This window comes from Dama dama, chromosome 20 (assembly GCF_033118175.1).
Source record: "Dama dama isolate Ldn47 chromosome 20, ASM3311817v1, whole genome shotgun sequence".
Lineage (NCBI taxonomy): Eukaryota > Metazoa > Chordata > Mammalia > Artiodactyla > Cervidae > Dama > Dama dama.
In genome coordinates, this window is record NC_083700.1 from 12466350 (window position 1) to 12531971 (window position 65622).

Below are 65622 nucleotides of genomic sequence, written 5' to 3' on the forward strand. Positions count from 1 at the left end.
TGCAAGTGTGATGTGACTGACACTGGTTACCATTTTCATGCATTTAAAGTCACGCTCCTTGTGGGGGTTTTTGTTTGTTTGTTTTTAGTTCTCATGGTTTCTTTTCTTTCTCCTTTTTTCCTTCTGTATCTACTTCACTTTGGGCTTGAGAATAAGAATGTATGATATCTGTTCCTATGAAATATCATCAAGCCACCTATATATGTCTCACCTGTTTCTGTTTTTCTGAAAATGTAGGATTTATAGTAACTGCCACTTTATCGTTTATTTTTTTTTCATTTATTTTTATTAGTTGGAGGCTAATTACTTTACAATATTGTAGTGGTTTTTGTCATACATTGACATGAATCAGCCATGGATTTACATGTATTCCCCAACCCGATCCCCCCCTCCCACCTCCCTCTCTACCCGATCCCTTTGGGTCTTCCCAGTGCACCAGGCCCGAGCACTTGTCTCATGTTTATTTTTTAGCCTTCATTCTCTCACCAGATGTGTTAACACCCCACTCATCTTTCCATTAGTGATGCCCACAGGCAAATTTGCACCTTCATCTCTGAGCTTGCTTAGAGTAGCTAAATATCAGTGACATTTTCAAAATCTTCATATGGCCATGTCATTTACTGACCTAATATTCTGCAATGGCTCCCCCAACCTTCTGGGGAAAGATCCTGAATCATTGGGTGAGCTTTCCCAGTTGCCTTATTGTAGAGGCAAGCATGAGTTTCCCTAAATCGGGTTGCTTCCAGTTCAGCATCTGCTTGTGCACTTTTTGTCTGAAATGTTGTTTTCCTCTTCCAGGTAACTCCTACTCTTCCTGGAAAATTCTTTTCAAAGGCTTTCTCCTCTGAGAAGCCTCTCTCAGCCTTCCTGGTCTGAGAAATGGGCCCTTGCCTTAGCACACTGTAGTATTCTGTACTTCACAGGCTGTATCAAGATGATTGCTTTGTCTGCTTCCCCAGCAGGATGCAAGCTTTGTGGACACAGGGATTATAGCTTGTTTCTCTCTGCATTTCTTGTGCCAGATACATCTGTATCCAATAAAGTTTTAGACAGGTGAGCTGAACAATTAGAAAAGGCTTTTCACTGCATTAATCTCATGGGACAAAATTCACCCTGATCTCGAGTGGCCTCAGCCTGCAATAGCTTGAAGCAGGGCTTAGGTTCCTGGCCAGAGGTTGAGGCTGGGTCATGGCAGTGAAAACACCAAATCCCAGCCATTAGCCCAGTGATCAGTGACAAAGGCCCCTCAGCTCTGCAGAAAAGAATTCCCACAAAGATAGAAAGTAGTGAAACATGTAAAGTATTTACTTGGAGGAAAAGAGTACAACATGTGTCGATAGACACAAGAACACTCAGAGAGTCCCTGAGTCGCACTCTCGTGGCAATTTGAATTCGTTTTATGGGACATTTTTTCCAGGTTTTCTTCAGCCAATCATTTTTATTTTCCTGGCTCACTGTTCACATTTGGTATATTTCAGGATTGTCCCATGTGTGCACACACATCTGTTAGCCAAACTGGATTTCATGTGTGGTCCGGGAGGTCTTCTGACTTTGAGAATGAGAAATATGTGGTCTGGGCAGGGGCCAGCCTCCTCCCTTAATTGTCCTGCTACTCTCCTCTCAGAGTTTCAGTCCACAGGGAATGAATCTCTAATTGTTTTACCCTGCGGGGAGAGTGCATCTACCTCCTGCCTCAAGCTTTGGAGACCTGACTGAAGGAAAAACTATGACCTGGGGTAGGGAAATAGAATGCTTGGGGAAGGTCACATAGTATAGAGGTAAATAGCAAGGAGTTAGCATGCATAAGGTTAAATTTTGTTTCTGTACCATGGTATCCATATGAAATAGAAAATCTTCATAATCTATTTTCTCTTCTTAATTTAATCGTTGGTAAAACACGTATAACAATGGTACTAATTTGATTGGATGTGTGAAAATTAAGTAAAATATTGAATGCAAAACACTTGTAAAATGCTCAAGGCACAGTGAGTGCTAATGAGGGTTAGCTATTATTATTTTTAGGGTAGTATAAATAGCAATAGCTGTTGCAGTAGTAATTAAAGTTGTGCCTTTAAATTAAAAAAAAAAAAAAAAAGACTAAACAGTAAAGAGAAACTTTTGAGTTGAATTTTGCAATCACTTCAGTCTAGTTTCTCCTTTCCTTCCTTACCTCAGCCTCTCATGGAGCCCCACAACCAATCAAGCCTGGCTGAATTTGTGCTCCTTGGTTTCCCCAGGGTGGGACATATCAGGGGCTGGCTTTTTGTCCTGCTGCTGCTGGCATACCTGTTCACTGTCTGTGGCAACATGCTCATCTTCTTGGTCATACGGCTGGATGCAGCCCTGCACACACCCATGTACCACTTTGTCAGTATTCTTTCCTTCTTGGAGCTGTGGTATACGGCCACCACTATTCCCAAGATGCTAGCTAATCTTCTCAGTGATAAGAAGACCATTTCTTTTTCAGGATGCCTCCTTCAGACTTACTTCTTCCACTCCCTAGGGGCCTCTGAATGCTACCTTCTTACAGCAATGGCCTATGACCGATACCTGGCCATTTGCCGGCCCCTGCACTATCCCGCAATTATGACCCCCATGCTCTGTGCCAAGATGGCTGCTGGTTGTTGGACCTGTGGCTTTCTATGTCCCATATCTGAAGTCATCCTGGTCTCCCAGCTCCCTTTTTGTGGCTACAATGAAATTCAACACATCTTCTGTGACTTTCCACCTCTTTTGAGCCTGGCCTGCAAGGACACATCCACTAATGTCCTGGTGGACTTTGCCATCAACGCCTTCATCATCCTTATCACCTTCCTCTTTATTATGGTGTCTTATGGAAGAATCATTGGGACTGTACTGAAGATAAAAACGATTGCAGGAAGAAAGAAGGCCTTTTCTACGTGTGCTTCACATCTTATTGTGGTCCTCATCTTCTTCGGGAGCATCATCTTCATGTATGTGCGGCTAAAGGAGAGCTATTCACTGACCCTTGATCGGACGCTTGCTGTAGTCTACTCTGTACTAACACCACTAGTCAACCCAATTATCTACAGTCTTCGTAACAAGGAACTCATTAAGGCTATTAAGAGAACCATCTTTCGGAAGGGAGAGAGAGCTAGTCCCACCCAACACTGACATTCTACCAAGGTCTTTCCTCCACTTCAATGCTGATCTCATAAAGTTCTATGTATCTTTTTCCTAACCTGTAATAATCTTCCCATCATCATACATGCAATGGATATCATCTCCTCTTACATTCTCAAAGGCTTTACTTCTTTGTGTTTTCTTTATTTCTTACATCTTTATGCTTTTATTCTTTACTTGAACAGTGCTTTCTGCATTTAAGAATACTTTAGTATCTCCATTCTTAAAAATAAGTGTACACATTTCCTTTAGGCTTCCCTAGTATCTCAGCTGGTAAAAAATCCTCCTGCAATGTGGGAGACCTGGATTGGGAAGATCCTCTGGAGAAAGGAACGGGCTATCTACTCCAGTATTCTTGCCTGGTGAATCCCCATGGACAGAGGTGCCAGGCGGGCCACAATCCATGGGGTCGCAAAGAGTTGGACAACTGAGTGACTAAGCATAGCACAGCACACATTTCCTTGGTTGCATATTTCCAACCAGCTAGAGGTCTATTCCTCTGTTCTTTTCCAGTCACATTTCTCAATATAGTGAATGGCACAATCTGTCTTTTGTTCTTCACATTCTATTCACTTTTCAACCCATTTCAATCTGGCTTTGGCTCAGACCTTTCAACCAATATTTTGCCACGGTCATTACTGACCTCCACACTGCCAAATCCATTAGGTACGTCTTGCCTTTGCTCTTTACTGAGCTCCTGATGCACATAACCAGTTCCTCTTAAGAAGTTTGTCTCTCAGATTCCATGTTATCAGTGTCTCTTAGTTTTCTCCTTATCCCTCTAATTGGTCTTTATCAGTGGTCCTTGTCATGTAGCACTGTTTTCTTAGATGCTCAGAGTTATTCCTAAGAATTTAAATCCCATCCCTACTGATGTCAACAATTCTTGACATCTCCAAACCAGAACTCTTTTATGAGCTTTAGACTTATACATGCAAATGCCTCTTAACAATCCTATCTGGATGTATTTAAATAATTTAAAACTTAACTTGTTAAAAACAGAGTTCTTTTTTTCCTAGGCTCTGCAAGAGTTCTTATAGATTATAATTTTTCAATCTTTGAATATTTATTAGAGCTCACAGGTAAATTTTCAATTTTCCCATCCTGAAAGCTTAATGCTTTTGTTTCTCTGTGCTTGGGCAGAAAATTTCAAAGTTTATTTTAATTTTTCTTCTTGTCCTTCATTATTATCATGTGCCAATCCTTCTTCAAAATATATTCTCAAATCTTTTTTTTTTTTTTTTTTTCCCCTTTCTTTTTCTCTTTAGTGTTTCTCCCAGTATAAATCTCCAATATCTCTCTACTGAATTGATACAATAATATTCTCCCCACTCTCCTTGATCCTACTCTTGTTCCATTCTAATATATTTTCCATAGCAAAACCAAAGTGACATATTTTAAAGCTAAATTGGATATGCCATTCAATAAAACCATGAAATATTACAATTATGGTTAACACAAAATCCAAAGCCTTGTTACACTTTATAAGATTCAACAGTATTCTCCCATACCTTTCTCTCCAACATTGACTCCCACCTTTCCTCCACCAGTTCACTCTTATACAGTCAAATTATCACTCTAATTTCTTCAAACAAATTAAGATCCGTATGGTTTCAGGAAACTGATACTGTTCTCCACAACCTCTACAACCCCTCTAGCACTTCAGTTGACTCATTCCTCTTTGCATGAGTTTCTGTTCAAATCTCACTTTCAAATGACATTATCTTTTAAAGAACTTCTGAAAAGCCATCCTATTTATGCTATTTATTTTCTTTTTGAAGTAGTTTGTTTTCCTTCAAAATATGTATCAAAATTTATATGTATATTCACATTTGTGTGAAAGTGAAGTTGCTCAGTCGTGTCCAACTCTTTGTGACCCCATGGACTGTAGTCTACCAGGCTCCTCCATCCATGGGATTTTCCAGGCAAGAATATTGGAGTGGGTTACCATTTCCTTCTCCGGGAGATCTTCCAGACCCAGGGTCTGAACCCAGGTCTCCTGCATTGTAGGGAGTCACTTTATCATCTGGCCACCAGGGAAGTCTCTCACATTTGTGTATACGTAGATATAGTTGGATATAGATAAACTTTTCAGTTTTTTCCTACAAGACTATAAAATATATTTGGTCTAAAATCATGTCAGTTTTGTTACTTGATGTATATCTATACCCAGAATCTAACAAATGTCTAAATATGTTGAGTATTTAATAAAAATGTAATAAATGGAAAGTGTAATGAGTCTTTAACAAACTGTGAAAAGCTCTTAAAGAGATGGGAATACCAGGCCATCTAACCTGTCTCCTGAGAAATCTGTATGTGGGTCAAGTAGTAACAGTTAGAACCCTGTATGGAACAAAAGATTGGTTCAGAATTGAGAAAGGAGTACGACAGTGCTGTCTGCTGTCACCATGTTTATTTAACCTATACACTGAGCATGTCATGAGGAATGCTGGGCTGAAAATTACAAGCTGGAATCAAGATAGGTGGGAGAAACATCAACAACCTCAGCTATGTGGATGATATCACTCTAACGGCAGAAAGTGAAGAGGAACTAAAGAGACTCTTGATGAGGGTGAAGGAAGAGGGTGAAAAAGCTGGCTTAAAACTAAACATTAAAATAACTAAGATTATGGTGCTCAGCTTTCTTTATAATCCAGCTCACACCTCCATACATGACTACTGGAAAAAACGTAGCCTTGACTAGATGGACGTTTGTTGGCAAAGTAACGTCTCTGCTTTTTAATACGCTGTCTAGGTTGGTCATAACTTTTCTTCCAAAAAGTAAGCGTCTTTTAATTTAATGGCTGCAGTCACCATCTGCAGTGATTTTGGAGCCCCCCAAAATAAAGTCAGCCACTGTTTCTACTGTTTCTCCATCTATTTGCCATCAACTGATGGGACCAGATGCCATGATTTTTGTTTTCTGAATGTTGAGCTCTAAGCCAACTTTTTCCACTCTCCTCTTTCACTTTCATCAAGAGGCTCTTTAGTTCTTCTTCACTTTCTGCCATAAGGGTGGTGTCATCTGCATATCTGAGGTTATTGATATTTCTCCCGGCAATCTAGATTCCAGCTTGTGCTTTCTCCAGCTCAGCGCCAAAGAATTGATGCTTTAGAACTGTGGTGTTGGAGAAGACTCTTGAGAGTCCCTTGGACTGCAAGAATATTCAACCAGTCCACCCTAAAGATCAGTCCTGAATATTCATTGGAAGGACTGATGTTGAAGCTGAAACTCCAATAGTTTGGCCACCTGATGAAAAGAGCTGACTCATTTGAAAAGACTCTGATGCTGAGAAAGATTGAAGGTGGGAGGAGAAGGGGACAGCAGAGGATGAGATGGTTGGATGGCATCAATGACTCAATGGACATGAGTTTGAGTAAACTCCGGGAGTTGGTGATGGACAGGGAGGCCTGGTGTGCTGCAGTCCATCTGGTCACAAAGAGTCAGACATGACTGAGCAACTGAACTGAACTGAACTAAACTGAAGATCATGGCACTCAGCCCTGTAACTTCATGGCAAATAAAAGGGGAAAAGGTGAAAGTAGAAACAGATTTCTTCTTCTTATACTCTAAAATCACTGTGGATGGTGACTGCAGCCATGAAATCAGATGATTGCTTCTTGGCAGGAAAGCTATGACAAACCTAGACAATATGTTGAAAAGCAGAGACATTACTCTGCTGACAAAGGTCTGTATAGTCAAGGCTATGGTCGTTCCAGTGGTCATGTACGGTTATGAGAGCTGGACCACAAAGAAGGCAGAGTGCCAAATAATTGGTGCCTTCACACTGTAATGCTGGAGAAGATGCCTCAGAGTACATTGGACAGCAAGGAGACCAAACCAGTCAATCTTGACGGAAATCAATCCTGAATACTCACTGGAAGAACTGATGCTGAAGCTGAAGCTCCAGTATTTTGGTCATCTGCTATGAGCAGCTGACCCATTGGAAAAGTCCCTGATGCTGGGAAAGACAGAGGACAGAAGGAGAAGAGGGAGTCAGAGAATGAGATGGCTGGATGGCATCACTGATGCAACAGACATGAACTTGTGCAAACTTCAGGAAATAGTGAGGGACAGGGAGGCCCGGCATTCTGCAGTTCGTGGGGTTGAAAAGAGTTGGACATGACTGGGAGACTGAATGATAACAACCATGAGTCTTACCCACTCTTATCACTGACATATTTTTATCTTTAGTGATTTCTTCCTGATTCCAATCACTACTGGAGCCCATTGTCTTCCTATTTACTAATGAAAGGTATTATCTTTCATCTCTTTCTTCAAATCCTGCATACCTAGTTGCAATGCATTTAATGTAAATGTTTGTGGGAAACACAAAGCAAAAGGGTTTGGAAATTACAAAAGAAAAGACTCAGCTTTCTTTCGGCCTGATTCCTAGTTTGTTTTACTCTCTACTTGATTTGGTGAAAAATTGACTACACTCTGAATAAATTACATACTATATGTCAGCTTCAGTTCTTGACCCCACAACACTTTTGTTTTGCAGAGCCTGCAACTAGCCAAAGGAATGCAAAATGTACAAGCTAGATGGTAGACTATCAGTGAAAATCATTATTGAAATATGACACTTAAACATACAGAGAACTGTATAAGATATAAATGTGCAACAAAATAGATGTTCATAGACACCGAACTATTTTTTAAGAAAACATATTTATTTTTATTTTTCATTTGGCTGTGTTGTTGTTGTTGTTGTTCAGTTGCTAAGTCATGTCCAACTCTTTGTGACCCCTTGAACTGCAGGATGCCTGGCTTCTCTGTCCTCCACTATCTCCCGGAGTTTGCTCAAACCCATGTTCATGGAGTCAGTGATACCATCCAACCATCTGACCCTGTCACCTCTTCTCCTCTTGCCCTCAGTTTTTCCCAGCATGAAGGTCTTTTCCAATGAGTTAGCGCTTCATATCAATCAAAGTACTGGAACTTCAGCTTCAGCATCAGTCCTTCCAATGAATAGTCAGGGTTGATTTCCTTTAGGATTGAATGGTTTGATCTCCTCGTAGTCCAAGGGACTCTCAAGAATCTTCTCCAGCACTACATGTTGAAAGTATCAATTCTTCAGCACTCGGCCTTCTTTATGGTCCAATTCTCACATCTGTGCATGATTACTGGAAAAAACATTTATTTGGCTGTGCTGAGTCTTAATTGCAGCGCATAAGATCTTCATTTTGGCACACTGACTCTTTCGTTGTGGCATTCCGAATCTTTAGTTGAGACATGTGGGATCTAATTCCCCAAGTAGGGATCAAAACTGGGCCCTCTGCATTGGGAGTCCAGAATCTTAGCCCCTGAACTACCGGAGAAATCTTGATGGAACCTTTTTATATAATGAGCATTCAGAACAGAACACTGGAAATATCTCCAACACTCCCCATGCTCCTTTATATTAAACATACCCCTTTCCCTCCCACGAGTGTAATTAATGACATGACATCTAACACTGTAGGTTGATTTTGTCTGTGTTGGTATTTGCAGAAGTTGTTTCTTACAGTATACATCTTTTGTGTCTGATTTTTTCACTCTACATATATTTATGAGATTCATCTCTACTGTCTTAGTTGGCTGTAGCTTTTTCATTCCTGGGGACTTCCCAGGTGGCTTGGTGGTAAAGAATTCACCTGCCAATGCAGAGTATGCAGATTTGACCCCTGGATCAGGAAAATCCCTTGTAAAAGGAAATGACAACCTATTACAGTATTGTGTGGAAAATGCCGTGGAGAGAGAATCCTGGTGGGTTACAGTCCACAGGATCTAAAAGAGTCAGACAAGACAGAGTGACTGAACAATTGAACATATTCAGTTCATTCCTGAGAGGTGAGTATTAAATTGTCAGGAATTTTGTGAGCAAGTAGCTTGAAATCAGTCATGGTGTTGGAGTATATACACTATGCAAATCAATAAACGCTACAAGGAAAGTGAAAGTTGCTCAGTCGAGTCTGACTCTTTGCCACCTCGTGGACTATATGGTCCATGGAATTCTCCAGGCAAGAATACTGGAGTGGGTAGCTGTTCCCTTCTCCAGGGAATCTTAATCCAGGGATCGAACCCAGGTGTCCCACAACTCAGGCAGAATTATTTTACCAGGTGAGCTGCCAGGGAAACCCAAATCCTACAAATAGGAGCCTTTTTTCAAGGTGATGGGTAGCAAAAATAAACAAAGCTAGGTACTAGTTATAGTAGTAAGGAGAAATTTTAATCAGTTACATGCTATTGGAATAAAGTAGGAGGTACAGTGTGAACCGAACTCAACTTCAGTTTGTACACAGGTGACAGTTGTTTAAAATAAGAATGAGGGAGTAGAGAGAGAATTGAGAATGGGCATGTAGAGTCAGAGAAGTAAAAAATTAAATAGGGTTGGTAAGTATAAGTGTAATAAGGCCAGTTGTGTCTGGTAGCTGGCAATAAACTAAGTTAGGATTCTAATCTGTCAAAGAGACTGGGAGACAGAGGCCCTGCCTTTCCTGATGACTACACTTTAAAGGAATGGCTCTTAGGTACTTTGAGAAAGACACTTCTGAGTTGGAAGAGATCCATACACATCTCAAAAGGATAAGGGAAGGAGTCACAATTGTAAACCCTTTTCAGTAAGTGCTCTAAGAAAGGGTAATCAAGGGCCTACTCAGTTCAGTTCAGTTGCTCAGTCGTGTCCAACTCTTTGTGACCCCATGAACTGTAGCACTCCAGGCCTCCCTGTCCATTACCAACTCCCAGAGTTTACCGAAACTCATGTCCATCAATTTGGTGATGCCATCCAGCCCTCTCATCCTCTGTTGTCCCCTTCTCCTCCTGCCCTCAATCCCTCCCAGCATCAGGGTCTTTTCCAATGAGTCAACCCTTCGCATGAGGGGGCCAAAGTATTGGAGTTTCAGCTTCAGCATCAGTCCTTCCAATGAATACCCAGGACTGATCTCCTTTAGGATGGACTGGTTGGATCTCCTTGCAGTCCAAGGGACGCTCAAGAGTCTTCTCCAACACCACAGTTCAAAAGCATCAATTTTTCGGCGCTCAGCTTTCTTCACAATCCAACTCTTACATCCATACATGACCACTGGAAAAACCATAGCCTTGACTAGACGGACCTTTCTTGGCAAAGTAATGTCTCTGCTTTTTAATATTCTGTCTAGGTTGGCCGTAACTTTCCTTCCAAGGAGTAAGTGTCTTTTAATTTCATGGCTGCAATCACCATCTGCAGTGATTTTGGAGGCCCCAAAAATAAAGGGCCTACTTGTTGGCTAGAATAAACAGTAGATTCTTTTGGCATCCTTGGACTGTCTCAGTCAGCAACTTCATTAAGGGTGGCTAGAAGGGTTCCAAATAGGAAAAGTAGTATGTCAAGGCTGTATATTGTCACCCTGTTTGTCTAACTTATATGCAGAGTACATCATGAGAAACGCTGGACTGGATGAAGCACAAGTTGGAATCAAGATTGTTGGGAGAAATATCAGTAACCTCAAATGTCCAGATGACACCACCCTTACAGCAGAGAGTGAAGAAGAACTAAAGAGCCTCTTGATGAAAGTGAAAGAGGAGAGTGAAAAAGTTGGCTTAAAACTCAACATTCAGGAAACTGAGATCATGGCATCTGGTCCCATCGCTTTGAGAGAGTTAATTCCTAGGCAGGTTGGTAAGAAGTCTAGGGGTCCCCATGGAGAGAGGGGTTTGGAATTCTTAAGGAGGAAGAAAGGATAAACTTTTTTTCCCCTCTACATTCCTTAGGATTATATAACAATAATGTATCCTGCTTGAGGACAGTCTCTGAAAAAAACCTTCTGACTAATTCTGTTATCTCAAAATGTAAATCATGGAAGTAGGTCTGGTGAGGTCTTTACAACCTCTAGACATTCTTTTGATTCACTGTAACAACTAATTTGAGAGTATATAATTCCAGTGCTAAGACTAGCAAGGGGATACTCTTTCTACCCACTTCTGATGTCTATGTCAGAAGCTTTCTCTATCTCCTTTATACTTTAATAAAACTTTATTACACAAAAGCTCTGAGCGATCCAGCCTCATCTCTGGCCCTGAATTGAATTATTCTCCTCTTGAGGCCAAGAACCCTGGCGTCTTTATGTGATTCAGCAACAACCTTTCAACTTCATGGCAAATAGATGGGGAAACAGTGACTGACTTTATTTTTCTGGGCTCCAAAATCACTGCAGACGGTGATTGCAGCCATGAAATTAAAAGCCGCTTACTCCTTGGAAGGAACGTTATGACCAACCTAGACAGAATATTAAAAAGCAGAGACATTACTTTGCCAACAAAGGTCCATCTAGTCAAGGCTATGGTTTTTCCAGTAGTCATGTATGGATGTTAGAGTTGGACTATAAAGAAAGTTGAGCACCAAAGAATTGATGTCTTTGAGCTGTGGTGTTGGAGAAGACTCTTGAGCGTCCCTTGGACTGCAAGGAGATCCAACCAGTCCATCCTAAAGGAGATCAGTCCTGGGTGTTCGTTGGAAGAATTGATGTTGAAGCTGAAACTCCAATACTTTGGCCACCTGATGCAAAGAGCTGACTCATTGGAAAAGACCCTGATGCTGGGAAGGATTGAGGGCAGGAGGAGAGGGGGATGACAGAGGATGAGACGGTTGGATAGCATCATCGACTCAATGGACATGAGTCTGGGTAAACTCTGGGAGTTGGTGATGGACAGGGAGGCCTGACGTGCTGCAGTTCATGGGGTTGCAGAGAGTCGGACACGACTGAATGACTGAACTGAACTGAGAATCATTCTTGGGATGAAGCACTGAGGTGTTATAAACTATGTTATTGTTTGTTCAAGTCTTTTAATGTGTGTGAGTTGGGGGTGGGGATAGCCAAAAGTTTTAAATAAATCTATAGTCATCAATTACATATAATTATTAGTTAAAAATCTATCCATAACAATCAAGGGATAAAATAACACTTTGACTCAAAAATTAAATTATTGTTTAAAATATATCCACAATAAACAAACAAAAAAAAACTTTCATAACTCAGTTTGAAAAGAGTAATGTTCTCAAGGAATAGGTTAGTAAGAAGAGAAGGAAAAGTTTGGTTGAACAAACTTGAAGGCATGAATGGGACTGGGAAAATGAAAAAAAATTAAATCCTTTCATGGAATATGTTATAACTGATAAATACATTTTAAATTCATTATCACATTTGGTAGTTATTGCTTCATATGAAGAAAGTATATCTTCTTCATATGAAATATGGGACATCAAATACTCAGGTAGGTGGCCAATGTCACATAAATGGCTAGAAGAACAGCTGGGACTGAAATGCAAGATCATGAGGCAGACTCTCTGTAGAGCAAGATAACAGCAGAGTAAAGAGGAAGATTCTGCATGCAGTTGAAATAAAACTGCTATAGATATGAGCAACAGGCAGGAGTGGAGGCTGCCTTGGCATCATTTATGTTCTCATCCTGGCTCTATTCTTATTCTCTCAGGGCCCTAGAAGGCCAGTTGCATTTTAGAAAGATCCTGTTATAATTAGAAGTTATATGCTTTCTCCTAGGTTGTATGATACAGGAATCCATCTGAACCTAGATCTCCCATACCAGTTACTGTATTTTTACAGAAAAAAATATTTGCCCTTAGAGATATTCTTTCTCAACTTGGACTGGTGGTTATTACAATTGTAGTGAACTACTGGATGATGAAGGACCATTGGGTAATGAACTTCTTTGACAGTTTACCTTCCTGAGAGAGCATTTTAACAAACCCAGAAGGCTTGCTCAGAGACCCAGGGGCTTCTACCTCTCTAAGAACTCTATCAATGATATTGGTCACAGGAGGGGAATCTTTCGTGATTTGACTTACTCCCAGCGGCTCTACCGAAGTGCCAAACTCCTACTCTTCCAGGCCCCAGGAGTATGTGACTGTAATGCTGTAAGTAAAAGGTAAAAAGTGAGCTGAGAGTTTTTCTTTTCCAATTCCAAACTCAGCAGTGACTGGGCTGCCACAGCCAAGAACCCTCCCACCATCAAGCTCTGGGTAAGAACGTTGTCAGTCAGGCATTTCTACCATCACGTATTCTAGTCTGAGCACTGGGAAGAACGTAGAGCATTGTGAAATAGGAAGAGGAGGAGAATGATTAGACTTCAGAGGACATATAATTCAGGACATAAAAACCATTCACACACACACACACACACACACAGATATTCTCCTTTCCAAATGATCCTTTGGGCTCAGAATTAGTAAATTAGCTATGTTTTATCTTTTAATTTTTTTCCATTTTTATGTACTTTGTCTTAACTTTGTATATCCATTAATGCTGTTATGATTATTTTTGTTTGTTTGTTTGTTTTAAACTTTGGTTATTTTTTATATTTTATTGGATTATAGTTGCTTTACAATATTGTGTTAGTGTCTGCTATATGACAAAGTGAAGGGGGGGTGGAGTGAGAGGAAGGTGCAAGAGGGAGGGATATATGGCTATGTTGTAATTAATCTGACTTTGAGAAAGTCATCTATCCTTTCTGTATTCTAGTTTCCTCTTGTGCAAAAAGAAGATAGAGCAAGATGATCTTTAAAATTCACCCCCTTCCTCACTCCCAACTTTTTGGTCCTATGCTTAAATAATTTGGGGTTATGGATAATGCAACTGTAGGGACTTGAAAATAGAATGCAAGGGATCTGTAGTAAAAGCTATTTTTGGAATAAGGGGAATAAAATATGATTACAAAGGACTGAAGTAAGATAAATACTGATTTATACATGTGGTACGGGCTTCCCAGATGGCTCAGTGGTAATGAATCTGCTTGCCAATGCAGGAGCCCTAGGTTTAATTCCTTGATAGGGAAGATCCCCTGGAGAAGAGAGTAGCAACCCACTCTAATATTCTTGCCGGGAGAACCCAATAGACAGATGTGTCCATGGGGTCACAGAGTCGGACACAGCTTAGTTACTGAAAAACAAAAACAATACATGCGCTAGATTTTTATAAGATCCCTGACAACAATATCAGGAAACCAATGGGAAGGGATGAGTAATTAGTAAGTTAAGGAGCTGTGTAAGTCATCTAAATTATCATAATTTTTCTATTAGCCACCATGGTTGCAACATATCAGGCATTGTGCTAAGTATCTAGAAGATGGGGCATAATATGAGATTTCTTTAACTTGACAGAGAGTTGCTTTGGGATGATAAGATGTATACGTGAAAAGTAATTGCAGTACATTACAGGATATAATTGGAGGAAAAGTGAGGAAGCGCTACTGGGAATTTAGAGGTACGAAAGGCCAGTGTTTACCTTGGATGGTCAAGGGAAAATGTGAGGAAACTTGAGCCAGAAATGGTTTATGTGTCAACAGACTAATATTAGATAAAGTATATTCTAGTAAGGGTGCATGGCAAACAAAAGAAGCAAGGCTGAAGATGGGAACCGATTTGGTAAACAGTGAGATCCCTATGACATGACAATTATGTTTAAATTTATGAATCTGTCCTAGAGCAATTTTTCCCCACCACAGAGTGAAAACTAACAATAGTGGGTGAAACTCAGATTTCAGGTCCATAGAAGGAGTGTTAGTTGCTCAGTTGTGTCCGACTCTCTGTGACCTCAGGGGCTATATATAGCCTGCCAGGCTCCTTTGTCCGTGGGATTCTCCAGGCAAGAATACTGACATGGGTTGTCATTTCCTTCCTCCAGGGAAGGACGCGGCTTTATGTTTATGAGCCATAAACAGCAATGGCTTATTTCAACAGTGGGAAAGAACTGTCATATGGTGCAAGGACCTTCTGGCACTGTCAGTCTAAACAGAAGTTTAATTCCCATTTGTGGGGGGATGCCAAGAGGATGGATTCCTACATGGCTAAGAAGATCTGAGTTTTCACTGCTTTGAATAAAAATGAAAACCATACAGACAATATAAAGTTCGGTTCAGACTGTTTCCTTTTATTCTTTATTTCAGCTTTCTTTCTTTTTACAGATATTGAAAGATCTTTCATTTTTATCAGTTGATGGAATCTTTGATACACTTAAAATATTCTTAGTCATACAATGAAATACAAAATTATGAAGGTCACTAGAGGGAGTGATATTTCCTAATGCTTTTTTCAACACTGACTCAAAATCTCTTGGTGCAGAAACTGAATTATAGCAGCATTTAAAAATTATAAAAGAAAATGAAATAAAACAACTGTGCAAGGGGAGAAACATCAGTATTTTTTGCCATATTGATTGGGTATGAGAGAATTGGTCAAAATCTCTCTAATTGTGAACTGAGGAGTTGAATGAGTATAGAGGTGCTAGTTTTCAGTGGGAAATATGCTTGACCTGGTCATGGTGACTTTGATTTCCCAGATAGAGTATCCAAGGAGCTAATGACATCAGGTCATTGTTAAGCAATGAAGCAGAGCAGTTTGAGAATACTGTGAGTCTCTGGAGTCAAGTGGAAACCTTACCCTCTGAGAAAGGAAAGAGCAAGATATTGGCTTCTAACATTCAGCCTGGAGGCTGCAGCCATGAATATCTGAAAGTTTAGTTAAGGTCTCTACACAACATATCTGTGAGTGGAATTGGGAGGCCAGATATGGAGAGGAGCAGTTCCAGGAATCGGAGAAGGCAATGGCACCCCACTCCAGTACTCTTGCCTGGAAAATCCCATGGACAGAGGAGCCTGGTGGGCTGCGGTCCGTGGGGTCGCTAAGAGTCGGACACGACTGAGCGACTTCACTTTCACTTTTCACTTTCATGCATTGGAGAAGGAAATGGCAACCCACTCCAGTGTTCTTGCCTGGAGAATCCCAGGGATGGGGGTGCCTGGTGGGCTGCCATCTATGGGGTCGCACAGAGTCGGACACGACTGAAGCGACTTAGCGGCAACAGCAGCAGCAGTTCCAGGAATGGTGTTTTATATTTAAGTTTAAAGGGATGGAATGTAAAACATTTGGGAAAGAAAGGATCTGAGTTGGATAAAAATGTGGGGATAAGTTTCTAGAGGTGACATGCCTACATCCAAGATTTGAAAGAGAGAGAAGGCAGAATTGGGCAGTGGACAGACATGAATTTAAAGTTAAAAAAATGAAACAAAGAGGAAATCTCTGATAGTAAATGATTCTGCTGAAGCTGAGTCACCCACAGAAGAGTTCCGTCTAGAAGTAGTCCTCTGGTATCTTAGTGGAGAAACATTTGCATTAATTCTCAGAATGAAAAAGGTTTTGATATAAGAGGTGGCCATGCTGCTTGGATTTAGAAGAAAATCCTAAGAACAAAGCGGAGTAAATAATATTAGCTTGGATGGGATCAGAGGGGTCTGGAGAGGGAAGATGTGATAAGAAGCTTGGAGGGCAGAAAGAGGAGACCTTTCATAATACTTTGCCTTTACACAAGTATACCTTTGTGCCTAGAATACTTTAATTTTTTCATCTAGAAAAATTCTGACAGTTTTTCATTTCAAATGAAATTATGCCTTCTATGAGGTTTTCCTGAACTCCATTTCCAGCCCATAGGTCATTTATTGCTCTTCCAACTCTTACTGTATATGCAAATAAGCATTTATCTTTATAAATTTGCTTTTTCATTTAACAAGTATTTACTGAATTGTTATCATGTTTGAGACACAACTCTAAACACTTGAAGTATATCAGCGAACTAAACAACAAAATCCCTTGATCTCACAGAGTTTATATTCTCACAAAGGAGAGAAACAATAAATAATTGGGATAATCAATAAGTACATTTTATAATATGTTAAAGATGATAAGTACCGTTGGAAAAAAAAATGAAAAGTAAAGTAGCGAAAGGTGATTTCAGTACAGGATATGGATGCAAGGAAGGAGGGAGACTGCAGTTTTAGTTAGGATGGTTCAGGTTGAGCTGACTGAGAGAGTTAGATTTGGCCGAAAACTTGTAATGAATGAAAAAGATATCCAAGTGGATATTTGGTGAAAAAAAGTTTAGGAAGAGGAAACATCTACAGCAAAGACAGTAAAATATCAAGCCACAGAAGAGAGGAAAAGAAAGACCTAATTTAATAATTTGAAAAGATAACTCAGGTGGCTGCATCAGCTTGAGGGTATTGATGAACAAATGCAAATAAGAATATCTGTTAGGAGACAATTATAGTAACAGAGGTGCATGATGACAGTGGCTTAATTCAAGTGAAAAATAGATCCTGGATGTATGAGAGAAAGGTGGAAACAGTGATGAATGTGAGAATTTTGGTCCATTAGCTGAGAGATTGTAATTGCCATCATTTGAGATGGGGAAGACTATGGGCAGTGCCCAAGGGAATTCATTTGGCGATGGCTACTAAATGATTAATAGGAGATGTGCACAGGCAGTTGAATAAGGGAGAGATATATAAGGGAGAGAAATGTTGGGATATTCATTTAGAAATCAACACATATATGGAGGGGAGGTTTAAGCCATAGCACTGGATGACATTAACAAAGTGGTGAGTTTACAAAGAAATGAGAAAAGAAAAATTAATGCTAACCTCTGCAAACTATGGCATTAAAAAGGTAGGGCAGAGAGAAAATTTCCACTAATGTAGAAAGAAACCTGAAGTATAGCATCCTGAGGGTCAAGTGATGAGAGTGTGTCAAGAGTCAGGATAGATGACCTCCATGAAGAATGGCTGAGAGTCCAAGTAAGCAAAGGAATAAGAGTGACAATTGGATTTATCAAATCTTAGCTAATTAGTGGCTATAGGATGTAGGCTTTGCTGGAGAGGATGTGGTGAAGGTTTAATTAGAATGAGTTTAATAGTGAAGCAAGTTAGACAGAGAAAGAAAAATACTGTACCTTATCACTTATATGCGGAAGATAAAAAAAGTGATACAAATAAACTTATTTACAAAACAGAAACAGACTCACAGACTTAGAGAAGAAATTCAGTGACGAAGCTGGAGAGGGATAGTTAGGGATTAACATGTACACAATGCTGCTTTCAAAATGGATAACAAACAAGGACCTACTGTGGAGTATGGGGAACTCTGTTCAATATTGTGTAATAATCTAAATGGGAAGAGAATTTGAAAATGAACAGATACATGTGTATGTAAACTGAACCACTTTATTGTACGCCTGACATTAGCATAGCCTTGTTAATCAAGTATACCCCAATAGAGTAGTAAGCGAGGAATTAGAGGCAGTAAATATAGGCAGCTTACATATGGGAAGAGTTTATTACAGTGACAGAGAAGGAAATGGGGCAGTGGCTGTGGGGTAAGTGAATCAAGAGGTTCACTTTTTGCATTTTGTTTTGTTTTGTTTTGTTTCTTGTTTTTCTGTTCCTTGACAAAACAGTAGCATATTTCTATGATGATAGAATGTTCTAGTAAACAGTTGTAAAGTAATTAGTTGGCCCTCCATTTTCTCTATTAGAATATTAGTTTCTCAACTTCAGGCGCCATATTTTCTTTATCGATTTAGCCCCTGTTCTAGGTATTAATATAATGCTTATACACAGATAATGTTCAGTTAACTTCTGCCACATTGACCTCAACACAGTGAAAAACAAATATTTACCATTCGTGAAGCAACAAATCAGAAAAGTGCATTTGAAGTTAGTGGAGGGGGAAAGTGGTAAGAAGAACTGATAAAGTGGCCACAGTATGGAGTAGAAATGCAGAGATAGATTTGCCCTCTGGTTTTTGGTGGCTCTTTTATTTACTTAATCCCCCTTTTCCTTGGCTAGGATTCTCACCAATGTCCAAAAGAGGTGAAACTCTGATCTGCCTGCTTGAAAGAAGCTGTTAGACCGACCTGTTTCCATAAGAAAATGGGATGGAGCTGGGAGTGAAAGCATTGATTCTTTGGTGTCCGGAACACTGAAGAAGAAAGTGAATTAAAATTGAAATTAAAATGTATGGTCCAAACGATTTAATCTTAGTGGAGTGAACTACCAATATTTTATTAGTATAAATGATGATTTATACCTCATACAAGGTATATATATAAATTATGATATGAATCTGGTTGAGGAATATTTAAATTTTTAAAACACTTATAGATTCCACTAAGAAAGATAAATTGGTTATAGAAGGAATTACAGTGGCCAAAAATGGGTTGTATAATTAGAGAAGACAATTTAAGTCTGGTTATAAGAGCGGATACTCTGAAGGAGGTTGTGGACAATTGTTTGGGGGAGGGATAGAAAGTCCAGCCTCGTAGAACATGTACTAAGATCACTTATTCTGGAGGACCAGGGGAAGGACAAATGGACTTTGAGGGTTTCCTTCTTCCTAGATATTCTTTGGCTCAATATTGTTCCTCATCCTTCCGTACTTTACATTCCAGGGATATGAGTGGAGAGCAATGAAACCTGGGAATTGGAGCCAGGTAACAGAGTTCATCATCTTGGGCTTTCCCCATCTTCAGGGTGTTCAGGCTTTTCTCTTCCTCTTGTTACTCCTAATCTACCTCACTACCATCCTGGGAAACCTGCTGATATTCTTGGTGGTCTGCCTGGACCCCCGGCTCCACACACCCATGTACCGCTTTGTCAGCATTCTCTCCTTACTGGAGCTTGGCTACACAGCTGCCACCATCCCCAAGATGCTGTCGAACTTGCTCAGCGAGAAGAAGACCATTTCTTTCTCTGGATGCCTTCTGCAAATCTATTTCTTCCACTCTCTTGGGGCCACTGAATGCTATCTTCTCACAGCTATGGCTTATGACAGATACTTAGCCATCTGTCAGCCCCTCCACTATCCTACTCGCATGACCCCAGCACTCTGTGTCAAGATTGCTGTTGGCTGTTGGTTGGGAGGCTTGGCTGGGCCAGTGGCTGAAATTTCCTTGGTCTCCCACCTCCCTTTTTGTGGTCCCAATCACATTCAGCACATCTTTTGTGATTTCCCTCCTGTTCTGAGCTTGGCTTGTACTGACACATCAATCAATGTCCTAGTGGACTTTATTATCAATTCTTGCAAGATCCTGGCCACCTTTCTGTTAATCCTCAGCTCCTATGTGCAGATCATCTGTACAGTGCTCAGAATTCCTTCCACTGCAGGCAAGAGGAAGGCCTTCTCCACCTGTGCCTCCCACCTCACTGTGGTCCTCATCTTCTACGGGAGCATCCTCTTCATGTACGTGCGGCTGAAGAAGAGCTACTCTCTGGACTATGACCGGGCCCTGGCTGCGGTCTACTCAGTGCTCACGCCCTTCCTCAACCCCTTTATCTACAGCTTGCGCAACAAGGAGATCAAGGAGGCTGTGAGGAGGCAGTTAAAGAGGACAGGGATACTGGAGTGAAGGTGGAGGAAGCAGGCCAAGTGTGAAGCTGAGCATATGGTGACCTTGGGGGTCCTCAGTAGTCATAGATGAAATACAAAGTGCTCAGAGATTTTCTACATGGGCTACTGAACTGGGGCAAATGCTGCCTAGTTTTCAGTGATAGTGCAGCCATTATAATATCTGCTGCCTCCACATGTGACTTCGGACCAGAGACTGGCAATCCTCTCTAGCAATATGATACAGTACTGTGACTATCAAATCCTGGATGTTTGTACACCATACTTTGGATGTTAGTCAAATCTATGTCTTCCTTATATATGTCTTTCAGATTTACTTGATTTAATGTAAATACATTTAGTTATATGATCAATAATAAAATTTCCTAAATACATCTTAGAAAAAAAAGGTATTTCATGTATCATTTACAATCATTTCATGTATACTGACATCTATGTATTAAAATGGAAAACACGGATGTAGTAGAGAAAAGCTTTCTTTCAACATCACATATATCTGGTTTAAATTCTAGTTCATTTAATCAGCTATTACATACAGAATTTCTATAACTCAAACTTTCTTAATTGATGAGTCAATTTCATCATTTGTTATTCTTGAAGGTTGTTTTGAAAAAAAGAATCACATTTATTTTATTTAACTCTGCCCAGACCTCTCATCATTACTCTGTTAGAACAATATCCAGGAAAACATAATTAAGCAAAAATATTTCCCAGATATTTTTCTTAAAAGGAAGAAAGGGCTAAACTAGCCAGAAGGAGAATTTGTGAGGTGTGTTTATCTCAGTGGTCTTAATATCTGTTCCCAGTAAAAAGCATGAAAATGAAGGAGTCTGTGGCAGGAAATAGGATCACATTTTATGTTGGACTACTTTATTTCATTTCAAGCTAACTACTTCCCTTAATATATGACAAATAATCCTATGACTTAGCATCTGAGAAATTTAAGTCTTTAATAATTATTTGGTGTTAGGGGTTATTTATACATTGGCTATCTTACTGTTGATAGATTATCAAGTGTTGACTATAAGAAAATCTTTAATTCTGTTTAGAATTACATAGATTGACATAATAAAGATCCCAAAGTATTTGTATTTCTACAATCTTCCATCTGTCAATTCAACACATATTTATTTAGCTATTAGTGTATACCAAATGCTGTGCTAAACTTTACATAAAATGATGATGTACAAAGCAGATGTTACCCTGTTTTTAAGTTCTTGTTCTTAGAAATGTTTTCAAAGAGTTGAAGATTCTAGACATTAAATTTGTGCTCAATTTATAATTAATTACAAATTGATTTAAATTGTGGCAATTAGTAATTAAATATACATGCACTGTCTTCCCAGGTGATGCTACAGGTAAAGAACCTGCCTGTCAATACAGGAGATATAAGAGACATGGGATTGATTCCTGGGTTTGGAAGATCCCCTGGAAGACGGCATGGCAACCCTCTCCAGTATACTTGCCTGCAGAATCCCATCTACAGAAAAGCCTGGCAGGCTACAGTCCACAGAGTCTCAAAGAGTTGGACACGACTAAAGTGACTTAGCATGCACACATGCACTCTCTTCTCAAATAAATTACATTTAAGATGAAAACTTAAGGATAAATCACAATTAGACATATTTATGAAAGCAGTAATTGCAATAATTATTTCTATTTTACAGAATTGGAAATTTAGACTTAGATAAAACACCTGCCACTTGCTATAGAGCAAGTCAGAATCAGGGACTCTGCATATGAAAATAAAGTCTTATAAACAAATTCTATTTCAAAATATAGATATTTTACTGATTAATTTCTCTGTAAATAGTGATTTTAAGTGGATGGGAGGGATTGATTGGGAAGAGATTATTGAAAGGAGATAACATTATCAAAAATAAATGTTATCTCTTGGATCTTTTTTACTTTACCCTGCATGAGAGTTGATTAGTCCAAAGATATAAGATATATGGGATGGGATGTAGTGTAGCAAAATGAATAATAAAAAGTTTATTTTTAAAGGAAAAATAAGTATTGAATTCGGTAATATCACTGGCTAAACTGATTTAAACCAGGGTTTTGCACAACCAACCAGCTTTATGCAGACCTGGTGCTTTGTTCCCTGGAGAAACGAAATTTAAATGCAGAGAATGAGGTTCTCCAATCACAGTTTTAGAGAAGCAGTGTTTAATTCCATGCTCTGACAGTACTGACTATTTTGCTAAAGGGTTTAATTATAGCTCTGATCATTATTCAATTTAAAAATGTAAAGAATTATATCTTCTGAAAAACAGTAAATTTCCAACATGGGGAGATGTGATTACATCTTAGCCAGGCCTCTGTAATCTATGTGTACAATGGCAAGGTGTTCCTTAGTTTGTGCCAACAGTTCATACAACAATTTCAGGTCTTGGCCTTGGGTAACTCATGTTATGAAATTTGGGTAACTGAGATTTCAGAAACCAAAAATTAAAGATTGAATGGCATTCCCTAGAGATGTACAAGATGAGGGGCCTGGAAGTAATTTTCAGTTTAGAACAATCATAAAAGTAAAAAAAAAAAAAAAAATTGACTAATAGTAACTAATATTTGATAAGTACTATAGACATTGTGCTCGGCATTTTATAAATCTTACAGCAATTTATCCTCAAAAGCCTTGAAGACCCCATATTGTAGATAGTGACACCATAGCTCAGGACACCTATGCTAGTTCCCCATGGTTGTACAGTTGGCAAGTGGAAAAGTAAAGATTCATGTTCAGACAGTACGATCTCAAATTCTCAGTCTTAGACCACATTAAGTTAACCCTAATAAGGAGAAGCAATCTGAAAATTAGAGCTATCCAACATTGTAGGAGACCACCCTGGTTAAGTGTTCAAGCAGAGATTAGATTACATTTGTTCAGACATGCTAAATAGTGATTCCTCTTCAGGTGTAGAGATAACTTGATGTCTCCAAAGGTAACTTTGGAGTTCAGAACAAATGGGGAAAATAGCTACTCTCTCACTCTAATGACCTTAAACAGAAAGCAAAGGCACAAATATACATAGGAGATACTCTTATCCTGAAATAGGGCTGGGTCTAGGAAATAGTCTAGAGCATGAAGCAGTTAAGACTAATCATTAGTCTGATGATTATCTTAGATTAATCATTATCTTAGTCTTGCTCCTCTGAATACTGCATCCACCTGTTTGACACATCCTCTCTTCATTCCTTGTCCTTTTGCTACTAAAGACTGATATGGATACTTGGTTTTTACCAAGACAATCTTTTCTCTCGCCTTCATTTGCTCTCACAGGTGTTGATCCACCTTTGGCAGTCAGCCCAGCTTCTCAATCAGTCAGTCAGTTAGCCAACAGTAAACCTTGGATAGTCAACAGATCCTATGCTGAATGGTGTAACATTCAGAAGGATGAGGAAACCTTATTCCCTGTGGATCCTCAGTCCAATGGGAGATGTGGAGCAAGCGAGAAACAGCAAGACAAGCAAACAGATAGAAAATAAGTCACATCAAAACAAGGGCCTGTATTGGCCCTGATGTCAGTACCCAGAATATCATACTTGAATATGAGGAATCTTTCTTGAAGCTTGCAGTTACTATTGAGAAGTAGAGGACAATAATAGTAAAAACAATAATTTCTGAGCTTCAGTGTCAAAAGTTAAGGTTATCCTTGTGAAAAAAATCAATATGCTAGATTGAAAGAAGAAAGGATGAAAAAATGATACATATTCAAAGAGGCTTGAAGAACAAATACTAAATGTTTAGAAGATTTAGATGAAATAAAATAGCCTAAGGCTGGGAACACTGAGTCTATAGGGACCATTACATTTTATGCTAAGAAAAATGAGAATTCAATGAATAACAACACTCATTAAAATAGGAACAATAGTTATTCATCAGACTCTGAGGCCTCCAAAGATCAAAAATACTGATATGATAGCCACTAATTAAACCCTCTGCACTTAACAGGGTACCTAACATAGAACTGCTAATCAAACTGTTTTTTTTTTTAAGTAAATCTTGAAATCTTGAGGAGCAAACTCTTTCATCACTTTTTGTTTAACAGTTATCATATTTACTGAATATCATATTTCCTTTGGAAGATTAGGTTTAGTAATTGGTCCAGAATGAAAACCATATAAAGTGAGCACAATATCTTGGCAAATAAAGACCTGACTCTGGGATCAGGTAGAATTGAATTTTTGCTCTGGATTTCTAATAGTAAGCTCCACATACTTGAACTATTGAAACTGTGTTTCATGTTTTCCATTTGTAAAGCAAAAAAGATTTAATATTTATTTCACAGGGTTGTTGTAAGAATAAATGAGTAATACATTTAAGATCTTTACCTTAAATAAAAAAAAAAAAAAATCTTAGCTCTTACGCATGTAAAGAAACCCTAGAGCTAGGAATGAGTTTAGTCATTCCCACATCTGGCTCATCATCAGAATATTCTTGGAAACATCTCAGAAATGCACAAGAATGGTTTTCACTTTCAGATTTTCTCAGTCATAAGTTCTGATGATCAATCAGTTCCAGGGACCATGTAATTTTAAAGACGAGGAAATGACACAGCTTAGTGGCAGAAAAAGACAAAATATTTTGTCCTTGAACCCTATAGTCCAATAGTCTTTCCACAATCACCTGAGGACTAGGAAATTCACAAAGGAAAGAACCCATAACTCCTAGTATTCATTAAAGACTGGTAAGGTTTCAAGAAACTTTGAGGAAAAGCAATGTGTATAATTTATTTTCTTGAACACAGAATATATTAAATGAACACTTGTATTTATTGGGGGCAGAGCATGAAGCAGAATCCTGAAGTTAAGTTCCAGCTCTGTCACTAATGATCTATATGGCTTTAGGAAGATCATTAGATTTCTTTGAACCTTTGTTCCATCATTTAAATAATGGTGATATCTGACCTAATTATTTTTTTTTAAGTCAAGAGGATTCATATATGTGAAAATATTTAAAATAGTAAATTACTAGAGGAAATAGTGGACTATTACTAATTACTATGCCACTCTATTGGGCTAAAATTCTATAGTACGTGGTATACAAGATCAGAACATGGCCATTGAGTTGAATTTGTGCATTAAATAAGCTAAAAGTGAAGATGTTTTCTCTGCAGTTTCAGGAAATTGTTTATTGATGTGGAATGTGGACTTGCATGGGGTTCATCCTTGGGGAAAAGCTAACAGCAATATCAAGAACCATGATGTCTTTTATGCTTCTTCAGTCCTGCTCTCTGGCCTCACCAGCACTTGGGACCACAGAAAACAAGGGCAGGAGTCTTGCTAACAGAGTGTGAGGAAGAAGCCTGCCTGCACCATAAAGCAGGAAAACCCATGCAGACTGCTTTCAGCTACCACAACTACATCAATGTAAATAAGCTCTGTGATCACTACCAATGACTTGGATGCAGCAGTTTTTCATCCTTGTTTATAATAATAGAACAAGTAGCTATGACAATAGAAAAGGAGCATAATCATGAACAAGACAAGGAACAGTGCAAAGCTGAACTTCCGAGATTTTTCAGAGTCTAGAGAGATCTAGATCTACCTCTCAACCCCACCAGCCCTCTTCTGATAACCGAAGAGCCTCCCAATTGCATCTTTCATATCTTTATTTCTCAGGCTATAGATAATGGGGCTGAAGAAGGGAGCGAGGATAACAAAAGTGACAGCAATTGCTGTGTCCCAAAACACTGAGTAGGTGGCTGAGAATCGCAAGTACATGACAGCCACACTGCCAAAAAAGAGCAAGAACACAGCAAGGTGGGCGGCGCAGGTAGAAAAAGCTTTGTGGCGGCCTTCAGCCGAGGGCATTTGCAGAATCACCACAATGATCCGGAGGTAGGATAGGGCGATGACCAGGAAGGAGGCCAGGATCTCCACTGCATGGATGGCATCCACAATGACCACCAGAGATGTATCTGTGCAGGCCAAGCTCAGCACGGGGGTGAAGTCACAGAAGATCTGCTGGATCTGATTGGAGCCACAGAAGGGCAGGGTGCCAATCCATGCGATCTCGGGTAGCACCAGGAGGAAGCCACAGAGGCAGGATCCAGCTGTCAGACGGATACAGAGTTTGGGAGTCATAATGGTTGGGTAACGGAGGGGGTGGCAGATAGCTACGTACCTGTCGATGGCCATTGCTGTCAGGACACAGCCTTCTGTGATGCCAAGTGAGTGGAAGAAGTACATCTGCAGAAGGCAACCAGCAAGAGAGATGGTCTTCTGCTCACTGACTAGGCAGGAGAGCATCTTGGGGATGGTGGTCATGGTGTACCAGATCTCCAGGAAAGAGAGGACACGGATGAAGAAATACATGGGGGTGTGCAAGGCCATGTCCAGCTGGGTGACAACGAATATCATTAGGTTTCCAGTTATGATAAATCCATAGATGAGAAGCAAGAGAATAAAGAATAAGAGGCCACCTTCATGTAGATGCAGGAACATAGAGAAGAGGAACTCAGTCACCCTTGTCTGATTCCCACTGGTCATCCCCTGTGTCACCTGGGAAGGGAAGAAAGGAGACCAAAAACTCCTGAAATTGGGATGGTGATTACTTATTGAAAATTGCTTTGCTCTTTTCTGTAATCAGTTACTTAACCTGATGCTGAGGCCCTAAACAGGCCAGTTAGAAATCTCTCCAGTTGCACCTCTATGCAGGAACATCTGAAATGCTTGCTTTTGAACCTCTAAATTAATCTTTTTGTAAAGATCTTCAAATGATATGAAGAAAACACAAAGCAGCACACAATTTTAGTCCTCTGGAATTATTTTATGGAGGTGCAGTCAATTTTTTATTTTCTGAGCTTTTTGACCCCCTCTGTGTTTAGCTTTAAAACATGTATCTTTCTTTTTCACTATTCTCAATTCTTGTTCTTTAGAAAAGCAATTAAAAAATATAAAACACCATCAAGAACACTTCACTCAATAAGTCTTCAGTTGCTCACTCACATTTTCTAGCTCTGCTGTCTAATCTTAGACTGGCTACCTTTATCTCTCTGCCTCTTTTCTGTTGGTTTCATAGTAGCAAGCCTATCTCCATTTAGAGCATAGGTACCCAGACACCAGAAAGTATCCCTCCTCTCCTCTGCTTTCTCTGTAACTCCCTCTCCTTCTCGTCTCTTAGTGGTTGATATTGATAGGTGCTCAGACCAAGAGTCTCTTCAGAATCACAGTATACCTGAAAAGTGGCCATTGAATTTTGGACAAACATGTAATTTCACCCTTTCACATTCCATTTCTCCTAGAAAGACCACATCTAAGAACCAAAGGGAGGAAGAGATCATCCTGAAATTTTAAAAAAAATGCTTCTCTAATACCTTTGTCAATCTTGGGAAGAAAATGTCCCCAAAATCAGCTGCAATAGAACTCAGGCCAACATCTAGTTGCTGGGAAAAAAGGGCGACTAAAGTTTTTGAAAGGCTAATTAAACTTAAGTATGTGAAAGTGAAGTTGCTCAGTCGTGTCCGACTCTTTGTGACCCCATGGACTGTAGCCTACCAGGTTCCTCCGTCCATGCGATTTTCCAGGCAAGAATACTGGAGTGGGTTGCCATTTCCTTCCCCAGGAGATTTTCCCAACCCAGGGACTGAACCCGGGTCTCCCACATTTTAGGCAGACGCTTTACCGTCTGAGCCACCAGGGCAGTATGCTTATCTCTTAACTATTTTAACATCTTTTTCACTAATCTTATCTCCATGAAGTCATTCTACACATGAATATCTCTACATGTGGTCTTACTGTCCCTTGTTTTTTTCAAAAACATTAAAGGACAAACCCAAAGATCATAGCCTGATATTTATTGTCTTTTCTCATCATTTTTTTCTTTTTCTTATCTTTTATGGATTTCAATTTATTTATTAATTAAAAAAATTTTTGAGGTGTAATTGATTCACGATGTTGGATAGTTTCGGGCATACAGCAATGTGAATCAGCAATACACATATATAGATCCATTCTTTTTCAGATTCTTTTCCCACCTATGTCCCTGAGTAGTACTATGTAGAAATCCCTGTGTTATACAGAAGGTCTTTATTCAGTACAGTTCAGTTCATCGCTCAGTTGTGTCCGACTCTTTGTGACCCCATGAACCTCAGCACTCCAGGCCTCCCTGTCCATCACCAACTCCCGGAGTTTACCCAAACTCATGTCCGTTGAGTCAGTGATGCCATCCAACCATCTCATCCTCTATTGTTCCCTTCTCTTCCTGCCCTCAATCTTTCCCAACATCAAGATCTCTTTGATGCAAAGAGTCTATTCTTTGCATCAGGTGGCCTAAATATTGGAATTTCAGCTTCAACATCAGTCCTTCCAATGAACACCCAGGACTGATCTGCTTTAGGATGGACTGGTTGGATCTCCTTGCAGTCCAAGGGACTCTCAAGAGTCTTCTCCAACACCACAGTTCAAACGCATCAGTTCTTCTGCGCTCAGCTTCCTTTATAGTCCAACTTTCATATCCATATATGACTACTGGAAAAACCACAGCCTTGACTAGACGGAACTTAGTTGACAAAGTAATGTCTCTGCTCTTTAATATGTTGTCTAGGTTGGTCATAACTTTCTTCCAAGGAGTAATTCTCTTTTAATTTCATGGCTGCAATCACCATCTCCAGTGATTTTGGAGCCCCCCAAAATACAGTCAGCCACTGTTTCAGCTGTTTCCCGATCTATTTGCTATGAAGTGATGGGACCGGATGCAATGATCGTAGTTTTCTGAATGTTGAGCAGTAAGCCAACTTTTTCACTTTCTCCCTTCACTTTCATCAAAAGGCTCTTTAGTTCTTCTTTACTTTCTGCCATAAGGGTGGTGTCATCTGCATATCTGAGGTTATTGATATTTCTCCCGGCAATTTTGATTCCACCTTCATCCAGCCCAGCATTTCTCATGATGTACTCTGCATATAAGTTAAATAAGCAGGGTGACAATAGACAGACTTGACATACTCCTTTACCTATTTGGAACCAGTCTGTTGTTCCATGTCCAGTTCTAACTGTTGCTTCCTGACCTGCATACAGGTTTCTCAAGAGGCAGGTCAGGTGGTCTGGTATTCCCATCTCTTTCAGAGTTTTCCACAGTTTGCTGTGATCCACACAGTCAAAGGCTTTGGCATAGTCAATAAGGCAGAAATAGATGTTTTTCTGGAACTCTCTTGCTTTTTTTATTATCCAGCAGATGTTGGCAATTTGATTTCTGGTTCCTCTGCCTTTTCTAAAACCAGCTTGAATATCTGGAAGTTCACAGTTCACGTATGGCTGAAGCCTGGCTTGGAGAATTTTGAACATTACTTTACTAGCGTGTGAGATGAGTGCAATTGTGTGGTAGTTTGAGCATTCTTTGGCATTGCCTTTCTTTGGGATTGGAATGAAAACTGACCTTTTCCAGTCCTGTGGCCACTGCTGAGTTTTCCAAATTTGCTGACATATTGAGTGCAGCACTTTCACAGCATCATCTTTTAGGATGTGAAATAGCTCAACTGGAATTCCATCACCTCCACTAGCTTTGGTCGAAGTGATATTTCATAAGGCCCACTTAACTTCACACTCCAGCATGTCTGGCTCTAGGTGAGTGATCACACCATCATGATTATCTGGCTCATGAAGATCTTTTTTGTATAGTTCTGTGGATTCTTGCAACCTCTTCTTAATATCTTCTGCTTCTGTTAGATCCATACCATTTCTGTCCTTTATTGAGCCCATCTTGCATGAAATGTTCCCTTGGTATCTCTAATTTTCTTGAAGAGATCTTTATTCTTTCCCAATCTGTTGTTTTCCTCTATTGCTTTGCACTGATCACTGAGGAAGGCTTTCTTATCTCTCCTTGCTATTCTTTGGAACTCTGCATTCAAATGGGAATATCTTTCCTTTTCTCCTTTTCTTTTTGCTTTTCTTCTTTTTACAGCTATTTGTAAGCCTTCCTCAGACAGCCATTTTTCTTTTTTGAATTTCTTTTTCTTGGGGATAGTCTGGAGCCCTGTCTCCTGTACAGTGTCACGAACCTCCGTTCATAGCTCATCAGGCACTCTGTCTATCAGATCTAGCCCCTTAAATCCATTTCTCACTTCCACTGTATAGTCATAAGGGATTTGATTTAGGTCATACCTGAATGGTCTAGTGGTTTCCCCACTTTCTTAAATTTAAGTCTGAATTTGACAATAAGGAGATCATGATCTGAGCCACAGTCAGCTCCTGGTCTTTTTTTTTTTTTCTGCTGGCTGTATAGAGCTGCTCCATCTTTGGCTGCAAAGAATATAATCAGTCTGATTTTGATGTTGACCATCTGGTGATGTCCATGTGCAGAGTCTCTGTGTTGTCGAAAGAGAGTGTTTGCTATGACCATTGCATTCTCTTGGCAAAACTCTATCAGCCTTTACCCATGCTTCATTTTGTACTCCAAGGCCAAATTTGCCTGTTACTCCAGGTATTTCTTGACTTCCTACTTTTGCATTCCAGTCCCCTATAATGAAAAGGACATCTTTTTTGTGTGTTAGTTCTAAAAGATCGTGTAGGTCTTCATAGAACTGTTCAACTTTAGCCTCTTCAGTGTTTCTGGTCAGGACATAGACTTCGATTACCATGATATTGAATGGTTTTTGCCTTGGAAATGAACAGAGGTCATTCTGTCGTTTTTGAGATTGCATCCAAATACTGCATTTTGGACTCTTTTGTTGACTGTGATGGCTAATCCATTTCTTCTAAGGGATTCCTGCCCACAGTAGTAGATATAATGGTCATCTGAATTAAATTCACCCATTCCAGTCCATCTTAGTTCTCTGATTCCTAGAATGTCGATGTTCACTCTTGCCATCTACTGTTTGACCATTTCCAATTTGCCTTGATTCATAGACCTAACATCCCAGGTTCTTATGCAATATTCCTCTTTACAGCATCGGACCTTGCTTCTATCACCAGTGACATCCACAACTGGGTGTTGTTTTTGCTTTGACTCCATCCCTTCATTCTTTCTGGAGTTATTTCTCCACTGATCTCCAGTAGCATATTGGGCACCTACCGACCTGGGGAGTTCATCTTTCAGTGTCCTATCTTTTTCCTTTTTTATACTGTTCATGGGGTTCTCAAGGCAAGAATACTGAAGTGGTTTGCCACTCCCTTCTCCAGTGGACCACATTCTGTCAGGCTTCTCCACCACGACCCGTCCTTCTTGAGTGGCCCCACATGACATGGCTTATTTTCATTGAGTTAGACAAGCTGTGGTCTGTGTGATTAGATTGGTCAGTTGTCTGTGATTGTGGTTTCAGTCTGTCTGCCCTCTGATGCCCTCTCTCAGTGCCATCCATCTTACTCGGGTTTCTCTTACCTTGGATGTGGGTATCTCTTCACGGCTGCTCCAGCAATGCTTAGCCACTGCTCCTTACCCTGGATGTGGGATAGCTCCTCTTGGCCACTGCCCCGACCTGTCTATTTCATGTATTTTTGAATAACACAATAGTACTCTGTCTATGTCAATTCCCATCTCTCTATTTATCCCTCCTGGCCCCCTTTCCCCTGGTAACCATAAATTTGTCTTCTATATCTGTGGCTCTTTTTCTGCTTAGTAAATAAGTTTATTTGTACCTGTTTTTGGATTTATTTTTTGGATTCCACATATAAGCAGTATCATGTATTTGTCTTTCACTGTATACCAGTCAAACTTTTAAGCCAAATGATTTTCTATATGCTCATCAGCTCTGCCATATAGGGCCAATTTTCTGCATTTTATTTTTATATTATTCTTTTCTTCTATTTCTTGACCTCTTCCTGTTGGAATCCAATTGCCAATATCCAGTAAATGCTCCCATTATCATAAAAGCCTCACTGATTCTCACCGCCAGAAGTAAACACTCTCTCTTAAGAATACTTTATATTTTCTTCTTTCATGATAGTTAATACATCTTTTTTTCATTTTCCCCTGGGGGCTCAGATGGTAAAGAATCTGCTTGCAATACAGGAGACCCAAATCAGACAGTAAAGAATATGCCAGCAATGCAGGAGACCTGTGTTTGATTCCTGATTCAGGAAGATCCCCTGGAGGAGGAAATGGCAATCCACTCCAATATTCTTGCCTGGGAAATCCCATGGAGAGAGGAGCCTCGTAGGCTACAGTCCATGAGGTCGCAAAGAGTCAGACATGGCTGAAGCAATTGAGAAGGCATGTATGCATGTTAGGGAGATTATTATTATTATTGTTTTATAGGTAGAGAAATTGAGAACCAGAGGAGAAAAGTAATTTCCCAAATTCACATAGCTAGGATCCAAAGCAATAACTGGAATTTTGGTCTTTAGGTCTTTAGTCACTATTATTATTTGTACCATACTGGGAAATTTAGATCAGGATTCATCATTCATTCTGTTTTCTTCTTTGAGTATCACTATGTGTTTATGGCTATGCCAGGTATGAGATGAGAGAGCTAATGTGTTTTTTCCCCCCTCAGGTCAAACAGAGGTTAAAATAAATGCATTGAAGCCTAGGAAAATTAGTTTTAGAAGATGCCTCTTGCCTTATGTCTCAAGCCTTGAGAAAGAAAGATAGGAGAGCCAGGTTTTGCAAGGGAGCAGGCACCAGTGAAGCAGAAGGGCAGAAGGCGTGCACTGAGAAAGATGTGAGATAACTGAGTTTTCTCTGTTGAAAGCAGCCACATTTCTGTCTCTTGTGTGTTATCTTTTCTCAGACTAAAGTCCCAGAGAGTGGCCATACTGAGTAGTCATTATAGAGAACACAGAAGGATAAAGCAAGAGACCATGGAGCTATGAAAAATGGAATTTCAGAGCTAAGTGGCTTATAAAAGGCAACTAGAGTGACTATTTCTTACTTTGAGTGAGGCTCTTCTCACTAGCAAGTTTACATTGTTATCTATCATCTGTACATCAATTCAGTTGCTTTCATATATTTATTGATCCTCTGCTATGTGCCAATCACTGCTGAAGGTTTGTGCATAAATGTGTGCTAAGCCATGTCTTAGTCTTTGCAACCCAATGGACTGTATCCTGCCAGGCTCCTCTGTCCATGGGATTTACCAGGCACAAATACCAGAGTGGGTTGCCATGCCCTCCTCCAGGGGATCTTACCAATCTAGAGATAGAACCTGTGACTCTTACATCTCTAGCACTGGTAGACAGGTTCTGTACCACTGGTGCCACCTGGGAAGCTCGCTGAAGGCTCAAGGGCTATATAAAGTTGAATGAAACATTAATTTTTGCTCCTGAGACACATAAAGAACATTTAAGTAAATCCTGGAATGACGGATAATCAGCAGTGCCTAAGGAGTTCAGCCTACAGATTTTCATTGTAGAGTAAGAAGAGACTTGAATTAGATTGCAGTCCTGGAAATAAATAAGTAAAATTTTCTATAAGTCCCCAGGAACCCACAATTCTTTGGACCTTAAAATTTTAGTGTTGGAAAGACCTTAGATATCATCAGTATCTTCATCTGTTAGGTGAACAATATTCTTCCTAATATCCTTTCTAATTTCTTTATTTATTCTAATTTCTTCACTTATATGATACAGTTCTAAACATATGAAGTTTTACTCCATATTCTGAGAAAATTTTACCCTGAAAGAAAATTTAACCTAAAAGACCAGGTTAATTTGGGTACCAAATGTAGGTTAGCATGCTCAACTAGTTTACCACATACCTTGTCTGAGACCACAAGAATGTTCCTCAGAATCTCTGCAACAACCTGCCCCTTCTGCTAATTTGTCAGTGAGACTATAGATGTTTCTGCATTCTCTTTCTGGAGTATCTAGAATGGAAAGATTATCTTTCCTGAGAGTTTCTCTTTAGATAATACAAGATCTTTTAAAAGTGGTGCATCTCATTCTCCACTCTAAGGGACCTATTAGAGGAAGCATGTCACATGGTAACTAGACATTCCTGAGGGGGTCAGGTCTCAAAACTTTCCTTTGGCTAAATAATCTTATCTCTCATAGGGGAGTATAGATCTAGGCACTGGGGCCCAGAATGACAATGGGTGTCAGAATAGCCTTCTCTCAAGATCACACCTCTCTGAAACAGACCACTAATAAACACTACTTTCTTCTCAGCCTTTCACTCATTTTTCACTATGTTTTCCACTTCTACTGAGATGATGATAATGATGATGAAAATAATATATTTTTGAAGTTTTAAATACACATTCATTTAATTCTTTTTTTAAATTTATTGTTTAATTGGAGGATAATTACAAGGTGTTGGTTTCTTTCATAAAACTATGTGAATGAGTCATAATTTTATATATTTGACTGTGGCTCTTATCATGAACTCCTTATTGCAAAATTCAGACTTAAATTGAAGAAAGTAGGGAAAACCACTAGACCATTCATATATGACCTAAATCAAACCCCTTATGATTATACAGTGTAAGTGACAAATAGAGTCAAGGTATTAAAATTGACAGAATGCTTGAAGAACTATGGACAGAGGTTCCTAGCATTGTACAGGAGGCAGTGACCAAAACTGTCCCCAAGAAGAAGAAATGCAAAAAGGCAAAATGGTTGTTTGAGGAGACCTTACAAATAGCTGAGAAAAGAAGAGAAGTGAAAGGCAAAGAAGAAAAGGAAATATATACCCATTTGAATGCAGAGTTCCAAGAATAGCAGGGAGAGATAAGAAAGACTTCCTAACTGATCAATACAAAGCAATAGAGGAAAACAATAGGATGGGAAAGATCAGAGATCGCTTCAAAAAATCAGCAATACCAAGGGAACATTGCATGCACAATGGGTACAATAAAGGACAGAACAGTATGGACCTAATAAAAGCAGACGATATTCAGAAGAGGTGGCAAGAATACACAGAAGAACTGTACAAAAAAGATCTCAATGACCCAGATAACCACAATGGTGTGATCACTAACCTAGAGCCACACATACACGTGTATATATATATATATATATATATATATATATATATATATATATGTGTGTGTGTGTGTGTGTGTGTGTGTGTGTGTGTGTGTGTATACACACACATATCATCTCCCTTTTGAGCCTCCCTCCCCCTCATTTAATTCTTTAGAAAAAGAATTCATAAACTTAAAATGATTGACAAGGTAAATTTTATATTACACACTTTTTTACCACAACTGAATATAAAAAAAACTGTTTGTATGAAGTAGCCAAGACAAGAGTTATTCCCATTTTGCAGATGGAATAATTCAGAGCAGTTAAAGGTTTGCTCCAGTTCACATAGCCAAGAAATGCAAGGTTGAAATTGAACCTTGAGCCTCAAAACTCAAAATTAGCTAAAGATTAAGCTTTCCTTTGATTACAACTTTAATTATTCCCAAATATAGGTTCTCTAAAATGATCTTTTACTTAACTTGCAGTATCATTTAATAGGGCTTAGTTTAACTAAGAAGAAAGGCAGGGAAAATAAGGACATTCCTGAGCTTTTGCTTTACATTTTTCTATTTTCCACTCTATTCCCTGCCTTGAACTGTAAGTCCCAGCAACCAAACTGTTTGTAGCCATACTCTCACAATGCTATTTTGATCTGTCATGCTTTGGGTTTTTTCCCTGTTCTTCCCTCTTCCTCAAATTTCAACCCTGCTTTCTTCTTTCCACCCAAAATATAGGCACACACTCCACCTCTGTAATTCTTATTAATTTTTCAAGTTTCAGTACTATACCCTCTTCTTCTGGAAGCCTTTCTTGGTTCTCAGGTTGTTTGGGGGGATCTTCTTTTGTATTCCTAAAGCATCTGGTACATACATATGTTGTTGACATTATCTAGTTATATGTCCAGATTCTAAGAAATTTAATGGTGATCTATAATTATCTATTCATATTTGAATTTCTAGTACACAGCCCACGGACTTACATGGAGCTCAAGTAACACATGCTTAATGAAGAGGATAAACAAAGGTCTAGGAGTGAAAATACAAGAACTATGTTTGTAGGATATTAAATATACTTGATTTGAAACAGGGGGCTTGTATAGTGAATCGGTGGAGAAACAGCATTGGAGGATTAAGTTAGGTGGATTTGGAGATCTGGAATGTCAAGTGTTGGGATTTTTAAAATATATTTTGCAAGCAGTATGAAGTTATTAGGTAATTTTACAGTGGACATTATTGCATGAAATTGCACTTTAATGGGTAGAATGCAGAGAAATTATGGAAGTGAGGACTGTCATTAATTCATTTAACTAGCATTTATTCACCACTGTTCAGGCATCAGACTCCTTTCTGCAATGGTCTGGAATAAAGGCCTAAATAAGACAGTAATAGTGAAGATAAAAGATAAAAGGGGTAAGAATAAATATAAATAATTAATAAGATCTGACAACTGACTCTGTGTAGGGCATGTTGGAAAGAAGAGCATTAAAGAGATAGATTTTAAGTTTGAGTTAGTTTGTCAGGGACCATTATTGATAAATACAGTAACAGCTAAAGCAAAAGCTAATAGAGGGGGGCAATTATAAGATGAGTTATATATATGTTATTTTGAATATGTGGACAAGCTTATAAGTAGAAATTTCTTATTGCCATTAAAGATGAAGAATGGACTTCAGGAGAGATGAAAAGTCTATGGACTTAGACATAAGTGTTAAGTAAAGATTATAATTGAACTATGAGGATGCACTAGATAGTTGAAAAACAGTGTCAGAAATGGCAAGAGAGACTGGAAGATTATAATTGGTGAGTGGAGGAATATAATACATAACAATTACTTACTGGGTTAAGTATGTGCTGAAAATGCACCAAGGAAATTATATATTTCTTCTCATTTCATCGATTCAGTATTCCTATAAGTTGCTCATTATTATAAACCACTTTAAAAGTGAGGAAACTAAAGTTTAAATGACTTATGTATCATCCCAATAGTCATGTAACCAAGAAGGTGACAAAGTCAGAATCTAAGTCTATCTTACTGTCTTGTTCCAAAACATCCAGGGAACTAAGAGAACAAAGACACAGCTGTGTCATGAAAATCAAGGGAAAAAAGTATAAGAACAAATAAATGATCAATGGGTGAGATTTGGAAATGATCTAGTTTTATTATTATTATTCCCTGTTCTCAATGTCTTAAAGTGTTGGAAGTGTTAATCACTCAATCATGTCAAACTCTCTGTGACCCCATGGACTGTAGCCTGCCAGGCTCCTCTGCCCATGGGATTCTCCAGGCAAAAATACTGGAATGGGGAGCCATTTCCTTCTCCAGGGGAATCCTCCAGACCCAAGGATCAAACTCAGGTCTCCCACACTAAAAGCAGATTCTGAGCCACCAGGGAAGCCCACCCACGTCTTAAAACCACCTTGGATATATTTGCTGAGTGAATATTTGTCAGGGAAAATAAAAACAAAAAAAAAGGGCAATTAAATTTTGTGGTTAGAGGATCATTGGCAAATGAAGAGTTAATATAGTTTTAGCCATATGACTTCTGCACAGTCCATGGAAGATGAAAGAATGAAATTAACACAAATGAGTCAACCAATAGGGATGATGTTTGAGACTTTTGATAATGAAAAGATGGGAGAACTAGAGCAGGTAATGTAATCAAGGATAACTTTCTTGAAGTTATAGTAGATATATAGTTTCTTAGATACTATGATATAGTAGTAAAATGTGCATGCTTGGAAGAGAGGGAGAAGAGTCATTAGTGAAAAAGAAACTAAAGATATTGAAGATCAAAGAGATAATAACTAGAGCAAGTGGTAGGAAACTGGGTCAAATAGTTTAACAGTAAGCTTTATCTTGCAGTCAAGGAGTGTTAAATCCTGACTCCAGCTTTCGGGGCTATCTGCCTCTGGAACCGTTGAAGTCGGTGAAATCTCCTGCATGTGAACCCCTGCTTCCCACCACCACTGCTAATGGTCCTTTAACACCCTAGATCCTTCTGAAGAAGTTCTGCTGAGCTGTGCCACACAGCTGCTGACGTAATTTTCTAGAATATACTTCGGAGCTGTGCTATGCTATCACGGAACTGCTCTGAATCTGTTTCAATGAAGAGTGAAGAAAACCCTTCTGCCTTTGAACCACCTTTTGTCAGCTTAATTCCTCTTGTTCTTTAACCTTCTCCTGTCTCAGCAGACACTTTTTATACAAACAATCCTTTCACACTTTGTTCAGAAAACAAACAAAGTATCTCTTTCCTTCTGATTTCTAGCCTGACTCAAAGACCTCACTTCCCATAGGTAAGACAACTCCCTGAAAGGGAGCCTGGTAGCAAGTGTTTTCTTAATTAACCACATGGGACATGGAGTTGATTTCCTCTAGGCACTGAGGGAGAACCCTACAGAAGCAAGCCATTCCCTACTCTACTAACTAGTCCCTGAGAACCTAGATTTGTGATTGTGGCTAGAACCTTCTGAGTTGCTGGTCTGCAGAACAGTGAAAATGAAGACATTTGGGAAATAGGAGGGAGCCCTCTGAGTTTCTCAAAGAGGTAGGTGTGGGATGAAGGGTGGGCTCTGTACTTTGGCATATGGGTGAGTGCCCTACATAGGGGAAGAGGCACAGAGAACCAGATTATTTTTATGTTGGTTTTAAATTAAGATTTGTAGAAGATTTGTTGACATTTTGTAGGCATGTGAGGTAGGGGGAAAGATAGTAAGTAGTTCAGGAATGAGGGATTTTGGATAATGTGTGTTATAGGACTAGACTTGGTCATAAGATAACCTATTAAATTTTGTCTGGGACATTAGCCCTTGAGAGATCATTTTTGTCTGGGACACTAGAATTATGACGCTTTACCTCTGCTGACTTATTTGTTTATTTATTTAAATTTTTAATAATTGAGATATAATTGACATATAACACTGTATAAATTTAAGGTGTATGTGTTTATTTGATGCATTTATACATTGCAGTCTGATTAACATCATAGTGTTATTTAACACTCTTGTCACATCACAAAATTATAGAAGTCCCATGTACTAGAGCTAAACTATCAACTAGTTCATTGAAGGCAAGTCTCAGAATTCTGCCAGGCACACAAATATTTACTAACAAGCAGGTACAAAAACCAATATCAAACCTGGTTTTGGAAGCCCAAGGAAGTTCCAACTCTATTCCTTAGTCTCTCTGATTAGAATGAATGAAAGATTCTATCAAAGACAAAAGGTAACCAAATTCTCACTGGAGGAAAAACTGGCATGGTGAAGTCGTGTGATGGATCCTCTGGTAAGGGAGGGACACAGAAATGAATGAACCCTGGGTCTACTCCACCCTTCCACACTGTCTAGGAGGCGTGACAAGCTCTTATTCTAACACTGCTTCAAGAAATGGTGTAGCTTTATTTCTAGCCAGGCCACATATCTTGGTTACCTGGTTTTTAACTAAAAAAAAGAAACCTAAACTTCTTTATGCTGCTGATTTTCAGCTGGGGCAATTTTACTCCCATTGTTCCCCTGCAGACATATTTGGCAATTTCTAGACCCATTTTGTTTATCATGACTGAGGAAAGGGTCTGGGCTATTGATTTCTAGTAGAAGCTAGAACTGCTGCCAAATGTCCTACAATGCATGGAAAACCTCTCTCTTCCTCAACCTTAGCAAAAAATTATCTGATACACAAAGTTAGTAGTGCTGAAGTTGAGAGAACCTGCCCTATGCTAATTAATAAACCCACTTTCCTGAAGGCTCAACAGTTAATTAATCCACCTGCAATAGAGGCAACACAGGAGACTCAGGTTTGGTCCCTGGGTCAGGAAAATCCCTTGAAGAAGGAAAATGGCAACCCAATGCAATATTCTTGCCTGAAACATCCCATGGACAGAGTGGCCTGAAAGTCTAAGTGTTAGTCACAACCTCATGGACTGTAGCCCGCCAGGCTCCTCTGTCCATGGAATTTGCCAGGCAAGAATATTAGAGTGGGTTGCCAGTCCCTTCTTCAGGGGATCTTCCCTACCCAGGGATCGAACCCGGGTCTCCTGCATTGTGGACAGATTCTTTACCATCTGATCACCAGGGAAGCCCATAGAGTAGCCTGGTGGGCTCCAATCCAAAAGGTTGCAAAGAGTCAGACAACTGAGCATCTAAACACTCATGGTGAAGATGCCATTCTGGATACTTGAAACTATCTGCCTCTGGCTATAGACTGCTAATCAAAGTTTTTGAAATGTCATCAAACCACTCCTAGAGTGTGATTTCTCGATTAGCATATTTCAACTATTAGCTAATGCTCTTTACCATTGACCATTAACTAACCTAGATTAAGATTAATTTGCACACAAAGGTATATTGCATGGGTCTAAGCTGTTGTGTTTTAAAGTAAATTGAATTCAGTATGATATTTAGTTCTTCTCTTTACTCTATTTTTCTGACTATGAAGCCAGCAAGGGAAGACAGTACCTGCACTTGATTTTAAAGATACCCACTTAAAAGTAGTTTTATTTTTATTCACAAAGGGGATCATTTTGTCATAACTCATTTTGTGGCTCCAATATTTAAAGTCAAAAATAAAAATGTCTACCTATTTAAGGTGTTTCTAATTCACTATTATAATAAATATTCCAATGAATATCCTTGTATTTGTTTTAATATTTAAAATAATTTTCTTGGGCTATACAGTGAAAGGAAGTCTCTAAAAAGTCTCAAAACTCTTAAAAAAAGATTGCCAAATTTCCATTCAGGAGAGTTTGTACCAATTTAAATGTCCAAATAGCAAAACTGTTTGCTTAGCTCTCAGAATAGTTGATAATACAATGTGTTATAATTACTAAAAACATATTTGTGAGTTAGACATACTCATTTTATAATTTGCAAAGCAATGCACATAAATATTTTGTTTAATTTAATCAACATCATTTCAAGGCTGATGAGCTGCTTAAAAAGAAAGTTTATAATGGTTATTTAAATTAGGTAGAGTTCTGACTGTTTATATTTGATTTCACCAGCCAACAAGTGAAACACCTGAAAATATGAGTCAGGAGAATCAGACAATGGTGACTGAGTTTTATTTCTCTGATTTCCCTCAGTTTGAGAAGGGCAGTCTCTTATTCTTCATTCCTTTGCTCTTAATTTACGTGTTCATTATTGTTGGAAATTTCATCATCTTCTTTGCTGTCCAGCTGGATGCACGTCTCCACAATCCCATGTACAATTTCATCAGCTTCTTCTCCTTCCTGGAGATGTGGTACACCACAGTGACCATCCCCAAGATGCTCTCCAACCTTGTCAGTAAAGAGAAGACTATTTCTTTCATTGGCTGCCTCCTGCAAATGTATTTTTTTCACTCACTTGGGGTCACAGAAGCCCTAGTCCTCACAGTGATGGCCACTGATAGGTACGTTGCCATCTGCCACCCCCTCCGCTATGCAACCATCATGACCCCTCGACTATGCATCCAACTCTCTGCTGGTTCTAGCATCTTTGGCTTCCTTATGCTACTGCCCGAGATTGTGTGGATTTCTACTCTTCCCTTCTGTGGTCCCAACCAAATCCATCAACTCTTCTGTGACTTTGAACCTGTATTACGCTTAGCCTGTACAGATACATCTATGATCCTGATTGAAGATGTGATTCATGCTATTTCCATCTTGACTTCTGTTTGTATCATCACCCTTTCCTATTTAAGAATCATTGTTGTGATCCTGAGGATCCCCTCAGGTAAGAGCCGTCAGAAGGCATTCTCCACTTGTGCAGCCCACATTACTATTTTCTTCCTGTTTTTTGGCAGTGTGACACTCATGTACCTGCGTTTCTCTGTCACTTTCCCACCACTACTGGACAAGGCCATTGCACTGATGTTTGCTGTCCTTGCCCCACTTTTCAACCCGATAATCTACAGTCTGAGGAACAAAGACATGAAAGATGCCATCAAGAAAATCCTCTGTTCTTGGGGCTTCACTGGTGGTCCAAAGGTTAAGAATCCACCTTGCAATGCAAAGCACACCGGTTCAATCCCTGGTCCAGGGAGATCCCACATGCCCTGGAGCAACTAAGCCTGTGTACCACAGCTACTGAGACAGCGCTCTAGAGCCGGTGAGCCACAGCTAGGGAAGCCTGCAAGCCTAGAACCTGTGCTCCGCAAAAGAAGCCCCCACAATGAAAAGCCCACACACTGCAAGAGCGGCCCACCCCTGCAACTAGAGAAATCCCTGCACAGCAACTAAGACCTACCACAGCCAAAAAACAAAGCAAACAAATAAGTAACTCTTAAAAAAAAATGTAAAAAGAAAGAATATCCTCTGTTCTCTAAAAATGTTCACTGTCTCTGGAAGCCAATGAGAATTCACTCTATCTGTTCAAACATCTATATTCATAAGTTTAAAATGCTAACAAATCAGTTTTTAAAATTACTGGGCATAATTTATTTTTATGTAGTAGTTTGGGTATGATTTCCACTTTTCTAACGTAAGAACTATTGCTTAATCTGATAAAGGAAGTTGTCGGTGATCCACCTATCTTTATAACACATAGATTGTGATGGAGTATTTTGTACACTTTATAACACCAAATCAGTGAGGATACTGAACTAAATAATAATATTTATTTCTTGCAAATCTAAAATTTTCCTTACCTACTCTTCCATTTTATATTCACAGTACTCCTATATCATTATTATTATTATTTTATTTAAAAAAGATTAACGAGATGTGCAGCAGTGAGGTAGTTTAAGGCAGAAGAAGAAACCTGGCTTCCTAACATTCATCTAAGAGACAGTTATCCCTCTATAGGTTGTCTAATGATAGATGACAAGGATTGTGCAGTCCACATAGCCTTTGACCTTGTGATGCTGTGTCCTGCTGTTTTTATTAACTCTTTTGGGTTTTGTTTTACATTGCTCAGAAAATTCTCAACCAAGTACTCTTGAAAGCTTGAAGGTTAAATAGACAAAATATATAGGCTTTGGATCAAAAAGCTCCCATAAATTATGTAAATATATAATTATATCTGATGTGCTAATCTAAAAAAAATCACTCTATCACTATATAAATAATGTTCTATGTTATGTTATACTAAAATGCTGGGCCAGTCTCACGCCTCAGTGTCCCTATTCTTATTGCCTTTCTGCTCTGGAATGCTTCTCCCTTTCTTATTTTCTGCCTTGGAACTTATACTCAGCATCAAAAAAATAAATAAAAATAAACACACACACACACACACACATTTTTGTTTCCTTCCCCACCTTAAATGTATTTATTTTTAATTGAAGGAAACCTGCTTCACAATGTTGCATTGACCTCTGTCTAGATCAACATGAGTCAGCCATAAGTACACATGTCCCCTCCCTCTTTACCTCCCTCCCACCTCCCGTACCTGCCCACCCCTCTTGGTTGTCATAGAGCCCCAGTTTGAGTTCCCTGGGTCCTACAACACATTTCCATTGGTTATCTGTTTTACACACGGTAGTGTATATGCTTCTGTGTTACTCTCCCCATTCGTACCACCCTCTCTTTCCTCTCCCCCACCCATGTCCATAAGTCTGTTTTTTATGTCTGTGCCTCCATTATTGACCTGCAATTAGATTCATTGGTACCATCTTTCTAGATTCTATATATATATGCATTAATATACAATATTTGTTTTTCTCTTTCTGACTTACTTCACTCTGTATAATAGGCTCTAGGTTCATTCACCTCATTAGGACTGACTCAAAACATGTGTTCCTTTTAATGGCTGAGTAATATTCCATTGAGTATATGTACCACTGTTTCTTTATCCATTTATCTGATATTGGACATCTAGGTTGCTTCTCGCGTCCTCGCTATTGTAAATAGTGCTGCAATGAACATCGGTGTACTTGTGCCTTTTTCAATTTTGATTTCCTCAAGGTATATGCCAAGTAGTGGGATTGCTGGCTCATGGTAGTTCCACTCAGAGTGCTTTGAGTCATCTCCATACTGTCTTCATAGTGCCTGTATCAAGTTATATTCCCACCCACAGTGCAGATGGTTCCTTTTTCTCCACACCTTCTCCAGCATTTTTATTTGTGGATTTTTTGATGATTGCCATTCTAACTGGAATTCACACATATTTTATCTTCTGGGATAAGAATCCATGCCTTCCTCCTACAAAAGTGTTCTAGTGATTTTAGGGTAAATTGTCTCCAGAAAAAGTTTTTTTCTAGCTCCTGTTGGAAGCAAACCAATGGTCTCAGTGGTCTCAGAAGTAGCAGGAAGACAACCACAGGTGAGAGAAAAGAGAGGTGCCAAAAAATAGAAATATCAGTAGTATAGAACATCAAAAGAAAGTTCAGTCAGCTTTGATGAGGGAGATAAATTCTTAAATGCACTTGGGAATGTTAAGGTGGAAGACAGTGTTAGTTCTCAACTTTGGATCAGCTCCAGGCCCCATTTCCTCTCATGCCTCAGGGAACCAGTGCTATCCTATATCCCCTCTCACTCCAGTAAATGCAAATTATCTCCTATATTAATGTGAACTTTTTGATACCCATAAGGAAATTTTTTGGAAGTAAAGAAAAGTATATAGACTTTTCTCGGTTATAAAATTAAAATGAACTTCTTTGAAGTTACTGTTTAGAAACCTAGCCTTTTGACCTTTGAACTCCTGGTTTAAAAGTTTAGTATTCCATTTCTGGGAGGTGGGTCATAGAGGATCTTGCTGTGGTTTATGTCGGAGAATGTTTTGCCTATGTTCTCCTCTAGGAGTTTTATAGTTTCTGGTCTTACATTTAGATCTTTAATCCATTTTGAGTTTATTTTTGTGTATGGTGTTAGAAAGTGTTCTAGTTTCATTCTTTTACAAGTGGTTGACCAGTTTTCCCAGCACCACTTGTTAAAGAGGTTGTCTTTTTTCCATTGTATATCCTTGCCTCCTTTGTCAAAGATAAGGTGTCCATAGGTTCGTGGATTTATCTCTGGGCTTTCTATTCTGTTCCATTGATCTGTATTTCTGTCTTTGTGCCAGTACCATACTGTCTTGATGACTGTGGCTTTGTAGTAGAGTCTGAAGTCAGGCAGGTTGATTCCTCCAGTTCCATTCTTCTTTCTCAAGATTACTTTGGCTATTCGAGCTTTTTTGTATTTCCATACAAATTGTGAAATTCTTTGGTCTAGTTCTGTGAAAAATACCGTTGGTAGCTTGATAGGGATTGCATTGAATCTATAGACAGCTTTGGGTAGAATAGCCATTTTGACAATATTGATTCTTCCAATCCATGAACACGGTATGTTTCTCCATCTGTTTGTGTCCTCTTTGATTTCTTTCATCAGTGTTTTATAGTTTTCTATGTATAGGTCTTTTGTTTCTTTAGGTAGATATACTCCTAAGTATTTTATTCTTTTTGTTGCAATGGTGAATGGTATTGTTTCCTTAATTTCTCTTTCTGTTTTTTCATTGTTAGTATATAGGAATGCAAGGGATTTCTGTGTGTTAATTTTATATCCTGCAACTTTACTATATTCATTGATTAGCCCTAGTAATTTTCTGGAAGAGTCTTTAGGGTTTTCTATGTAGAGGATCATGTCATCTGCAAACAGTGAGAGTTTCACTTCTTCTTTTCCAATCTGGATTCCTTTTACTTCTTTTTCTGCTCTGATTGCTGTGGCCAGAACTTCCAACACTATGTTGAATATGACCCACCTCCCAGAATATTGGAAATAAAAGCAAAACTAAACAAATGGGACCTAATGAAACTTAAAAGCTTTTGCACTACAAAGGAAACTATAAGTAAGGTGAAAAGACAGCCCTCAGATTGGGAGAAAATAATAGCAAATGAAGAAACAGACAAAGGATTAATCTCAAAAATATACAAGCAACTCCTGCAGCTCAATTCCAGAAAAATAAATGACCCAATCAAAAAATGGGCCAAAGAACTAAACAGACATTTCTCCAAAGAAGACATACAAATGGCTAACAAACACATGAAAAGATGCTCAACATCACTCATTATTAGAGAAATGCAAATCAAAACCACAATGAGGTACCATTACACGCCAGTCAGGATGGCTGCTATCCAAAAGTCTACAAGCAATAAATGCTGGAGAGGGTGTGGAGAAAAGGGAACCCTCTTACACTGTTGGTGGGAATGCAAACTAGTACAGCCGCTATGGAAAACAGTGTGGAGATTTCTTAAAAAACTGGAAATAGAACTGCCATATGACCCAGCAATCCCACTTCTGGGCATACACACTGAGGAAACCAGATCTGAAAGAGACACATGCACCCCAATGTTCATCGCAGCACTGTTTATAATAGCCAGGACATGGAAGCAACCTAGATGCCCATCAGCAGATGAATGGATAAGGAAGCTGTGGTACATATACACCATGGAATATTACTCAGCCGTTAAAAAGAATTCATTTGAACCAGTCCTAATGAGATGGATGAAGCTGGAGCCCCTTATACAGAGTGAAGTAAGCCAGAAAGATAAAGAACATTACAGCATACTATCACATATATATGGAATTTAGAAAGATGGTAACGATAACCCTATATGCAAAACAGAAAAAGAGACACAGAAATACAGAACAGACTTTTGAACTCTGTGGGAGAATGTGAGGGTGGGATATTTCAAAAGAACAGCATGTATACTCTCTATGGTGAAACAGATCACCAGCCCAGGTGGGATGCATGAGACAAGTGCTCCAGCCTGGTGCACTGGAAGGACTCGGGGGAATCGGGTGGAGAGGGAGGTGGGAGGGGGGATCGGGATGGGGAATACGTGTAAATCCATGGCTGAATCATATCAATGTATGACAAAACCCATTGAAAAAAAAAAAAAATAGCTGCAAAAAAAAAAGTTTAGTATTCCATTTATAAATCTAACAGATTTTATTATTCACTATTAAAGGTATTTGACAAATATTTGGTCTGGTTTATAAACTTGGCAATTAAATCATTTTAAATTACATTTAAATATGGTATACACTGTGCTTCTCTGGTAATTCAGCTGGTAAAAAATTCGCCTGCAATGCAGGAGACCCATGGGCCAGGGAGTTTGACCCCTGGGTTGGGGAGGTCCCCTGGAGAATGGATAGGTTACCCCCTCCAGAATTCTTGGGCTTCCCTGGTGGCTCAGGCGGTTAAGAGTCCACCTGAAAGGCAGGAAACCTGGATTCAATCCCTGAGTTGGGAAGATCCCCTGGAGGAGGGCATGGCAAGCCACTCTAACACTCTTGCCTGGAGAATCTCCATGGACAGAGGAGCTTGGTGGGCTGTATAGTCTAGGAGGTCACCAAGAGTCAGACACGACTAAGCACAGCACAGCACATGATATATACTACTTTGCTTTTAAGTACCTCAATTTTCTGACTCAATAAACAAAGCCTCCACAGGTTTTAAAAAACAATCTTTATAATCTTAAAAAACTCCCCAAAACTAAAAAGAAAGTTATAAACATGGCTTATCCTAAATACTTTTAAGTGTTTTAATACTGTGACAAATATAGTAAGATTTAAATTTTAAATAATAAAGTGTAAAATCTTGATTTAATGTGTGCGTTTTATAAACTTAAAATTTTTTTTAAAAGTAAAAGGCTTCTCTGGGGGCTCAGTGGTAAAGAATCTGCCTGCTAATGCAGGAGACACAGATTTGATCCCTGGTCTGGGAGAATCCCACATGTTGTGGAGCAGCTAAGCCTGTACACCACCACTATCAAGCCTGTGTTCTAGGGCCTAAGAACCAGAACTCGGGCCCATATACCACAACCACTAAAGCCCGCAGGCCTAGAACCTGTGCTCTGCAACTAGAGAAAGCCCACACTGCACTGATGACCCAGCATAGCCAAAAGTAAATAAATAAATAAAAATTTTAAATGTGTAAATTAATTTCTTAATTAGAAATCTAAAATTAGAATTGCAAGGTAGATTTAGTATTCTAATAGGTCAAATTATCTCAAATAATGCAACTGCATAAAATACTAAATATATACAAATTCCTTAGTGCAAAATATAGATAATAAGTTTTGATTCTATTAAACATTTCTAAAACTTCATTGAGTTTAAAAGATACTAACCAACTAGAGAAATAATAATATGACCCATTTTGTTATTCATACAGCAAATGTTTACTAAGGCTACTATTCCAAGCACTGTTTTGGGTGCTTGTGATAAGACTAAAAAAAGTTTCCTGCCATTATGCAACTTGCACTATGATAAGGGAAGTTATCAAAAAAATATTAAAAATAATAAAAAAAATCCAAAATAGAATAAAATCATCTAGTCTCTATGAAACAGAAAAATAAAACTATTGCAAGATAATAGAATTTAGTGTGGGTAGGGAGATCATAATTTTAGATAAAGTGGCCATAATAGGACCTCATTATAAGGTTACATTTGAACAAAGATTTGAATAAAATTGGGATTCATAGGAATATGAGGTGAGAAAATAATGAATTATCTAAGCAGGAGTAAAAGCTAGTGAAAACCTGACTCAGAAGACATGATCAATAAGATAAAAGAACAAAGATAAAGCATTCTGAAAGTCAAGAGAACAGAATACATCAAGAAAGAAGTGATTGTTAAATTCTGCAAAATAGTCAAGTAAGGTAAAGACTGAAGGCTGACTTTGAACTTAGACACTTGGAGATGACTGTTAAATAAGTAAGAGACATATGCATGAAATGGTGAAAGTAAAAGCCTGACTTGAGTAGTTGGATAGAAGAGAATCAAAGAAAAATTGGAAATTTCAATTACAGATAACTTCTTCATGGAGTTTTACTATGATGGAAAACAGAGAAATAAGGTAATAAGGAGCAAGTGGAATCATTAAAATACTTAGTTAAGTGTGAATCACAATATAGTTTAAACCATAATATAGGATACACATATCTACATAAATGCATATTCACATCCATATTTATAGCTAAAACAGTGTTTTTGCAAAAGAATAATTATGCTTAATCCATATGGTACTTTTTATCTTTTCTTTACTTCCTTTCCCCATTCTATTTCTTTAAAATCATTTTGGAACTGATTTCACCACTTCCTAATGGATTGTGATAAGTTTGAAAAATTGATGAAATTAGGTCTTTAATTTTTGCTCTCTTTGGATGAGTATTTAATAAGCTGTTTCTGTTTTTAACTTTGTATTTGCTTATAGTTTTCTAATCTATTTATAATAAAGTATTGCACTTTATTAAAAAAAACAAGTTTTACTTTTAAAAATGATGGCAATTATAATATGATGAAGAAAATAAATATACACTCTCTGGCCAGTACTGACACGATGTTAAAATAGTATAATCTTTTCTAAAGCAATTTAGCAATATACATCAAAAGAATTAATATGAAAAAAAAAAAGAATTAATATGTGTAGTTAGAAGTAGTGACAGAGAATGCTTTTTTGATGAAGTAGCATTTAAACTGACAGTTGAATACTGAGAAGAAATCAGCCAGGAAAATATAGAAGATAAAGCAATAGTGCAAATATCCTGAGGTTAGAAGTAGCTGGGTTTCTAAGAAAACCATTTTAAAGGAACCAAATGCATATGTGCAAATGGAACACAGTAAAAGTCATGAGATGAAGATTAGTAGCAGAATATGCAAACTTGCAGCACATGTTATGAGATACTGGAATTTGTTCCAACTGAAGACGCTGAAGACATTGGAGTAAGATATTAGATTCTTAGAATAACATCCCTGCTGTTGTATGAATGCCAATTGTGTGCACGCTCAGTCGCTTAGTCATGTTCAACTCTGCAACCCCATACGCTATAGCCTGCAAGACTCCTCTGTCCATGGGATTATCCAGGTAAGAATACTGGAGTGGGTTGCCATTTTCTCTTCCAGAGGATCTTCCCGACCCAGGGATCAAAAACCTGTCTCTTGTGTCTCCTGCATTGGCAGTGATTCTTTACCTCTGAGCCACCTAGGAAGCCCATGAATACAAGTTGGAGTGTAGCAAATGTGGAGGTAGAAAAGATGAATTATGGGAACATAGTAATGCTTTTCTGTTACAAAACAGACTGCCCCCAGAATTAGAGATTAAAACACAAACTATCTCTCTGTCTCTTGATTTATGTGTTAATTTTCACTGTAATCGAATAGCTAGTTCTTATAGTCCTAGTTCAGTCATGCATTAAGAGTCAGCAACTGTTTGGTTAGAACTGACTGAGCTAGGACAATGTTCTGTCTGGCTAAGACAGTTATACTGTCTCCTATGTCTTTCATCTTGTAGCAGGCTAGCCCCTATTGTGCACACAATGGCTAGCTAGGGTGTTAATATAGAGGCTGAGTACATGGGCTTCTAGAGACTCTTTTCAGAACTGACACATAAATCCTTCTGTTGCACCCTACAGCCAAATCAATTTAAAAGGGGGACTTGTTCAGTTGCTCAGGAGTGTCCAATTCTTTGTGATCCAGGGAGAGGAAAAGTGACCCCCACAAAAGACTGAGCCAGATCTGCCTGTGAGGGTTTGAGGGTCTCCTGCAGAGGCATGGGTCAACAGTGGCCTGCCGTGGCGACACAGGCTCTGGCAGCAGCAGACCTGTGAGGTATAAGTCCTCTTGGAGGAGGTTGCCATTAGTCCTACCATAAAGCCACTGGGTGGGTGACCCAGGAACTGAAGAACAATTATACAAGAGAAGTTCTCACGCTGTTGCAAAGGTTCTATGCCCCACAACAGACTTCCCAACCTGGGGATCTCTTAAAGGGACTGGGAATCCCCAGGGAATCTGCCTTTGAAGATCAGTGGGATTTGATTACGGAACTTCTATAGGATTGGGGAAACAGAGACTTTTGGAGAGCACAAACCAAACCTTATGTGCACCAGGAACCCAGGGAAAAGGAGCAGTGACCCCCCAAGAAACTGAGCTGGACTTGCCTGTGAGTGTTTGGGAGTCTCCGGCAGACGCATAGGTCGACAAAGGCCTGCTGCAGGGTCAGGGGCACTGGCAGCAGCGGTCTTGAGAGATGTGGTGTGTTGGCATAAGTCCTCTAGGAGAAGGTTGCCATTAGCCCTACCATAGAGACTGTGAAAGTGAAAGTGTTAGTTGCTCAGTCATGTCCGACTCCGTGATCTCATGGACTGTAGCTGGCCAGACTTCTCTGTTCGTGGAATTCTCCTGACAAGAATACTGGAGTGGGTTGCAATGAAGATCTCCAGAAGATCTTCCTGACCCAGGGATCGAACCCAGCTCTCCCGCATTGTAGGCAGATTCTTTTCCATTTGAGCTAACCGGGAAGCCCGTATAGAGAATATAGCCCTACCCCAGAGACTGCAGACTCCAGGACTGGGCAGCCCCAGGCCAAAATACAGGGCGGGAGAACATACCCACCCATCAGCAGAAAATTGGATTTACTGAGCAGGCCCTGTCCACCAGAGCATGATCCAGTTTTCCCAACAGCCAGTCCCTCCCATGAGGAAGCTTGCACAAGCCTCTTATCCTCATCTATAAGACAGCAGACAGAATGAAAACCAAAATCACAGGAAACTAACCAAGATGATCACATGGATCACAGCCTTGTCTAACTCAACGAATCTATGAGCCATGCTGTGCTGGGCCACCCAAGATGGCTGGGTTGTTGTGGAGAATTCTGACAAAATGTGATCCACTGGAGAAGGGAATGACAAACCACTTCAGCATTCTTGCCTTGAGAACCCCATGAACAGTATGAAAAGGCAAAAAAAATGAGCCTCCCAGGTCAGTAGATGTCCAACATGCTACTGGGGAAGCTCTAGAAAGAGTGAAGAGGCTGAGCCAAAGTGGAAATAATGCCCAGTTGTGGATGTGTCTGGTGGTCAAAGTTAAGTCTGATGCTGTAAAGAATAATTTTGCATACAAACCTGGAATGTCAGGTCCATGAATCAAGTTTAATTTGATGTGGCCAAACAGGAGATGGCAAGAGTGAATATTGACATTTTAAGAGTCAGAGAACTAAAATGGATGGGAATGGGAGAATTTAATTCAGATAACCATCATATATACTACTGTGGGCAAAAGTCCCTTAGAAGAAATGGAGTAGCCCTCATAGTCAACAAAGGGGTGTTTAGAGGAGGGAAAGAAATTTCACTTCTTGGTAGAGTGAGTGAGTGTATGAATGCTCAGTCGTGTCTGACTGTTTGTGACCCTGTGGGCTGTAGCCCACCAGACTCTTCTGTCCATGGAATTCTACAAGCAAGAATCCTGGGGTGGATAGCCATTCCTGTCTCCAGGGGATCTTCGTGACTCAAGAATCAAACCTGCATCTCTTGCCTCTCTTGCAGTGGCAAGCAGATTGTTTACCACTAAACTAGAAAGAGCTACCAAATTAGCTTGCAAAGGGCATGGATACAGGGAAGAGTTAAGATTGTGTGATTTTCTTTGCCATATAGAGATGATTGGTATCCCCACATTATGCTAAAATCTTCACTGGAACCACTGGAACTAATCCTGTATGTGTTAGCTCAAACTGAAAAGTAGTGGTCTATATTTAGAGTTTGTGGTAGAGGAGTATCTTTAGCAAATTAAACAAGTTTATCACAGCATAGTGTGCTACAATTAACAATGTTGTGCAAATGATATCGCATCTTCCTCAGGGAAATTCAGCAGGCCTTGAAAAAGGCCACTATCCTTTCAGAGAATACTTAAAAACAAAAACAAAACAACAACAACAAAATGCACCACAAAAAATATACCCTGATTCTGTTGAAAGCAATTCTTCAGAATAATGGTATTCATTTGTATTGATTCTGAGCGTATCTATCAAAAATTGTCATAGTTAAGGAAGACTCTAGGAGTTCTTAACAGAAAGGAGAACTAAAGAGAAAAGACCAGAGGAGAAGGGTTCTACTAATTAACCCATGGGGAAATAGAATTGCTGCTTTTCTTCAGTCATCAGGGGAAATATTTTGGTAGAGAAATATCCCCAAGAAGACTTTAGACAGGTATAACAGTCCTACCTGAGGTACTGAAGGGACTTGAACTGCTTAAATGCAGGAAAGGGAAGGGACCTCATTGTTTCTGCCAGAGGTAAGAGGAAAATGCACACGGGTCCAAGATGAGATTGGCCCGATGTTAATGAGAAAGTAAATTTCTTCTCAAGTAGAAGAAAAGGGCACTTAGCTAGTGCTTCTTCTGTTAACTTAAATACCAATATTTGGGGACATATTTGAGATTGTATGAATGGAATCAGGATTAGAAGGGAGGTGATAGATTTAAAACCAGTGGTAATGTTATGTTTTATCTGAGGCATGATGGGTTGAATAATTAACACCTTTTCCCTAATTATTATGTTTCTCTGCTTCACACCTTCAGACTGTGAAATTAACTCTGGTCCAAAAGTAAGTCATTTTACATACTGGTTTCTGTTCCCAGTGAAATGAATATAAACCAAATGAGAAAATGAATAAAGAAAGATTAGGTAGTATCAGTATATTACTGAAAATCATATCTCAGAGTATTGACTCAAATTTAGTCTCTAACTCTAGATCAGTTTTTTAATGCGCATCTTCCTTTCTCCAAAGGGGTTGGGTCAGCTCATTTCTCTTCTCCCAGTCTCCAACAGGTAAATTATGAAACTTATGAAATTCATATGAATGAAGATCTGTTGAATTTGCTAAATTTGCTAAATCTATTGATTTTGCTAAAATATAAGCACCTGGATTCTATTGAAAGGATTACTACTAGTCACTTAGAGGAAATAAATAGAGATGCTAGAAACCCAAGAAGTGTGTAGCTGTGACTGCTTTCGAGGTCCAAAATGTCTCAGTTCTAAGGAATTAGCAGTAGTCATTTCTCCACTAATTTGTAAATGGAGATCATGTAACTCTTCTTTGCTCCTTCCCTTAATCTCTTCCTGAGTTCAGCTGATCTAAGAGCATTGAATTGCCAGATGTCAAAACAGTGGATTAGAGCAACAACTGAAACAAGTGAGAATAAAAGTGAAGCTTTGAATCACTTACCGTGATAGTGTGACTGGAGAAAGGACCAACCCCCCCATTCCAGCCCCGTTTCATATCTCCTATAAAACTGAGCACCAGTCAAGCATCAGGGGTATCAACACAGATTTGGAGGTCACTTCAGTGTTGAGGGGGCTCTGAACAAAAGGTTGTAACATTTTATAGACATTGAAATAGAGGGGAAGCCACAGAGTGAGCTAAGTCAGAAAGGAGAAGAGTATCTCAAAGGCTTTTCCTTCTCCTCCCATGAAGAGGCCTCAGTGGAGATACCTGAGGATGACTTTTGTACTTTGGTCTGAGGCTTCAGCTAAAGGGACTTAGGAATGAAAATGCCAGGGTGAATGTAAAAGTTCAAAAAGTGTGAACGACCAGGGGAGACTGGGTCTTTTACTGTAACTCCCTTCAGAGACTGTGATGACCTGGCTATGCACAAATCAGGAGTGGAGAGAGCATCTTTCCCCTGGAGAGCCTGCTGGGAAATGTCTGAAAACTCATACAGGTTTTTCATCAGGAGCCAGTTTCTTCACTGTCCATGTATGTTTGAGGTGGAGGGTGGAGCAAGATCTTCTACTCTCTTATTATTTTATTCCTGTGCATTAAACTCTTGAATCCACTTCCTTTATTTAAAAGTGTAATTCTTTCCTTTCTGATTCTTTCCCTTTGGATGTTGGGATAGCCTAACATTTCTGTGAATTTGAAGTCAATCCTGTTTCTTACCTTCTTTTTTTGATTTCTCCAAGAGTTTCCTAATATAGCCTTGTTCCTACTAATCCCAACTAACACCATTCCTTCCTATTCTTTCCTATGAATACCCAGCAGCATTTTTCCCTTGGCAAATAGTCTTCCCTGTGTCTGTAATGTCTATTTACCTTCTTGCTTAACTGAAGTGAATCTCTTTTCTTAAAAAAATACCATTTTCAGATGAAAGTTGCCAACTCTTCCACTTCCCTCATGCTTCTAGGCTGAGAAAAGTTCCAGGGAAAATGTTTTATTGGTACATTTTCCTTTTCCTTACATTGCTGTTACCTAAAAATTATTTTCTTTGGCACATACTTTGATACCTTCAACCTTAGCTGTGTCATGCAAAGACATTAAAGTTCATAAGAATGACTCAGTTAACAACTTTTCTTGTAAACTTTTACCTTGAATTTATATCATTGATTTTCTCCCATTCTAGGACTTTTGTCTACCTTATATATTTTAAACTCTAATATATCAGTCTTTAAGAATATGACCTTTTATCTCATTAATTATTATTTCTGTTATAATTTCTCTTGAATTTCATGGGAATATCAGTTTCTAGACCTCCATTTCCACACAATTATCAATATCTTATTGTCTTCACATTCTTATACATCCATCTTAAACCCTTAAATTCAAAAGCTAAGCAATGTATGTCAGTATTTTTGAGTTTTTCCTTGAAGCATTTCAGCCACTTCCTCCAAATCTACTAACCTTAAAGTTCCAATTCTAAGAAAATCACCTTTTTTTGTAATTCAACTGAGAAAACTGAATAGGGAGAGACTTATTCATCCAGAATCTCTGCTTCTTTTCAATACTCTAACAGATTGACATATTAGAACTCTGATTAAAAAGGTTTCAAGAGCCAGATTCCCGAGAGAGAGCCCACAGTGCACCCACTGGGCCTCCTTCATACTTACAAAATGCTCTAGTGCTGAACTTTTCACCAGGCCTTTCGTTCTGTGGTGGCCAATTTCTACTAGATTTACTTTTGCTGCTGCTGGAATTTCCTACCAAATCTCTATATCGATATGTGTGTCTGAAAGCCTTAGTCTCTTCTCTAGCTACACTCAAAGCTGCTCTGTGGCCTGATAAAGAAGCATAATATTGGAAACTGGGGATGTCCCATAAAATGCAAAAAGTAACTTTATGATGATTACATCATCATACAAACTAAAAGTTTTGATTTTTCTAATCTATAGCCAAGAGTCATTAGAGAATTTAGTATGTGATTGAAAATGATTTTGTGAGTTCTTATAAAAATGTGATTATTAATAATACCCCTAATATTCTACTTTATTGTAGTTACTATGTCTTATATACATGACATTATTAATACTTTATTTGCTTATTATCTGTCTCTTTAATTAGTATGTAAGGTTCATGAATGTAGAGACTATTTTCTTCACTACTGAACTCTAAACCTACAGTTGTGTTTGGCATGTGTGTGTGTGCATGCTCAGTCATGTCCAACTCTTTGCGACCCCATGGACTGTAGCCCATCAGGCTCCTCTGTTCATGGAATTCTCCTGGCAAGAATACTGGAGTGGGTTGCCATTTCCTGCTCCAGGGGATCCTACCAACCTGGGGGTCAAACCCACCTCTCTTGAATTCCCTGCATTGGCAGGAGGGTTCCTTATCACTGCATCACCTGGGAAGCCCGAGGCACATCAGTTCAGTTCAGTTCAGTTCAGTCACTCAGTCGTGTCCGACTCTTTGCGACCCCATGAATCGCAGCACGCCAGGCCTCCCTGCCCATCACAAACTCCCGGAGTAGGCACTAAATAAATATTTGTTTAATGAATCAAAGAATGAAAGAGGTAAATACTTTACCTCAAGTGTTGTTTTTTATACTCATATGAGGTAATTGACCTGATTCTTCACACTTCATCTAGGGAGTGAGTTGTGTCTTTTTACGTATAACAATTAAGGCTGCTGAGACCATGGTGAGAAGTAACCAAACGTCTACGGTGACAGAGTTTTTCTTTTCTGGATTTCCCAAGTTTGAAGATGGTAACCTCCTCTTCTTTATTCCTTTGTTCATCATCTACATATTCATCATTATTGGGAATCTCACTGTGTTTTTTGCAGTCAGGATGGATACTCATCTGCACAATCCCATGTATAATTTCATCAGCATATTCTCATTTTTGGAGATCTGGTACACCACAGCCACCATTCCCAAAATGCTCTCCAATCTTGTCAGTAAGAAGAGGACTATCTCCATAACTGGTTGCCTCTTGCAGATGTACTTCTTCCACTCGCTGGGAAATTCAGAGGGGGTTTTGTTGACTACAATGGCCATTGACAGGTATGTTGCCGTCTGTAATCCTCTCCGCTACCCAACCATTATGACGCCCCGGCTGTGCACTCAGCTCTCTATAGGCTCCTGTATCTTTGGTTTTCTTGTGTTGCTCCCAGAGATTGCATGGATTTCCACACTGCCTTTCTGCGGGCCAAACCAAATCCACCAGATCTTCTGTGACTTTGAACCTGTGCTACGCTTGGCATGTACAGACACATCCGTGATTCTGATTGAGGATGTGATCCATGCTATTGCTATCATCTTCTCTGTCTTGATAATTTCCCTCTCATATATCAGAATCATCACCGTGATCCTAAGAATTCCCTCTGCTGAAGGGCGTCAGAAGGCCTTTTCTACCTGTGCATCTCATCTTGGTGTCTTTCTGATGTTCTATGGCAGTGTATCCCTCATGTACCTGCGCTTCTCTGCCACTTTCCCACCAATTTTGGACACAATCGTTGCACTGATGTTTGCAGTTCTTGCTCCTTTTTTCAATCCTATCATTTACAGCTTGAGAAACAAGGATATGAAGATTGCAATTAAGAAGCTTCTCTGCCTTCAGAAGGTGTTTTATGCATCTGCAAGTTAATGCTAGATCCTAAGAATTGATTGATCATTAAAATCTCTCAATTTTAATGTCACTCTAATGTTCTAGATCCTAAAATTAACATATAATTAATTTATTGTCTACTGATATTTTCTGTTTATCCCAGTTCTTCTTCCCATGTATCTGTTTATTACATTTATATGCATTCAATTAAGATATCAATAACTACTTGTTTAGACTTGAACAGATAGATAAATAATAAAAAGGAAATATAATGTTTAAGCCATCAAAATATATTTGAGCATTGATTATATTGTTATTTGCTTTCTTGAACATTTATTTTGTTGTTTATTAACATCAATTTTATTGTTAATATATTTTAAAATTATAAATATTATTATATTATTATTATAATGTTATAGGCATTAGTAACAACTGAAAGTTATAAAATATAGCAGTTAAAAGCATAAGATATAGAGAAGAGGGTGAGGTCCATGTTTCACTGTTACCACATACTAGCTTTGAGACCTTGGGCAGGTTGTTAATTATTCACTCTGCATCTTAGCTTCATCATCTATGAACTGGATATAAAAGTAATATATGTTGAAAGTAGAGCTTCAAATAGTTATTATAATAACTGGGTGAATTACTCTATGCAAGTAATTAGAATGTTTCATAACATAGGGCAAGTCCAAAAATAAGTGTTAGTTATTGCATTTATTTTGGCTGTTTTAAAGAATGCTATAGTAAAGAGTGATACATTAGAAATGAAATCTCATACTTAGGGACATTTATCTATGATTATTATTCATAGAGTTTTGTTACTATTGCTTTTCTGGGGCCAAATGGAATCAATCTTCATTTTACTTTGACTATTTTGGTTGAATTCCTCCAATTTGATTGAATTAGACTATTTGATTTAATGTGGTTTCAAACACACTCTGAAATGATAAAATGTAAATAGATGATGAATAGAGAGATAATACATATAATTAAAGATACAGACCTTTCTGAGCTACTTCTCTAGCTTTTATTTTTGTTCTCTTTGTGTTGTCCAAGGACATTCATAATGGCTACTTTTATACCTTGAAATACTATATGTCACATTCCTTTCAAGAAAAAAATTAATATATTTGATTTGAAGTGTGTAAAGCACCAGCTGAATCTGTCTGTTGGGTAGTCCAGCAATGATCAAAGCTGTATATATAAAAACTACAGTAAATCAGAACATACAAAACTTAAACTAAAATAAAACCAAAATACTATAAATACTGTAAAAAAGATTGTCCCTTAATTTATCCCTAAACTTGAATTGTTTCCCCAGTATGCATACATACAAGGTTCAGTTGAAGACCATACTTATCAGCAGATATTGGTAAAGGAAATAAGACAAAAGAACCTAGGGATGAAAATGGATATAATTCTACATATAAGCTAAGAGAAAAAAAAAAATGCTCGGAACTTTGAAAAGCAGATGCTGAGAAGTCATGGTGCATTTGAAAGCTCCAGATACAGGAAATAGAATCAAATAGAATCACAGTGGAGCTGTGCCTTGAGAAGTGTACAAAAGGTAAATCTGAAATACACAAGTGAGACAAGTGATTAAATACCCAAGTGATCTCAGCTTGCTAAAACAAAACCAGAAACATACAGCTTCTCAGCACAGAAGAAATCATCTACAGCTGATATCAGATTTCATGGCAGATGCTTGCACATTGGTGATGAGCCATTAGATCATTGAAATATTCTTCTCTAGTTAGTTTTGTATCCATATATGTAGTCACATGCACTAACACACACATATATACCCACACACCCAGATTATCCTTTTGTAGAAAAAGTACTTTAGTCTTCCCCTACACTGAGTGCTATAAGACCACTAAATGTGTTTAATGCATGGCTCAATAATTACTTGAAGAATTACTATAATTAAATAGAGACAGAGAGATTTGAGGATTGGAAGCAAATAAAACAGGATACATCTAATTTAAAAAATAATTAAAATAATTTTTATTTAAATGTTCAATGAGATTTGTTAAAATAGTATTAATATCTATTAGTAAAAATACTGACAAATAAAAAATAAAATATAATAGAAATATTTAATAAATTGAATACTAGAAAAAATGAAAATAATGACTTAGAAAAAAGCCTAAAGGACATATTCCAGAAAAAAAGGACCAACATGAAAAGCCAAAGATTAAATGTAAGGAAAGAAATATATAGGGAATATATTCACTTATTCTACAAACCATATATTTTTGTTGTTGTTGTTCAGTAGCTAAGTTGTGTCTGACTTTTTGTGACCCCGTGGACTGCAGCACGCTAGGCTTCCCTGTCTTTCACTGTCTCCTGGAGTTTGCTCAAACTCATGTTCATTAAGTCAGTGATGCCATCCAACCATCTCATCCTCTGCCATACATATGAATATAGAAATTCCATAAAGAAACAAAGTAGAAGAAAAATAATAATTGAAATTAAAGGAAATTATTTTTGAGCTAAAGCATAACTGAATCAGCAGATCAGAAGAGACTATTTCACATAAGACCTGGGACTGTAAAATTCCTAGAAGAAAACAGAGGGAAATACCCTTGGCATCAATTTTGCCAATGACGTTAAGCACAGGCAACAAAAACAAAAATAGACAAGCAGGAAAAAAATAGACAAGTGGGACTATGTCAAACTAAAAACTACAGTACAGCAAAGGAAATCAACAGAACAAAAAGGCAACCTACAGAATGAGAGAAACATTTGCAAACCATATATCTGAGGAGGAGAGAATTTCTAAAATGTATGTCAGTCACCCAGTCATGTCCGACTCTGCTACCTCAAGGACTATAGCCCATCAGGCACCTCTGTTCATGGAATTCTCCAAGGAAGAATACTGGAGTGGGTTGCCATTTCCTTCTCCAGGCAATCTTCCCAACCCAGGGATCAAACCCAGGTCTCCGCATTGCAGGCAGATACTGTATTGTCTGAGCCACCAGGGAAACCCCAAAATATATAAGGACCCCCTCAAATAACTCAGTTAGAATGGGTAAAGGATTTGAACAGATGTTTCTTCAAATAAGACATACACTTAGCTAACAGGTATATAAAAAAAATATTCAACATTAAAACATTACGGTGGCTCAGACAATAAAACATCTGCCTGTGCTTCGGGAGACTTGGGTCTGATCCCTGGGTCAGGAAGATCTCCTGGAGAAGGTAATGGCAACCCACTCCACTATTCTTGCCTGGAGAATTCCATGGACAGAGGAGCCTGGCAGGCTGTCATGCATGAAGTCACAAAGAGTCAGATGCGACTGAGCAACTAGCAACTTATTAATCATCAAGGAAATGCAAATCAAAACTACAATGAAACATCTCGTCATACCAGTTAAGATGGCTATTAACCAAAAAACAAAAGATAACAAATATTGGTGAGGTGACAGAGAAATTGAAACCCTTGTATGGTGGGTATGTAAAATGGTGCACAGATATGGAAAACAATATGGAGATTCCCTCAAAATAAAAAATTTAAGTACCATATGATCTAGTATTCCCACTTCAAGGTATACATCTGAAAGAACTGAAGTCAAGATCACAGATAGATATCTGCACTCCTATGTTTACTGAAGCACTCTCCACAATAGTCAGGAAATGGAAGCAACCCAAGTGTACATCGTGAGATAACCTGATTAAAACTTGTGGTATACAGACACAATGGAGTGTTATTTACCTTTTAAAAAAGAGAGAAACTCTGCCATTTGCAATAATATGAATAAATCTGGAAGAATATTAAGCTAAATGAATCTAACAACAGAAAGTAAAACACTGTATGATTCCACTTAAATGAAGTATATAAAACAGTCAGACTCACAGAAGCAGAGAATACTATTATGGTTGCCAGGAACTGAGAGGTGAGGGAAGCGAGGAGTTGTTCAGTAAGTATAGAGTTTCAACCATGATACATGAATAAGTTCTATAAATCTGCTGTGTAACATAGTGCCTATAGTTAAGAATATGGCATTAGGCATTTCACAATTTCTAAGGGGTAAATCTCATATCGTGTTCTTCACATGTAACACAGAGAAAACCATAACAAGCAAACTACAAACTAAGAGGTATAAGGACATTCTAGAAGGTATTGGATATGCATATTACCTCTATTGTGATGCTGTCAAGGGTGTTTGCAATATATTCAAACTCATCAAGCAGTACACATTAAATATGTGTGGTTCTTTGTATCCAAACTGTTGTTTTCAGTCATTCATAGTGATCAAGTCTTTGTGACCCTATGGAATGCGGCATGCCAGCTGCAACTTCCCTGTCCGTCACTATCTCCAGGAGTTTGCTTAAATTCATGTCCATTGTTTCAGTAACGGTATCCTACCATCTCATCCTTTCCTGCCCTCTTCTCCTTTTGCCTTCAAACTTTCCAGAATTTTTTTTAATGAAATTATATCTCAATAAATCTGATAAGAAAGAAAGATGGTTTCTTCCTATGTTACATAATTAAAAAACCAATTTTGCCAACTGAAAGTTTTTAACTTTAAGAAAAAATATGAGAAAATAGACAAGGAAAATAAGCTCCAAAGTCACAAGAAGAGACAAAACTCACAGAGAAAGAATGTCTTCCTATCATTCAGTTCAGTTCAGTCACTCAATTGTGTCTGACTCTTTGTGACCCCATGAACCGCAGCACACCAGGCCTCCCCATCCACCACCAGCTCCCAAAGTTTCAGCTCAGTTCAGTTCAGTTCAGTTCAGTCGCTCAGTCATGTCCGACTCTTTGTGACCCCATGAATCACAACTCGCCAGACCTCCCTGTCCATCACCAACTCCCGGAGCTTACTCAAACCCACGTCCATCGAGTTGGTGATGCCATCCAGCCATCTCATCCTCTGTCGGCCCCTTCTCCTCTTGCCCCTAATCCCTCCCAGAATCAGGGTCTTTCCCAATGACTCAATTCTTCGCATGAGGTGGCCAAAGTACTGGAGTTTCAGCTTCAGCATCAGTCCTTCCAATGAACACCCAGGACTGATCTCCTTTAGGATGGACTGGCTGGATCTCCTTGCAGTCCAAGGGACTCTCAAGAGCCTTCTCCAACACCACACTTCAAAAGCATCCATTTTTCGGCACTCAGCTTTTTTCCCAGTCCAACTCTCACATCCATACATGACCACTGGTAAAACAATAGCCTTGGCCAGACAGACCTTTGTTGGCAAAGTAATGTCTCTGCTTTTTAATATGCTATCTCTTACCCAAATTCATGTCCATTGAGTTGGTGATGTCATCCAACCATCTCATCCTCCGTTGTCCCCTTCTCCTCCTGCCCTCAACCTTTCCAAGCATCAGTGTCTTGTCAAATGAGCCAGCTCTTCGCATCAGGTGGTCAAATAATTGGAGTTTTAGCTTCAACATCAGTCCTTCCAATGAACACCTAGGACTGATCTCCTTTAGGATGGACTGGTTGGATCTCCTTGCAGTCCAAGGGACTCTCAAAAGTCTTCTCCAACACCACAGTTCAAAAGCATAAATTCTTTGGCACTAAGCTTTCTTTATATGCCAACTCTCACATCCATACATGACTACTGGAAAAACAATAGCCTTGACAAGACCGCCTTTTGTTGACAAAGTAATGCCTCTGCTATTTAATATGCTGTCTAGGTTGGTTGTCTCTGCTTTTTAATATGCTGTCTAGGTTGGTTATAACTTTTCTCCCAAGGAGTAAACGTCTTTTAATTTCATGGCTGCAATTGAGAGGGTAACAGGCAGGAAGGCCAGGGGTCTCCAAATGGAGGAAAGAGGCTGCAAGTGCCAGACATTTTTCTCTCTCTTAAACAGCAGGAAGAAACAAACCAGCGATGTGTTTTTCCTTCTCTATACAAATTTAAAAGGAGGTTTCTCTTAAAATGCTATGTTGCCATGACACCTGGTTTCACCTAAAGCTAACTACTCTCAAACCTTGAGTTAACCAATACATTTCTTTTTCTTATGGAAATGTTGTCTTAAGCTATGTTAATGTACCCCAGACTCTATCTTCAAGTTGGTTCTGCCAAACGGCCTAACTTACTTACTCAGGTATTGTTCCCCTAATCTATGTAAAGGAAACTATTTGTTGGTATCCTGCCCTTCTACAAGATTCAAGTCAATCGTTTTATGGCCAGGGGTGAATTATCTGGTGCCATTCTAAATTTTATGACATTCCTTTCTTTTCATTAACAGACTGTGAGTGACTATAAAGCATACAGCTAAAGACTAGGAGGGGGGTAATCTTTTGCCCCCTTCTGATGCCTATGTCAGAAGCTTTCTCTATCTCCTTTATACTTTAATAAAACTTTATTACTCAAAAGCTCTGAGCGATCTAGCCTCGTCTCTGGCCCCGGATTGAATTCGACTCCTCGGAGGCCAAGAATCCTGCGTCTTATCTTTCAGCAACAACCTTTCACAATCACCACCTGCAGTGATTTTGGAGCCCCCCAAAATAAAGTCTAACACTGTTTCCACTGTTTCCCCATCTGTTGGCCTTGAAGTGATGGGACCAGATGCAATGATCTTAGTCTTCTGAATCTTGAGATTTAAGCCAACTTTTTCACTCTCCTCCTTCACTTTCATCAAGAAGCTCCAGCTCTTCTTCTGCCATAAGGGTGGTGTCATATACATATCTGAAGTTATTGACATTTCTCCCAGCAATCTTGATTTCAGCTTGTACTTCATCCAGGCCAGCATTTCTCATGATGTACTCTGCATATAAGTTAAATAAAGCAGGGTGACAATATACAGCCTTGACATACTCCTTTCCCTATTTGGAACCAGTCTGTTCCATGTCCAGTTCTAACTGTTGCTTCCTGACCTGCATACACGTTTCTCAAGAGACAGGTCAGATGGTCTGGTATTCCCGTCTCTTTCAGAATTTTCCACAGTTTATTTGTGATCCACACAGTCAAAGGCTTTGGCATAGTCAATAAAGCAGAAATAGATGTTTTTCTGGAACTCTCTTGCTTTTTCGATGATCCAGCAGATGTTGGCCATTTGATCTCTGGTTCCTCTGCCTTTTCTAAAACCAGTTTGAACATCTGGAATTTCACGGTTCACGTATTGCTGAAGCCTGGCTTGGAGAATTTTGAGCATTGCTTTACTAGCATATGAGGTGAGTGCAATTGTGCGGTAGTTCAAGCCTTCTTTGGTGTTGCCTTTCTTTGGGGTTGGAATGAAAACTGACCTTTTTCAGTCCTGTGGCCACTGCTGAGTTTTCCAAATTTGCTGACATATTGAGTGCAGCACTTTCACAGCATCATCTTTCAGGATTTGAAATAGCTCAAATGGAATGCCATCACCTCCACTAGCTTTGTTCGTAGTGATGCTTCCTAAGGCCCACTGGACTTCACATTCCAGGATGTCTGGCTCTGTGTGAGTGATCACACCATTGTGATTATCTGGGTCGTGAAAATCTTTTTTTGTACAGTTCTTTTGTGTATTCTTGCCACCTGTTCTTAATATCTTCTACTTCTGTTAGGTCCATACCATTTCTGTCCTTTATTGAGCCCATCTTTGCATGAAATGTTCCCTTGGTATCTCTAATTTTCTTGAAGAGATCTCTAGTCTTTCCCATTCTATTGTTTTCCTCTGTTTCTTTGCATTGATCGCTGAGGAAGGCTTTCTTATCTCTCCTTGCTATTCTTTGGAACTCTGCATTCAAATGGGTATATCTTTCTTTTTCTCCTTTGCTTTTTGCTTCTCTTCTTTTCACAGCTATTTGTAAGGCCTCCTTAACAAGCCATGTTGCTTTTTTTGCATTTCTTTTTCTTGGAGATTGTCTTGATCCCTGTCTCCTATACAATGTCATGAACCTCCATCCGTAGTTCATCAGACTCTGTCTATCAAATCTAGTCCCTTAAATCTATTTCTCATTTCCACTGTATAATAATAAGGGATTTGATTTAGGTCATATCTGAATG

The 65622-nt window shown here is 38.9% G+C and overlaps 5 protein-coding genes across 5 annotated transcripts; 4 read left to right on the forward strand and 1 right to left on the reverse strand.

The window, feature by feature from the left end:
- Nucleotides 1-2181: 2181 nt before the first annotated feature.
- Nucleotides 2182-3135, forward strand: LOC133040074 (olfactory receptor 6N2). Its single transcript, XM_061119819.1, has one exon. It carries the CDS (start codon nucleotides 2182-2184, stop codon nucleotides 3133-3135), a length of 954 nt encoding a protein of 317 aa, XP_060975802.1.
- A 16284-nt stretch (nucleotides 3136-19419) lies between these two features.
- LOC133074448 (olfactory receptor 6N1) lies at nucleotides 19420-20358 on the forward strand. The gene has a single exon (XM_061168391.1). The coding sequence runs from the start codon at nucleotides 19420-19422 to the stop codon at nucleotides 20356-20358; it is 939 nt and encodes a 312-aa protein (XP_061024374.1).
- A 5543-nt stretch (nucleotides 20359-25901) lies between these two features.
- On the reverse strand, nucleotides 25902-26924 carry LOC133040075 (olfactory receptor 6K6). The gene has a single exon (XM_061119820.1). The coding sequence runs from the start codon at nucleotides 26847-26849 to the stop codon at nucleotides 25902-25904; it is 948 nt and encodes a 315-aa protein (XP_060975803.1). The 5' UTR covers nucleotides 26850-26924.
- A 14296-nt stretch (nucleotides 26925-41220) lies between these two features.
- On the forward strand, nucleotides 41221-50391 carry LOC133074449 (olfactory receptor 6K3-like). Its single transcript, XM_061168392.1, has 2 exons — nucleotides 41221-42133; nucleotides 50384-50391. The coding sequence occupies exons 1-2, from the start codon at nucleotides 41221-41223 to the stop codon at nucleotides 50389-50391; spliced, it is 921 nt and encodes a 306-aa protein (XP_061024375.1).
- Nucleotides 50392-56770: 6379 nt separating this feature from the next.
- On the forward strand, nucleotides 56771-57721 carry LOC133040076 (olfactory receptor 6K3-like). Its single transcript, XM_061119822.1, has one exon. The coding sequence runs from the start codon at nucleotides 56771-56773 to the stop codon at nucleotides 57719-57721; it is 951 nt and encodes a 316-aa protein (XP_060975805.1).
- The last annotated feature ends 7901 nt before the right edge of the window (nucleotides 57722-65622 follow it).

Coding starts and splice junctions, on each gene's coding strand:
- LOC133074448 (XM_061168391.1), top strand. CDS start 19,420: ATGAAACCTGGGAATTGGAGCCAGGTAACAGAGTTCATCATCTTGGGC.
- LOC133040074 (XM_061119819.1), top strand. CDS start 2,182: ATGGAGCCCCACAACCAATCAAGCCTGGCTGAATTTGTGCTCCTTGGT.
- LOC133074449 (XM_061168392.1), top strand. CDS start 41,221: ATGAGTCAGGAGAATCAGACAATGGTGACTGAGTTTTATTTCTCTGAT.
- LOC133040076 (XM_061119822.1), top strand. CDS start 56,771: ATGGTGAGAAGTAACCAAACGTCTACGGTGACAGAGTTTTTCTTTTCT.
- LOC133040075 (XM_061119820.1), bottom strand. CDS start 26,849: ATGACCAGTGGGAATCAGACAAGGGTGACTGAGTTCCTCTTCTCTATG.